Source organism: Lathyrus oleraceus, chromosome 2, assembly GCF_024323335.1.
Source record: "Lathyrus oleraceus cultivar Zhongwan6 chromosome 2, CAAS_Psat_ZW6_1.0, whole genome shotgun sequence".
In the NCBI taxonomy this organism is placed as follows: Eukaryota; Viridiplantae; Streptophyta; class Magnoliopsida; order Fabales; family Fabaceae; genus Lathyrus; species Lathyrus oleraceus.
Window position 1 is genome coordinate 46,130,900 of NC_066580.1, and position 72,089 is coordinate 46,202,988.

Below are 72,089 nucleotides of genomic sequence, written 5' to 3' on the forward strand. Positions count from 1 at the left end.
TACAAGCAGTGATGTTTGCAACAATACTATCAAATTGCTTAATTGTGACATCGTGATCCACGTACGCCACATCCAACACCTTTTGCAGAGCTTCACGGTGTGGTTCGGAGTTCAACAGCAATGATAGTACAGAAATTTTGGATGGCGTTTGTAGAAGCTGATCTACAACGTTATACTCACTTATCTTGATGAGCCTCATCATCTCATCATAATCTTCTTTCGTATTGCCACTCGGTCCAGCAGAAGTAGGAGTATTTAACGCAGAGGTGGGTCTAACAACAGGTGCCGGATTCGGAGTGCACACAGCATTCCCAATCGGACGTTCAACAAAACCAGTATCGACACCTCCTCGATCATCAGCTTGAGGCTTCAACGGAGCTGAAAAAACACGACCGCTACGGGTCAAGCCGCTGACGTCGGCAATGTTAACAACAGACGAAGAGGGCAAGGGCACTTCTTTCCCATTCTCCAGGGCTACAACATTGTAGCGAAAAGGGACCGCCTTCTCGGAAGAATACGGTACAGGACCGGCTGGCTTGATAATCAGAGCAGGAGAAACCTTCTTCTTGCTACCATCATATTTAATAGTAACAGGCTCAGGTAACCGGAATACTGGCGAAATTACATTGACTTCAATAGCATCTTCGTCAACGTTTATATTTTGAAGGATCTCAATAACTCCTTCGTCCAGCATTTCCTGAACATCTCGACGCACTTGGCGACAACCCCTCTGGTTAACGGAATAGACTCGACATCTATCGTGGTCATGTTCATAGTGGTTATAATCACACAGCAAACGATGCATCTCGACCAGAGATTGTCGGATATGACTAACGTATTTAACTTTGTACTTGCCAGGGCAGCCCTGGACCATATTGAAAGATTTCCCATGCTCGGGCAATGGGTTCTTCTTCACATTTGGACCTATGTCCTCGAAAAACAAAATCCCACTCCTCACAAGGTCTTGCACCTTGGTCTTCAGGGGATAACAATTCTCCACGTCATGTCCGGGAGCACCTGAATGATATACACAGTGAAGTTCAGGCTTGTACCACCACTGGGGGTTAGCAGGTACAGCGGGAGGGTCTCGCGGAGTGATTAATTTCCTCTCTATCAGGGAGGGATAGAGTTCAGCATAAGTCATCAGAATTGGATCAAACGTGACCTTCTTCCTCTCATAGTTGGTGCTGGCATTTTTGTTGTTTCGAGGCTGGTAGGCATGCGGTTGCGGACGCTGTTGTTGTTGATGATATTGCTGAGATTGTTGTTGTTGATGCTGAGATTCTCTGAAAGCAGGTGCTATGTGAGCCACCTGATGCTGGTTGTTGACAGGGCGAGCAATCTTCCTCCTCACAGAGGGTCTTCTTTCAACATGGGAAGACACAACGTGTGTCTCTCCCTCCTTCTTCTTCACAAAGCTGTCATACCTCTTCGCTGAAGAGCCTTCATCACGAGTTAAACGTCCTTCACGGACCCCTTCTTCCAATCTCATCCCCATATTCACCATCTCGGTGAAGTCTGAGGGAGCACTGGCTATCATTCTCTCATAGTAAAATGAGCTCAAGGTTTTCAAAAAGATTTTAGTCATTTCTTTCTCCTCAAGGGGTGGCACTATCTGAGCTGCCAACTCGCGCCATCTCTGGGCGTACTCTTTGAAGGTTTCTTTATCCTTTTGCGACATTGCTCTCAATTGGTCCCTGTCAGGAGCCATATCCATGTTGTACTTATATTGCTTAACGAAGGCCTCGCCAAGATCGTTGAAAGAGCGGATGTTCGAACTTTCCAGGCCCATGTACCACCTGAGAGCGGCACCGGACAAACAAACCTGGAAATAGTGGATAAGCAGTTGGTCGTTATCAGTTTGTGTTGACATCTTACGAGCATACATCACAAGATGGCTGAGAGGGCATGTGTTTCCTTTATACTTCTCAAAGTCAGGCACTTTGAATTTGACAGGAATTTTCACGTTAGGCACAAGGCACAACTCAGCAGCACTCTAACCAAAGAGGTCCTTACCCCTCAAAGTTTTCAACTCCTGGCGAAGCTCAAGGAATTGGTCCTTCATTTCGTCCATCTTCTCATAGACATCTGGGCCCTCAGGCGGCTCAGAATGGTAGATGGTATCCTCGACTCTCGGCAAGGTGTGCACAACGGGAGGTGGCACTGAAAGGACTGGGCTAGATGCCGGCAAGGAATCAAGAATAGGAGCAAAGCCCTCAGGCACAAAATTGGCGGGCATTCCCCACGGGAACCCGACTGGCATAGATGGCGCAAAGTGGGTTGTCACAGCAGGCACGGTAGAAGTTGCGATCTCGGAAACGACCGTCCTCTGGGGAGGAGTTAAGGGTGTTGGAGAAGACTGGCTCTGAGCGGCCAAGAATGACTCCATCAGGGCAGTCAGTCTGGCTACCTCCTCTTTCAGCTTGCGGTTCTCTTGTTCCAAATGATCCATCAGTCTAGCAGAGTTGGCTCGAGTGTAGTACCGGTGAGTCAGCTTGTCTTCAAAATAAATGAAGAATTCAGAGTTAGACCAAAGAACAGGAAGCCTGGAACAAAACCTGCTTATGCATATGATGCATGCAATGCTAGTGCATATGATTTATTTTTTATTTATCGGGGGAACTTTTGAGTTCTATTTGTGAATATTGGAAATATTAAGCATTTATCACATATGGAAATATCTCATCAATAATATCTGGAAAATATTTTTACACCAAAGAAGTACAGTCTTGGTAACCAAATACAATACAAGGGATAAGGGAAATGATCATCCTATGGATCCCTAGAAACAATCATCTAAAGCTCGGGAGACTGGAAGATAAGATGCGCGAAGCCTCTTCACCTCCTCTTCATAGGCTGCCTCCATGTCTGCTTTCTCTTTAGCGAGTCGATCATACTTCCTCTTCCAAAACTTGGAAGACTGAGGAAGTAGAGAAGTCCATGCATCATCAGGATCATCAATAACCTGCTGCTCAAGAAACTCAATCAAAGCATCCTTCTCCTTAATCTGCTGAAGCAACTCTTCTCGCTCACGGATCCAGGCACGTGAACGGTCTTCATCTCTCAACTCCTCTACTCCTTGGTTAGGGAGGGTTGAAGGCCCAACCACAACCAAAGGTGTAGGTCTCGGATACTCGTAAGGCATGAGGTACTCAGAAGCTCTCTTCCTTACCCAAGAAGTATAAGGCTCCAAAGCGACACAATTCTTCAGACCTAGCTCTTTCCTTCCTTTCCTATGAATCTTGTGCCAAGCGCGGACCATCCTAGCCTTCAAGCCTTGGGGATCTTTACCCTCCTGAAAGAACACACCCTCTAACAGAATGTTATTAGGTTTATCCTTTAGGGGGAACCCAAGCTGACGACGTGCCAAAACAGGGTTGTCGTTAATCCCACCACATGTACCAAGAAGGGGCACATTGGAGAATTCACCACAAGAGTCGATAATCTGCACACCATCGTACACACGGTTCTACCAGAAGATATCATCATTAGTGAGAGGCATAAGTCTCGTGGACCACCGTAGACATCCTTTGTTCTCCTTGAAGGCGACCGTCTGCGACAAGTGCGAAATAAACCACTTGTACAATAGAGGCAAACAGCACACAATGGTACCACCACCCTTTGCATTCCTCATATGCAAAGAAAAGTAAGTGTCACCCAACAGAGTCGGAACGGAATTAAGAGTAGAGAAAATCCTAATAGCGTTCGCATCCACAAACTTGTCGATGTTGGGGAATAACACTAGCCCATATATGAGAAGTACAAATATGGCTTCAAAGGCGTCCTCACTCATGGCCTTCCCATACATAGTATCTTGAGCAATGAGGAACTCAGAAGGGAGACCTTGAATTCCACCTTTGGTAGTCATATGAGCACCAACTAGAGATTCATCTATATGCAACAAATCAGCTATATCTTGCGAAGTAGGAACCTTCTCCAAGCCACTGAACGACAACTGGTCTAGAATAGGTATACCCACGAGGTAAGCATACTCCTCAAGTGTGGGCAAAAGCTGGAAATCCGGAAACGTGAAGCAACGGTACAAGGGATCATAGAACTGGACCAATACACTCATCAATCCTTCATCCACCTGAGTAGTCAGAAGAGACAGAAGCTTCCCAAAACGAGCCTTGAAACCCAAGGGATCTAGTACATAGGATGTCAAATTCCTTAGCTCTTTCAAATTGGGTTATTTGAAATTGTACTTCTTTGTATTCCTCCTTTGTCTTTCCATGTCTGAAAATTTGCAAATAGATCTCTTAAGTTCCTTGAAAATTTTCTTCTTATTGATGGTATGGATGCAAATGGATGCATGAATGCATGAATGCAACAATCACACTCAAGGATCAAGCAAAGCACACCAAACAAAGGTCACGGGATGGATCATGTCATCCTTAATATCAATCATCCATTTTGGTGGATTATGGTTTACACCTTATCAACACCCAAGTTCCATTGATATTAAGGATATATGAACGAATCAACCATGAATCAAGGGTTTGTTGCAAGTCACGAGCATGGGGTCTTGGTTAAGAACCACCCAAAGGGAGTGTACTAGGGTTTAAACCTGCCAAACATGTTCTACAAGAGGTTCCCATAGTCATCATCCCATCTTTCGGATATTATCGGATAAACGACTACTCGTATTCCAAAAATATTCTCAAGAGAGACTCTTATGAGCGTAGTATCGCATAACAATCGTATCAAATCTTACACTTGAACGACCTTCGCACTACATCCTAAAAATAGGCCAAGATGGGCTTGGTAAACTAAGGTCCTTGGCTTCTAAGGTCTATACTGGAAAGAGTAATGTCTAACCACAACTACTTATGTGACATTATTGATCCCAACAGGACCTCCACCAAGTGAATGGACTTGCAAGTCAACTTGCTAAGGAATAACTCCACACAAGTCAACAAGACTATGCCATTCTCCTATCCTAAGTGCACTCGAGTTCGGGTATAGAACTCATCTCACAAAGATCACCAAGCATACATGGAATGAATATTTAAGCAATTCAATCATTACATACAATACAGTAATCCCAAATTGCACAAAAACATGTCACAAAACAATATACACAACAATACAACAAAATATGAAAAGTAGGCAAAACCCACTAGGCAAATTCCCCAGCAGAGTCGCCACTTTTCTGTAGCGGGGTATTCGTTACCTTTAGATTTATTGACTAAATATAAGGTAAACCATACAAGTCGAGTCGCCACCGCACTTCTATTTATCCAAAGGAATGGTTAGAAAGCGAACAAAAACCTAAGAGTTTTATCAAATCAAAAACTAGTAAAAATGTCAGAGATCTGGGTAAGGGGGTTGGTTATGCAATGGGAAGGTTTTAAGCACCCAAAACATCCTAGGTACTCCTAGGGAGCCCTTTTCATACTTGTTGTAAGGTTGGTATTTTGTGAAAAATTATTTGTGCAAACATGATTGAAGATATGAGAAAAGAATATACAAATTTATTTACATTTTTGTGTTTGGATGGATAAACCCATTGCCTACGTACCATCTTAAAAGATTAGGATCAAAACCTCGTAGTTCGGGTAGAAAAATTCAAAACAAGTTGGTGAATTGATTGGTCCAAAAGCCTTAAGGTCTTTTGTTATCCAAGGGAGAAAACTCAACCTAAAACCACAAATCCACCATGTGAGGATAGCTTCAACATGCTAGTGAGGGGTTAACCCTATAATAAGCATGGAAGACTCATTGTCCATCACTAAGGATATAGGTGAGTATTACATCTACCTCAAGGATAACTCAAACCTAATAGCTAAAGGTTATTGAAAAATTTTGATTAAGAAAGTGGCCATTGAAACCACAAAAAGATATTTGGATGGGTTGTATTTACCAATGAAAAGTATTTACAAAGTATGGTCAAAGTGGATTTAAAGATTTAATTCAAAATAAGTATTATGAAAAGAAAGTTTGAAAATCAAAAGCATAAGGCTTAGGTTTCTAATGTTGAAAACAAGTGTTAAATGTTTGCACAAAAGTTTTGGCTTGGGTTAGAGGGGAGAGAAGAAGAAGAATGGCTAAGATCCTAAGCATACAAGAGGTAAGGGATAAGAAACAAGACCACAAATGGAGTTCCTCTCTTGAAAAATTCCTCAATGTATCTTGGATCTCTCTCTCTTAGAAGCTCATGGTAATGGTTCCTCAGTTTGGCTCAAGTTGGAATCCCTAGCACAAGAACACACACATCAAAAAGTTCTAAGTAAACAATCAAGGAATGGACAAGAAGAGTTTAGATATTAGTCCTTTTCAAAGCAATCTTCAACATTAAGCATTCTAAAGGCATGAGGCCTAATTGCTCTTTGACATTTTAGCATTCTAAAGGCATGAGGCCTAGTTGCTCTTTGACTCCAAATTTGCATAGGGAAAGTCCTAAAGTCTAAGTCCATTTGTCCATTTCTTTTGGTTCCAAACAAGCAAACAAACACAAGCACAAAATATATACACAATTATGTGCTCAAATGAGCAAAAGGCAAATGGCATTAACATAAACATGTGCTCAAGTGAGCAAAGCAAAAAGCAAATGAATAATATGTGCAAGAATAGTAAATTGCATAAAGATAAAGAGCAAGAATTAAATGTTAATGGTTAATAGTTAGTATTAGAAGTTAGTGTGCCATAAAGGCAAATTTAGCGCTATGTTAAGCAATCGTAATTGGACTTATGTAGAAGTCACAACTATCTGAGGCCGGTCAATAATAATATAGGCAACAAACACAAGTTAGAAGTCTTGATTAGTGAACCAAGTTCCCAAAACTTGCCATGCCAAAAGAAAAAGAGGAATGATCTTGTATTGGTTTAAGTCCTTTGCATGATTTAGAAAGCAACCTATCCTTAATGCAAAGCCATTCACTTGATCAATTGATCAAGATGAATTAGATTTGAATCAAGGAAGATTAAACCTCCCTAATCAATGCTAACTTATCAACCTTTAACTCATAGATCAAAAAGAAAATAAAGAGAAGGAGATGAAGAAGAAGGAGATGAATAATGGATAATGAAAAGAATAAAGTGCCTTAAATGAAATGAAATGTACCAATCCATAATGTTGACCAAGGACATTGAAAGTCAAAGTCAAACAAGAGAAATCAGAAGTGGGATGAAGATTGGAGGTCAAACAATGAACAAAATATTTTTTGGCAATTTAATATTAAAATAAACTTGAATTAAAATAAAAAGAAAGATCAAACTTCAAAATTACTTCAAATCAACTTTGAAAAGTCCAAGTGATTTATCCCAAGTTCAACAAAGTCAAACAAAGTTTGACAAAAAATTTCAGCATTTCTGAAAGTCAGAAACTATTTTTAATCAATTAAAAATGAATAAAAATAACCTAATTGAACTAAAATCTCAAATCAATTAAAAAATTGATGAGAATATTTTTCATAGATCCATCATCATTCAAAGAGGTTGAGAAAATATTTTTGCATTTTTTGAATATCAAAAACTATTTAAAATGAATTAAAAATAACTAGAAAAGAGAAAATTTACAAAAAATATCAAATGACAAAATAAAAAAAAAATAAAAATCATTTTTAGAAACTAGAATTAAAAAGAGAAATAATGCAATTGGTCCCATATTTTTTGGATTTAAAATGAGAGAGTTATGAATTTTTGAAGTTAAATGGAATTAAAGAAAATAAAAAGAAATTAAATCAGAAAATGAAAAATAGGAAAAAGCGTGAACCATTGGATCATCCTTCATTAATTGACGTGTCCAATCTGATGGTCATGAAGCGCACGCGTACCAAAGGCTCAAGTAAAACGCGTCACACAATGCATTAAAATAAGTCATAACATTGGAAGGCCATGATTCAATCTGGAAATCATCATCAACGACCTAGATTCAAATTGGCAAGGTGGACGGTGGTGTACACCACCGTCTTCTCCGGCGAGCATGCTAGCTCCGGTGACATTTGCAGGTTCAAAAATCTCAATAAAAATGGGCGATCCTCATATCATTGGAATGTTGGGGTGATGTACATCACCCCTGTACCATCCATTTTCACTCTAGATCTCATGGTAAGAGAAATCAGAGGTTGAAAATTATGGTGTTCATACTGAACTTGCTTGATTTTGAAAATTGAGCATACAACAATGATGCCTCTATAGAGAGGACTTCAGACAACACAATATCAAGGCCAATAGATCAAAGAATAGGGAGTTTCGAAGAAGAAACCAGTTGAAGCACACCTTTGAATTGTGAAGCTTTTAGTCACTTTCCTTGCTTCCTTTTGCAAAACAGAAGTTCAATGGACTAGATGATGAAGGTTTAGGAACTTTAGATCTGAAGATTCAACCAGATTCAATTGAATTTCAGATCTGAAATTTTTGAAGAAAATGGATTTAGTTCCTTTGGTGTGGTTGGGAATTCACTCTTGCAGCATTTCAGGCGCCCTTAGGTTGATTTCTGATGAAGGTATGCAACTCTATTTATAGCACAAAGTGATGCAAGGCAAGGTAGAAGCATGGGAAAATCATGTGCATGAGTGGAGAGGGCCTCCATGCATGGGCCTGTACAGGCGCATGGAGGGCCCAAATCCAATGCAAAATGCAAGCTTAAGTCATTTTGATCTGAAATGGACGTGTACATGTGATTGAATTGGCTTGTGTAATGATTTTTGGTGTGTTATGCATAATTGGACCAAAAACTTCTCCTCTTCGAAAATGCCACTTGCCAAATCCAAACATAAGCATGTGGGTAGTGGTTGGAAAGGTCTTGACATAAAGAACATATGTTATGTTGGGAAAAAACTCATTTGAAGTGCGGAAAATTATGAAAACAGGCCATGAAGTTCATAGTACAAAACATGCCTTTGAGAATTTTGTCAAAATGGTCCAACTTCAAGCCCTTCTGTTTTGATGATGCAAGCTCCAAACGGAAAAACCTCCAACATCAAAGTTGTATATCTTTTCAAGACAATCAAAATGGACTTAAATTTTGCATCATTTGGATTTTTGATGAAGACGTTATGGGCACTTGAAGTTGGACTTTTTCACATTTCAATGCATTTGATCCAAAGTGACCTATAATGTTTTGTATTATCACATGTATTTCCTTTGAGATTAAGAAATTTTGTTCAACATAACATTTGAATTACACATCTTAAGCTTTCCAATGAATTTGATCCCACCTCAAAATAATGAAAAATGAATGAGTTATGTTCTTGGGAAGTTGACCCAAAATTAGGTTTTCAGTCAAAATGACCTATAATGTCTTGGCATGGGAGATGATCTTCCAAGCTTCAAATAAATTTTTTATGAACATGAAAGTTGTTCATATTGGTCTTAAGAACATGTTTTCTTTTTGGATCATCTCCATTTGACCAACACATAAAAAGTTAGGTCTCAGTGCATTTCAAAATAGTAAGATGAATTGACTGATCAACTTTTGAAGTCCACATCTCATATCTTGATGATTTGATGATTGAGGGCACTCAAATTAGTTCAAATATGCATGAAATGATGAATTAAAGAACTTCCCTTGATTGTATTTGACCATGGGTTGAGGTTGCTTCATGAGCAAGGCATTGTTGATGAACAGTTGAATTAGGGTTTCCTTGAGAAACAAACCTCAAACTCTTTGATTGCTTGATCAAAAATGATGAATTGAGATACTAGGGAGGAATATTTGAGGAATGATAGCTTTGGGAACCATTACCATGCTTGCTTTCATATCCTTTTGGTCTTATCTTTGCACAAAGGATCTCCTTGAAGCTTTTGACCTTGTGACTGCTCAAGCTACAAACCAAAAATGTTAGTGACATATTTTTGTGCTTTTGGTTAGTAAACAAAATGAGAAAAGCAATAAAATACAATTCAAGCATGCTTGGTGATCTCAAAACACTCACAAGAGATCCCACGCAAGGGGAAAGGGAACCAAGATGCTTATGATCCTTGAGGCTTTGCAAATGCAATGTTATGATGCCATGAGGGATCTTAGGGCCAAAATTAGGGTCTTACAGATGCCCCTATTTAAGGTCATTCTAGCCGGAGAAGTGAAGGTTAAAATCTTCGTCTTAACGAGTTAGAATGGGCTTAAATAATAACAAAGAGACGAATTTTGGTCCCTAAGAGACCTCATGATGCAAATGTATGTATGCAAGCGTTAACACTCTGTGGGGATATATGTCCACAAAGGAGAAAAGAAATCCGGAGAAACTGGAAATCCACATGAATGATTCACTTCATGGGACAGAGACTCTGGGACTCTTGAGGAGAAGAAAGGTGATAAATCGCGTGAGCAGGTCACGACCTAGAACTCGCTGAGACACAAGAGGGATTCCATGAAAATAAATCAATGGAAAGACTCGAGCTGGCTCAAAAATGCATGTATTGGGGAATATGCCAATACAGCGGAACTATCCACAAAGGATACTTCGGATGAAAATCCGGACTCAAACGGGGAAATTCCACTAAGAGACTTGCTGGGGAATAATCCAAACAAGACTCTTCTAGGGGAAGCAACGGGATGAGGTATTACCGATTACTGGGTAATAAGCTCAGGGAGACATGTGATCGAAACACCGGTATAAGGGTGAGAGAAGAAAATGCTCGGGGAGAATGAATATCCAAGACCGGTATACAGGTGAGAGATATCAAACATCCGAAATCATCTGAGGGAGACCTAAAAAGGTATATTCCAACTCAGGCAAATCTGACTCCACAGGGGACAAAAGTCATAATAGGGAGTAAAAGGGAAGGAACACCAGGGATACCGGTTACTGGGCATATAATAGGTGACCGACCAAGGCGTGAATTGGGGAATATTCCCAAGACACTCATCATCCAAAAGAGGGCTGACAAGCAAACTCTGTTACAGGATGGGCATTCGATTCCGCAACGAGGGTACGAATCTTACTCGACTGGGGAAGAACAAACGACTTCGACCAAAGAGCGCATGAGATATATTATCTATTACCGTCAGAACGTAGATAACATACTCGCATGGAAGATTATCCACAATCGGTTACTGGGTTACTAACAGATAAATCAACCGAAAAAGGAAGGACATCAAGATACCGGTTACTGGGTATATAAAAGATGACCAAAAATGGAGAAACAATTCTTACCGAAGAAAAAGGGTAACTGAAAGATGACTCGTTGGGGATAAATTGCTTTATCAGAGCAATCATCCGAGTGAGGGAATATCAATACCAAATATTGGATAATGATAACCGTCAAAGAGGGGATTACATCTACCGGATACTGGGTAGAAAACCACGAAAGAGTAACCGTTATTGATTAGGATGAATCAACAAAAAGGTTAACTCTGCGAGGGGATAAAAATAGGGTTTACAACTACCGGCATGAAGGTAGAAAACCAAAGAAATAGGACTTATAACCACCGGTATATGGGTAGAAAGCCACAGACTCTGCCCGGGGAAAGATGAACGGTTACTAGTTACTGAGTAATCATTCGTCTAAACTGCAGGGGAAGTGCAAAAGGATAATAACAGAAGTCAATCTAGGAATAAGCTAGAGAGACACCATGAAACAAATTTCGACCCAATGAGGATATATCTCAAGGGGAGGACTCCAAGCTTCAAATCAATTTTTGATGAACATGAAAGTTGTTCATATTGTTCTTAAGAACATTTTTTCTTTTTGGATCATCTCCATTTGACCAACACATAAAAAGTTCGGTCTCAGTGCATTTCAAAATAGTCAGATGAATTGACTGATCAACTTTTCAAGTCCACAACTCATATCTTGATGATTTGATGATTGAGGGCACACAAATGAGTTCAAATATGCATGAAATGATGAATTAAAGAACTTCCCTTGATTGTATTTGACCATGGGTTGAGGTTGCTTCATGAGCAAGGCATTGTTGATGAACAGTTGAATTAGGGTTTCCTTGAGAAACAAACCTCAAACTCTTTGATTGCTTGATCAAAAATGAGGAATTGAGATACTAGGGAGGCATATTTGATGAATGAGAGATTTGGGAACCATTACCATGCTTGCTTTCATCTCCTTTTGGTCTTATCTTTGCACAAAGGATCTCCTTGAAGCTTTTGACCTTGTGACTGCTCAAGCTACAAACCAAAAATGTTAGTGACATATTTTTATGCTTTTGGTTACTAAACAAAATGAGAAAAGAAATAAAATACAATTCAAGCATGCTTGGTGATCTCAAACCACTCACAAGAGATCCCACCCAAGGGGAAAGGGAACCAAGATGCTTATGATCCTTGAGGCTTTGCAAATGCAATTTTATTATGCCATGAGGGATCTTAGGGCCAAAATTAGGGTCTTACACAAGGAAACATGATTATTCAGAATCAATCCAATAAAAATTTAGCCTCATCTAGCTTAACCAAAAATAATGAAGAAACTATTATTCTGATTAATGAAGATGCGTATATTAACAAAATAGAAAAATTAATATCTCATAAATGGTATAGTAAAATAAATCTCATTGTTAAAGATAAAAGTTATGAATTAATTGCTTTGATTGATTCAGGAGCAGATTTAAATTGCAACCAAGAAGAGTTGATCCCAACCCAATATTATGAAAAAACCAAAGAATCTTTAAGAGGAGCCAATGGTAATAGATTACAAGTTTCTTACAAATTATCAGGTGCTAAAATTTGTAAAGATCAGATTTGTTATAGAACCTCTTTTCTTTTAGTAAGAAAGATTCATGAGTCCATTATTCTAGGGACCCCTTTTCTAGCTTTACTCTACCCTTTCACAGTTAATAATGCAGCTATAACCACTAATGCTTTAGGGCGTGAAATTAAATTTGAATTCTTAGAACCACCTAAGATTAGGGATCTTAACTCTATCCAGAGTAAGGTTATATCATTTATTAATCAAATTAATAATAAAAGAAAACAAATTAATTTCATTAATAAAGAAATACACTATAAAAAGATAGAAGATCAACTGCAATCTCCAAGTATTCAAGAAAAAATTAAATTTATACAAAATAAATTCATTAAAGATCTTTGCTCAGAACAACCTAATGCTTTCTTGAAAAGAAAAGTGCATACTGTCTGATTACCCTATGAACCTGACTTTAAGGAAGCAAATATCCCCACTAAAGCCAGACCAATACAAATGAATAAACAAATTTTGACTATTGTAAAAAAGAAATAAAAGATTTCTTAGACAAGGGATTGATTAGGCCCAGTAGGTCTCCTTGGTGTTGCTCCACTTTCTATGTTACCAATGCTTCTGAGCTAGAAAGAGGAAGTCCTCGGTTAGTAATAAATTACAAACCCTTAAATAAAGCATTACAATGGATTAGGTATCCCATACCTAATAAAAAGGATTTGATAAACAGATTACATAATAAAAGTATATTTTCAAAGATTGATCTTAAATCTGGATATTATCGAATACAATTAAAGGAAGAAGATAAATATAAAACCGCTTTTGTGGTGCCCTTTGGTCACTATGAATGGAATGTCATGCCTTTAGGATTAAAAAATGCTCCTTCCGAGTTCCAAAATATTATGAATACTATATTTAATGATTACTCACACTTCACCATAGTCTATTTAGAAGACATATTAGTATTTTTCAGATTCTATAAATCAGCATATACAACATATGAATCTATTTTATGTGATAATTAAAGAGAATGGGTTAGTCTTGTCTGAAAAGAAACTTAAAATATTTTAATCTAAAGTAAGATTTTTGGGTTTTGATATTTCCCAAGGTATGTATACCCCCATTAGTAGATCTTTAGAATTTATTAATAAAGTTCCAGATGAACTAAAGGATAAAACCCAGTTCCAGGGAATGGGCGGATGAGCCCCAAGACCTAAAACCCGAAACTATTATCCCAGGTCTTCATTTGCTGATGTGCAATTTGAAGAAAGAAGTAGTTTTATAGAAAATAATTATTCAGGAGAATCCATTGTCGAGTGGAATATCGATGGTGCGTCTGAACAACAAGTCTTTGATACAATACAAAACATGACCATGGCTGCTACTGCCTTCAAACTTAAAGGAAATACGGATAAACATACTAAAGAGATATTAGTTATGGGATTTACCGGACAATTAAAAGGATGGTGGGACAACCTCCTTAGTTCAGAAGATAAATACCAAATAGATTCAGCCGTAAAAATAGAATCTAACGAAGAGATTTGTGTTACAACCCTCTTATACGCTATTACTAAGTTCTTTGTAGGAGAACCCCTTAAACTCCAACAAAGAGCAGCTGACCAATTGCTAAACCTTTATTGTCCAACCATGTCTGATTATAGGTGGTATAGAGATATGTTCTTATCTAAACTATGTCTTGGGTCAGATGGTGCGGCAGATTATTGGAAAGAAAGATTTATTAGTGGTTTACGTAGGTTATTTGCAGAAAAGGTAAAAATTAATATTAAGCAAAACTTTAATGGAACGATCCCCTATCAGTCAATAACCATTGGAAAATTATATAATTATGTAATTGAAACTGGGATACAAATTTGTACAAATTATAAATTACAAAATAAGATTAAGAATGAAAAGGCAAGTAATAGGCGTGAAATGGGTCCATTTTGCGAGCAATATGGAGCTACTCCTTTAAGAGCTCCGAGTAAGTCCAAGAATAAAAAACCTGCTAGTAAAGGAAGAAATAACTTCCATTATCATAAGAAGCAATTTTACAAAGACTAGCCAGAATTTTATAAAAAACCTTACAAGAAAAATTATGGTAAGAAACCTTACAGAAAATATAATAATAAATCTAAACCCAAGGATAAAGATGTTAAATGCTATAAGTGTGGTCGTTTTGGCCATTATGCTAATAAATGTAAGGTTCAAGAAAAAATTAATCAATTGAGTAACTTAGACCTTTCAGAAGAGTTAAAAGAAAGCTTAATAACTACTTTAAATAACATCTTGTTAATCTCGAAGGAAGAAGGGTCGTCAACATCTAAAGAATCTTCTTACGAAGAAATACATCAAATTGACAATTCTGAAAAAATGGATGATGATTTTGATGAATGTTTAGGCCTAGATTCCTGTAGTTGTGACAATTGCAACAAAATAATAAAAGTTTTAACAAATAATCAAGCGAATACTTTGAAAGGAATATTAGACAAAATGGAAAGTTCAGAAAGTAAGAATGCTTTCATGAGACAAATTAAAATCATATTTCCAAAAAGAATATTCACAAAGTAGAATTAAATTTTTTTTATGGATTTATTTAGAAACCGGTTGAAAAAACTGTTTCTATTAAAGATTTACAAGAAGAAATTAGTAATTTAAAAAATGAAATTATAATTCTAAAAACCATGGATGATGAGATAGAAATTAAACTTTTAGAGTTACAAGGAAACATGATTATTCAGAATCAATCCAATAAAAATTTAGCCTCATCTAGCTTAACCAAAAATAATGAAGAAACTATTATTCTGATTAATGAAGATGGGTATATTAACAAAATAGAAAAATTAATATCTCATAAATGGTATAGTAAAATAAATCTCATTGTTAAAGATAAAACTTATGAATTAATTGCTTTGATTGATTCAGGAGCAAATTTAAATTGCATCCAAAAAGAGTTGATCCCAACCCAATATTATGAAAAAACCAAAGAATCTTTAAGAGGAGCCAATGGTAATAGATTACAAGTTTCTTACAAATTATCAGGTGCTAAAATTTGTAAATATCAGATTTGTTATAGAACCTCTTTTCTTTTAGTAAGAAATATTCATGAGTCCATTATTCTAGGGACCCCTTTTCTAGCTTTACTCTACCCTTTCACAATTAATAATGCAGCTATAACCACTAATGCTTTAAGGCGTGAAATTAAATTTGAATTCTGAGAACCACCTAAGATTAGGGATCTTAACTCTATCCAGAGTAAGGTTATATCATTTATTAATCAAATTAATAATAAAAGAAAACAAATTAATTTCATTAATAAAGAAATACACTATAAAAAGATAGAAGATCAACTGCAATCTCCAAGTATTCAAGAAAAAATTAAATGTATACAAAATAAATTCATTAAAGATCTTTGCTTAGAACAACCTAATGCTTTCTTGAAAAGAAAAGTGCATACTGTCTGATTACCCTATGAATCTGACTTTAAGGAAGCAAATATCCCCACTAAAGCCAAACCAATACAAATGAATAAACAAAATTTAGACTATTGTAAAAAAGAATTAAAAGATTTCTTAGACAAGGGATTGATTAGGCCCAGTAAGTCTCCTTGGAGTTGCTCCACATTCTATGTTACCAATGCTTCTGAGCTAGAAAGAGGAAGTCCTCGGTTAGTAATAAATTACAAACCCTTAAATAAAGCATTACAATGGATTAGGTATCCCATACCTAATAAAAAGGATTTGATAAACAGATTACATAATAAAAGTATATTTTCAAAGTTTGATCTTAAATCTGGATATTATCAAATACAATTAAAGGAAGAAGATAAATATAAAACCGCTTTTGTGGTGCCCTTTGGTCACTATGAATGGAATGTCATGCCTTTAGGATTAAAAAATGCTCCTTCTGAGTTCCAAAATATTATGAATACTATATTTAATGATTACTCACACTTCACCATAGTCTATTTAGATGACATATTAGTATTTTCAGATTCTATAAATCAGCATATACAACATATGAATCTATTTTATGTGATAATTAAAGAGAATGGGTTAGTCTTGTCTGAAAAGAAACTTAAAATATTTCAATCTAAAGTAAGATTTTTGGGTTTTCATATTTCCCAAGATATGTATACCCTCATTAGTAGATCTTTAGAATTTATTAATAAAGTTCCAGATGAACTAAAGGATCAAACCCAGTTCCAGAGAATGGGCGTATGAGCCCCAAGACCTAAAACCCGAAACTATTATCCTAGGTCTACATTTGCTAATGTGCAATTTGAAGAAAGAAGTAGTTTTATAGAAAATAATTATTCAGGAGAATCCATTGTCCAGTGGAATATCGATGGTGCGTCTGAACAACAAGTTTTGGATACAATACAAAACATGACCATGGCTGCTACTGCCTTCAAACTTAAAGGAAATACGGATAAACATACTAAAGAGATATTAGTTATGGGATTTACCGGACAATTAAAAGGATGGTGGGACAACCTCCTTAGTTCAGAAGATAAATACCAAATAGATTCAGCCGTAAAAATAGAATCTAACGAAGAGATTTGTGTTACAACCCTCTTATACGCTATTACTAAGTTCTTTGTAGGAGAACCCCTTAAACTCCAACAAAGAGCAGCTGACCAATTGCTAAACCTTTATTGTCCAACCATGTCTGATTATAGGTGGTATAGAGATATGTTCTTATCTAAACTATGTCTTGGGTCGGATGGTGCGGCAGATTATTGGAAAGAAAGATTTATTAGTGGTTTACGTAGGTTATTTGCAAAAAAGGTAAAAATTAATATTAAGCAAAACTTTAATGGAACGATCCCCTATCAGTCATTAACCATTGGAAAATTATATAATTATGTAATTGAAACTGGGATACAAATTTGTACAAATTATAAATTACAAAATAAGATTAAGAATAAAAAGGCTAGTAATAGGCGTGAAATGGGATCATTTTGCGAGCAATATGGAGCTACTCCTTTAAGAGCTCCGAGTAAGTCCAAGAATAAAAAACCTGCTAGTAAAGGAAGAAATAACTTCCGTTATCATAAGAAGCAATTTTACAAAGACAAGCCAGAATTTTATAAAAAACCTTACAAGAAAAATTATGGTAAGAAACCTTACCGAAAATATAATAATAAATCTAAACCCAAGGATAAAGATGTTAAATGCTATAAGTGTGGTCGTTTTGGCCATTATGCTAATAAATGTAAGGTTCAAGAAAAATTTAATCAACTGAGTAACTTAGACCTTTCAGAAGAGTTAAAAGAAAGCTTAATAACTACTTTAAATAACATCTTGTTTAACTCGAAGGAAGAAGGGTCGTCAACATCTAAAGAATCTTCTTACGAAGAAATACATCAAATTGACAATTCTGAAAAAATGGATGATGATTTTGATGAATGTTTAGGCCTAGATTTCTGTAGTTGTGACAATTGCAACAAAATAATTAATGTTTTAACAAATAATCAAGCGAATACTTTGAAAGGAATATTAGACAAAATGGAAAGTTCAGAAAGTAAGAATGCTTTCATGAGACAAATTAAAATCATATTTCCAAAAAGAATATTCACAAAGTAGAATTAAATTTTTTTATGGATTTATTTAAGAAACCGGTTGAAAAAACTGTTTCTATTAAAGATTTACAAGAAGAAATTAGTAATTTAAAAAATGAAATTCTAATTCTAAAAACCATGGATGATGAGATAGAAATTAAACTTTTAGAGTTACAAGGAAACATGATTATTCAGAATCAATCCAATAAAAATTTAGCCTCATCTAGCTTAACCAAAAATAATGAAGAAACTATTATTCTGATTAATGAAGATGGGTATATTAACAAAATAGAAAAATTAATATCTCATAAATGGTATAGTAAAATAAATCTCATTGTTAAAGATAAAACTTATGAATTAATTGCTTTGATTGATTCAGGAGCAGATTTAAATTGCATCCAAGAAGAGTTGATCCCAACCCAATATTATGAAAAAACCAAAGAATCTTTAAGAGGAGCCAATGGTAATAGATAACAAGTTTCTTACAAATTATCAGGTGCTAAAATTTGTAAAGATCAGATTTGTTATAGAACCTCTTTTCTTTTAGTAAGAAATATTCATGAGTCCATTATTCTAGGGACCCCTTTTCTAGCTTTACTCTACCCTTTCACAGTTAATAATGCAGCTATAACCACTAATGCTTTAGGGCGTGAAATTAAATTTGAATTCTCAGAACCACCTAAGATTAGGGATCTTAACTCTATCCAGAGTAAGGTTATATCATTTATTAATCAAATTAATAATAAAAGAAAACAAATTAATTTCATTAATAAAGAAATACACTATAAAAAGATAGAACATCAACTGCAATCTCCAAGTATTCAAGAAAAAATTAAATGTATACAAAATAAATTCATTAAAGATCTTTGCTCAGAACAACCTAATGCTTTCTTGAAAAGAAAAGTGCATACTGTCTGATTACCCTATGAACCTGACTTTAAGGAAGCAAATATCCCAACTAAAGCCACACCAATACAAATGAATAAATAAAATTTAGACTATTGTAAAAAAGAAATAAAAGATTTCTTAGACAAGGGATTGATTAGGCCCAGTAAGTCTCCTTGGAGTTGCTCCACTTTCTATGTTACCAATGCTTCTGAGCTAGAAAGAGGAAGTCCTCGGTTAGTAATAAATTACAAACCCTTAAATAAAGCATTACAATGGATTATGTATCCCATACCTAATAAAAAGGATTTGATAAACAGATTACATAATAAAAGTATATTTTCAAAGTTTGATCTTAAATCTGGATATTATCAAATACAATTAAAGGAAGAAGATAAATATAAACCGCTTTTGTGGTGCCCTTTGGTCACTATGAATGGAATGTCATGCCTTTAGGATTAAAAAATGCTCCTTCTGAGTTCCAAAATATTATGAATACTATATTTAATGATTACTCACACTTCACCATAGTCTATTTAGATGACATATTAGTATTTTCAGATTCTATAAATCAGCATATACAACATATGAATCTATTTTATGTGATAATTAAAGAGAATGGGTTAGTCTTGTCTGAAAAGAAACTTAAAATATTTCAATCTAAAGTAAGACTTTTGGGTTTTGATATTTCCCAAGATATGTATACCCTCATTAGTAGATCTTTAGAATTTATTAATAAAGTCCCAGATGAACTAAAGGATAAAACCCAGTTCCAGAGAATGGGCGGATGAGCCCCGAGACCTAAAACCCGAAACTATTATCCTAGGTCTTCATTTGCTGATGTGCAATTTGAAGAAAGAAGTAGTTTTATAGAAAATAATTATTCAGGAGAATCCATTGTCGAGTGGAATATCGATGGTGCGTCTGAACAACAAGTTTTTGATACAATACAAAACATGACCATGGCTGCTACTGCCTTCAAACTTAAAGGAAATACGGATAAACATACTAAAGAGATATTAGTTATGGGATTTACCGGACAATTAAAAGGATGGTGGGACAACCTCCTTAGTTCAGAAGATAAATACCAAATAGATTCAGCCGTAAAAATAGAATCTAACGAAGAGATTTGTGTTACAACCCTCTTATACGCTATTACTAAGTTCTTTGTAGGAGAACCCCTTAAACTCCAACAAAGAGCAGCTGACCAATTGCTAAACCTTTATTGTCCAACCATGTCTGATTATAGGTGGTATAGAGATATGTTCTTATCTAAACTATGTCTTGGGTCGGATGGTGCGGCAGATTATTGGAAAGAAAGATTTATTAGTGGTTTACGTAGGTTATTTGCAAAAAAGGTAAAAATTAATATTAAGCAAAACTTTAATGGAACGATCCCCTATCAGTCATTAACCATTGGAAAATTATATAATTATGTAATTGAAACTGGGATACAAATTTGTACAAATTATAAATTACAAAATAAGATTAAGAATAAAAAGGCTAGTAATAGGCGTGAAATGGGATCATTTTGCGAGCAATATGGAGCTACTCCTTTAAGAGCTCCGAGTAAGTCCAAGAATAAAAAACCTGCTAGTAAAGGAAGAAATAACTTCCGTTATCATAAGAAGCAATTTTACAAAGACAAGCCAGAATTTTATAAAAAACCTTACAAGAAAAATTATGGTAAGAAACCTTACCGAAAATATAATAATAAATCTAAACCCAAGGATAAAGATGTTAAATGCTATAAGTGTGGTCGTTTTGGCCATTATGCTAATAAATGTAAGGTTCAAGAAAAATTTAATCAACTGAGTAACTTAGACCTTTCAGAAGAGTTAAAAGAAAGCTTAATAACTACTTTAAATAACATCTTGTTTAACTCGAAGGAAGAAGGGTCGTCAACATCTAAAGAATCTTCTTACGAAGAAATACATCAAATTGACAATTCTGAAAAAATGGATGATGATTTTGATGAATGTTTAGGCCTAGATTTCTGTAGTTGTGACAATTGCAACAAAATAATTAATGTTTTAACAAATAATCAAGCGAATACTTTGAAAGGAATATTAGACAAAATGGAAAGTTCAGAAAGTAAGAATGCTTTCATGAGACAAATTAAAATCATATTTCCAAAAAGAATATTCACAAAGTAGAATTAAATTTTTTTATGGATTTATTTAAGAAACCGGTTGAAAAAACTGTTTCTATTAAAGATTTACAAGAAGAAATTAGTAATTTAAAAAATGAAATTCTAATTCTAAAAACCATGGATGGTGAGATAGAAATTAAACTTTTAGAGTTACAAGAAAACATGATTATTCAGAATCAATCCAATAAAAATTTAGCCTCATCTAGCTTAACCAAAAATAATGAAGAAACTATTATTCTGATTAATGAAGATGGGTATATTAACAAAATAGAAAAATTAATATCTCATAAATGGTATAGTAAAATAAATCTCATTGTTAAAGATAAAACTTATGAATTAATTGCTTTGATTGATTCAGGAGCAGATTTAAATTGCATCCAAGAAGAGTTGATCCCAACCCAATATTATGAAAAAACCAAAGAATCTTTAAGAGGAGCCAATGGTAATAGATAACAAGTTTCTTACAAATTATCAGGTGCTAAAATTTGTAAAGATCAGATTTGTTATAGAACCTCTTTTCTTTTAGTAAGAAATATTCATGAGTCCATTATTCTAGGGACCCCTTTTCTAGCTTTACTCTACCCTTTCACAGTTAATAATGCAGCTATAACCACTAATGCTTTAGGGCGTGAAATTAAATTTGAATTCTCAGAACCACCTAAGATTAGGGATCTTAACTCTATCCAGAGTAAGGTTATATCATTTATTAATCAAATTAATAATAAAAGAAAACAAATTAATTTCATTAATAAAGAAATACACTATAAAAAGATAGAACATCAACTGCAATCTCCAAGTATTCAAGAAAAAATTAAATGTATACAAAATAAATTCATTAAAGATCTTTGCTCAGAACAACCTAATGCTTTCTTGAAAAGAAAAGTGCATACTGTCTGATTACCCTATGAACCTGACTTTAAGGAAGCAAATATCCCAACTAAAGCCACACCAATACAAATGAATAAATAAAATTTAGACTATTGTAAAAAAGAAATAAAAGATTTCTTAGACAAGGGATTGATTAGGCCCAGTAAGTCTCCTTGGAGTTGCTCCACTTTCTATGTTACCAATGCTTCTGAGCTAGAAAGAGGAAGTCCTCGGTTAGTAATAAATTACAAACCCTTAAATAAAGCATTACAATGGATTATGTATCCCATACCTAATAAAAAGGATTTGATAAACAGATTACATAATAAAAGTATATTTTCAAAGTTTGATCTTAAATCTGGATATTATCAAATACAATTAAAGGAAGAAGATAAATATAAACCGCTTTTGTGGTGCCCTTTGGTCACTATGAATGGAATGTCATGCCTTTAGGATTAAAAAATGCTCCTTCTGAGTTCCAAAATATTATGAATACTATATTTAATGATTACTCACACTTCACCATAGTCTATTTAGATGACATATTAGTATTTTCAGATTCTATAAATCAGCATATACAACATATGAATCTATTTTATGTGATAATTTAAGAGAATGGGTTAGTCTTGTCTGAAAAGAAACTTAAAATATTTCAATCTAAAGTAAGACTTTTGGGTTTTGATATTTCCCAAGATATGTATACCCTCATTAGTAGATCTTTAGAATTTATTAATAAAGTCCCAGATGAACTAAAGGATAAAACCCAGTTCCAGAGAATGGGCGGATGAGCCCCGAGACCTAAAACCCGAAACTATTATCCTAGGTCTTCATTTGCTGATGTGCAATTTGAAGAAAGAAGTAGTTTTATAGAAAATAATTATTCAGGAGAATCCATTGTCGAGTGGAATATCGATGGTGCGTCTGAACAACAAGTTTTTGATACAATACAAAACATGACCATGGCTGCTACTGCCTTCAAACTTAAAGGAAATACGGATAAACATACTAAAGAGATATTAGTTATGGGATTTACCGGACAATTAAAAGGATGGTGGGACAACCTCCTTAGTTCAGAAGATAAATACCAAATAGATTCAGCCGTAAAAATAGAATCTAACGAAGAGATTTGTGTTACAACCCTCTTATACGCTATTACTAAGTTCTTTGTAGGAGAACCCCTTAAACTCCAACAAAGAGCAGCTGACCAATTGCTAAACCTTTATTGTCCAACCATGTCTGATTATAGGTGGTATAGAGATATGTTCTTATCTAAACTATGTCTTGGGTCGGATGGTGCGGCAGATTATTGGAAAGAAAGATTTATTAGTGGTTTACGTAGGTTATTTGCAAAAAAGGTAAAAATTAATATTAAGCAAAACTTTAATGGAACGATCCCCTATCAGTCATTAACCATTGGAAAATTATATAATTATGTAATTGAAACTGGGATACAAATTTGTACAAATTATAAATTACAAAATAAGATTAAGAATAAAAAGGCTAGTAATAGGCGTGAAATGGGATCATTTTGCGAGCAATATGGAGCTACTCCTTTAAGAGCTCCGAGTAAGTCCAAGAATAAAAAACCTGCTAGTAAAGGAAGAAATAACTTCCGTTATCATAAGAAGCAATTTTACAAAGACAAGCCAGAATTTTATAAAAAACCTTACAAGAAAAATTATGGTAAGAAACCTTACCGAAAATATAATAATAAATCTAAACCCAAGGATAAAGATGTTAAATGCTATAAGTGTGGTCGTTTTGGCCATTATGCTAATAAATGTAAGGTTCAAGAAAAATTTAATCAACTGAGTAACTTAGACCTTTCAGAAGAGTTAAAAGAAAGCTTAATAACTACTTTAAATAACATCTTGTTTAACTCGAAGGAAGAAGGGTCGTCAACATCTAAAGAATCTTCTTACGAAGAAATACATCAAATTGACAATTCTGAAAAAATGGATGATGATTTTGATGAATGTTTAGGCCTAGATTTCTGTAGTTGTGACAATTGCAACAAAATAATTAATGTTTTAACAAATAATCAAGCGAATACTTTGAAAGGAATATTAGACAAAATGGAAAGTTCAGAAAGTAAGAATGCTTTCATGAGACAAATTAAAATCATATTTCCAAAAAGAATATTCACAAAGTAGAATTAAATTTTTTTATGGATTTATTTAAGAAACCGGTTGAAAAAACTGTTTCTATTAAAGATTTACAAGAAGAAATTAGTAATTTAAAAAATGAAATTCTAATTCTAAAAACCATGGATGGTGAGATAGAAATTAAACTTTTAGAGTTACAAGAAAACATGATTATTCAGAATCAATCCAATAAAAATTTAGCCTCATCTAGCTTAACCAAAAATAATGAAGAAACTATTATTCTGATTAATGAAGATGGGTATATTAACAAAATAGAAAAATTAATATCTCATAAATGGTATAGTAAAATAAATCTCATTGTTAAAGATAAAACTTATGAATTAATTGCTTTGATTGATTCAGGAGCAGATTTAAATTGCATCCAAGAAGAGTTGATCCCAACCCAATATTATGAAAAAACCAAAGAATCTTTAAGAGGAGCCAATGGTAATAGATAACAAGTTTCTTACAAATTATCAGGTGCTAAAATTTGTAAAGATCAGATTTGTTATAGAACCTCTTTTCTTTTAGTAAGAAATATTCATGAGTCCATTATTCTAGGGACCCCTTTTCTAGCTTTACTCTACCCTTTCACAGTTAATAATGCAGCTATAACCACTAATGCTTTAGGGCGTGAAATTAAATTTGAATTCTCAGAACCACCTAAGATTAGGGATCTTAACTCTATCCAGAGTAAGGTTATATCATTTATTAATCAAATTAATAATAAAAGAAAACAAATTAATTTCATTAATAAAGAAATACACTATAAAAAGATAGAACATCAACTGCAATCTCCAAGTATTCAAGAAAAAATTAAATGTATACAAAATAAATTCATTAAAGATCTTTGCTCAGAACAACCTAATGCTTTCTTGAAAAGAAAAGTGCATACTGTCTGATTACCCTATGAACCTGACTTTAAGGAAGCAAATATCCCAACTAAAGCCACACCAATACAAATGAATAAATAAAATTTAGACTATTGTAAAAAAGAAATAAAAGATTTCTTAGACAAGGGATTGATTAGGCCCAGTAAGTCTCCTTGGAGTTGCTCCACTTTCTATGTTACCAATGCTTCTGAGCTAGAAAGAGGAAGTCCTCGGTTAGTAATAAATTACAAACCCTTAAATAAAGCATTACAATGGATTATGTATCCCATACCTAATAAAAAGGATTTGATAAACAGATTACATAATAAAAGTATATTTTCAAAGTTTGATCTTAAATCTGGATATTATCAAATACAATTAAAGGAAGAAGATAAATATAAACCGCTTTTGTGGTGCCCTTTGGTCACTATGAATGGAATGTCATGCCTTTAGGATTAAAAAATGCTCCTTCTGAGTTCCAAAATATTATGAATACTATATTTAATGATTACTCACACTTCACCATAGTCTATTTAGATGACATATTAGTATTTTCAGATTCTATAAATCAGCATATACAACATATGAATCTATTTTATGTGATAATTTAAGAGAATGGGTTAGTCTTGTCTGAAAAGAAACTTAAAATATTTCAATCTAAAGTAAGACTTTTGGGTTTTGATATTTCCCAAGATATGTATACCCTCATTAGTAGATCTTTAGAATTTATTAATAAAGTCCCAGATGAACTAAAGGATAAAACCCAGTTCCAGAGAATGGGCGGATGAGCCCCGAGACCTAAAACCCGAAACTATTATCCTAGGTCTTCATTTGCTGATGTGCAATTTGAAGAAAGAAGTAGTTTTATAGAAAATAATTATTCAGGAGAATCCATTGTCGAGTGGAATATCGATGGTGCGTCTGAACAACAAGTTTTTGATACAATACAAAACATGACCATGGCTGCTACTGCCTTCAAACTTAAAGGAAATACGGATAAACATACTAAAGAGATATTAGTTATGGGATTTACCGGACAATTAAAAGGATGGTGGGACAACCTCCTTAGTTCAGAAGATAAATACCAAATAGATTCAGCCGTAAAAATAGAATCTAACGAAGAGATTTGTGTTACAACCCTCTTATACGCTATTACTAAGTTCTTTGTAGGAGAACCCCTTAAACTCCAACAAAGAGCAGCTGACCAATTGCTAAACCTTTATTGTCCAACCATGTCTGATTATAGGTGGTATAGAGATATGTTCTTATCTAAACTATGTCTTGGGTCGGATGGTGCGGCAGATTATTGGAAAGAAAGATTTATTAGTGGTTTACGTAGGTTATTTGCAAAAAAGGTAAAAATTAATATTAAGCAAAACTTTAATGGAACGATCCCCTATCAGTCATTAACCATTGGAAAATTATATAATTATGTAATTGAAACTGGGATACAAATTTGTACAAATTATAAATTACAAAATAAGATTAAGAATAAAAAGGCTAGTAATAGGCGTGAAATGGGATCATTTTGCGAGCAATATGGAGCTACTCCTTTAAGAGCTCCGAGTAAGTCCAAGAATAAAAAACCTGCTAGTAAAGGAAGAAATAACTTCCGTTATCATAAGAAGCAATTTTACAAAGACAAGCCAGAATTTTATAAAAAACCTTACAAGAAAAATTATGGTAAGAAACCTTACCGAAAATATAATAATAAATCTAAACCCAAGGATAAAGATGTTAAATGCTATAAGTGTGGTCGTTTTGGCCATTATGCTAATAAATGTAAGGTTCAAGAAAAATTTAATCAACTGAGTAACTTAGACCTTTCAGAAGAGTTAAAAGAAAGCTTAATAACTACTTTAAATAACATCTTGTTTAACTCGAAGGAAGAAGGGTCGTCAACATCTAAAGAATCTTCTTACGAAGAAATACATCAAATTGACAATTCTGAAAAAATGGATGATGATTTTGATGAATGTTTAGGCCTAGATTTCTGTAGTTGTGACAATTGCAACAAAATAATTAATGTTTTAACAAATAATCAAGCGAATACTTTGAAAGGAATATTAGACAAAATGGAAAGTTCAGAAAGTAAGAATGCTTTCATGAGACAAATTAAAATCATATTTCCAAAAAGAATATTCACAAAGTAGAATTAAATTTTTTTATGGATTTATTTAAGAAACCGGTTGAAAAAACTGTTTCTATTAAAGATTTACAAGAAGAAATTAGTAATTTAAAAAATGAAATTCTAATTCTAAAAACCATGGATGGTGAGATAGAAATTAAACTTTTAGAGTTACAAGAAACATGATTATTCAGAATCAATCCAATAAAAATTTAGCCTCATCTAGCTTAACCAAAAATAATGAAGAAACTATTATTCTGATTAATGAAGATGGGTATATTAACAAAATAGAAAAATTAATATCTCATAAATGGTATAGTAAAATAAATCTCATTGTTAAAGATAAAACTTATGAATTAATTGCTTTGATTGATTCAGGAGCAGATTTAAATTGCATCCAAGAAGAGTTGATCCCAACCCAATATTATGAAAAAACCAAAGAATCTTTAAGAGGAGCCAATGGTAATAGATAACAAGTTTCTTACAAATTATCAGGTGCTAAAATTTGTAAAGATCAGATTTGTTATAGAACCTCTTTTCTTTTAGTAAGAAATATTCATGAGTCCATTATTCTAGGGACCCCTTTTCTAGCTTTACTCTACCCTTTCACAGTTAATAATGCAGCTATAACCACTAATGCTTTAGGGCGTGAAATTAAATTTGAATTCTCAGAACCACCTAAGATTAGGGATCTTAACTCTATCCAGAGTAAGGTTATATCATTTATTAATCAAATTAATAATAAAAGAAAACAAATTAATTTCATTAATAAAGAAATACACTATAAAAAGATAGAACATCAACTGCAATCTCCAAGTATTCAAGAAAAAATTAAATGTATACAAAATAAATTCATTAAAGATCTTTGCTCAGAACAACCTAATGCTTTCTTGAAAAGAAAAGTGCATACTGTCTGATTACCCTATGAACCTGACTTTAAGGAAGCAAATATCCCAACTAAAGCCACACCAATACAAATGAATAAATAAAATTTAGACTATTGTAAAAAAGAAATAAAAGATTTCTTAGACAAGGGATTGATTAGGCCCAGTAAGTCTCCTTGGAGTTGCTCCACTTTCTATGTTACCAATGCTTCTGAGCTAGAAAGAGGAAGTCCTCGGTTAGTAATAAATTACAAACCCTTAAATAAAGCATTACAATGGATTATGTATCCCATACCTAATAAAAAGGATTTGATAAACAGATTACATAATAAAAGTATATTTTCAAAGTTTGATCTTAAATCTGGATATTATCAAATACAATTAAAGGAAGAAGATAAATATAAACCGCTTTTGTGGTGCCCTTTGGTCACTATGAATGGAATGTCATGCCTTTAGGATTAAAAAATGCTCCTTCTGAGTTCCAAAATATTATGAATACTATATTTAATGATTACTCACACTTCACCATAGTCTATTTAGATGACATATTAGTATTTTCAGATTCTATAAATCAGCATATACAACATATGAATCTATTTTATGTGATAATTTAAGAGAATGGGTTAGTCTTGTCTGAAAAGAAACTTAAAATATTTCAATCTAAAGTAAGACTTTTGGGTTTTGATATTTCCCAAGATATGTATACCCTCATTAGTAGATCTTTAGAATTTATTAATAAAGTCCCAGATGAACTAAAGGATAAAACCCAGTTCCAGAGAATGGGCGGATGAGCCCCGAGACCTAAAACCCGAAACTATTATCCTAGGTCTTCATTTGCTGATGTGCAATTTGAAGAAAGAAGTAGTTTTATAGAAAATAATTATTCAGGAGAATCCATTGTCGAGTGGAATATCGATGGTGCGTCTGAACAACAAGTTTTTGATACAATACAAAACATGACCATGGCTGCTACTGCCTTCAAACTTAAAGGAAATACGGATAAACATACTAAAGAGATATTAGTTATGGGATTTACCGGACAATTAAAAGGATGGTGGGACAACCTCCTTAGTTCAGAAGATAAATACCAAATAGATTCAGCCGTAAAAATAGAATCTAACGAAGAGATTTGTGTTACAACCCTCTTATACGCTATTACTAAGTTCTTTGTAGGAGAACCCCTTAAACTCCAACAAAGAGCAGCTGACCAATTGCTAAACCTTTATTGTCCAACCATGTCTGATTATAGGTGGTATAGAGATATGTTCTTATCTAAACTATGTCTTGGGTCGGATGGTGCGGCAGATTATTGGAAAGAAAGATTTATTAGTGGTTTACGTAGGTTATTTGCAAAAAAGGTAAAAATTAATATTAAGCAAAACTTTAATGGAACGATCCCCTATCAGTCATTAACCATTGGAAAATTATATAATTATGTAATTGAAACTGGGATACAAATTTGTACAAATTATAAATTACAAAATAAGATTAAGAATAAAAAGGCTAGTAATAGGCGTGAAATGGGATCATTTTGCGAGCAATATGGAGCTACTCCTTTAAGAGCTCCGAGTAAGTCCAAGAATAAAAAACCTGCTAGTAAAGGAAGAAATAACTTCCGTTATCATAAGAAGCAATTTTACAAAGACAAGCCAGAATTTTATAAAAAACCTTACAAGAAAAATTATGGTAAGAAACCTTACCGAAAATATAATAATAAATCTAAACCCAAGGATAAAGATGTTAAATGCTATAAGTGTGGTCGTTTTGGCCATTATGCTAATAAATGTAAGGTTCAAGAAAAATTTAATCAACTGAGTAACTTAGACCTTTCAGAAGAGTTAAAAGAAAGCTTAATAACTACTTTAAATAACATCTTGTTTAACTCGAAGGAAGAAGGGTCGTCAACATCTAAAGAATCTTCTTACGAAGAAATACATCAAATTGACAATTCTGAAAAAATGGATGATGATTTTGATGAATGTTTAGGCCTAGATTTCTGTAGTTGTGACAATTGCAACAAAATAATTAATGTTTTAACAAATAATCAAGCGAATACTTTGAAAGGAATATTAGACAAAATGGAAAGTTCAGAAAGTAAGAATGCTTTCATGAGACAAATTAAAATCATATTTCCAAAAAGAATATTCACAAAGTAGAATTAAATTTTTTTATGGATTTATTTAAGAAACCGGTTGAAAAAACTGTTTCTATTAAAGATTTACAAGAAGAAATTAGTAATTTAAAAAATGAAATTCTAATTCTAAAAACCATGGATGATGAGATAGAAATTAAACTTTTAGAGTTACAAGGAAACATGATTATTCAGAATAAATCCAATAAAAATTTAGCCTCATCTAGCTTAACCAAAAATAATGAAGAAACTATTATTCTGATTAATGAAGATGGGTATATTAACAAAATAGAAAAATTAATATCTCATAAATGGTATAGTAAAATAAATCTCATTGTTAAAGATAAAACTTATGAATTAATTGCTTTGATTGATTCAGGAGCAGATTTAAATTGCATCCAAGAAGAGTTGATCCCAACCCAATATTATGAAAAAACCAAAGAATCTTTAAGAGGAGCCAATGGTAATAGATTACAAGTTTCTTACAAATTATCAGGTGCTAAAATTTGTAAAGATCAGATTTGTTATAGAACCTCTTTTCTTTTAGTAAGAAATATTCATGAGTCCATTATTCTAGGGACCCCTTTTCTAGCTTTACTCTACCCTTTCACAGTTAATAATGCAGCTATAACCACTAATGCTTTAGGGCGTGAAATTAAATTTGAATTCTCAGAACCACCTAAGATTAGGGATCTTAACTCTATCCAGAGTAAGGTTATATCATTTATTAATCAAATTAATAATAAAAGAAAACAAATTAATTTCATTAATAAAGAAATACACTATAAAAAGATAGAACATCAACTGCAATCTCCAAGTATTCAAGAAAAAATTAAATGTATACAAAATAAATTCATTAAAGATCTTTGCTCAGAACAACCTAATGCTTTCTTGAAAAGAAAAGTGCATACTGTCTGATTACCCTATGAACCTGACTTTAAGGAAGCAAATATCCCAACTAAAGCCACACCAATACAAATGAATAAATAAAATTTAGACTATTGTAAAAAAGAAATAAAAGATTTCTTAGACAAGGGATTGATTAGGCCCAGTAAGTCTCCTTGGAGTTGCTCCACTTTCTATGTTACCAATGCTTCTGAGCTAGAAAGAGGAAGTCCTCGGTTAGTAATAAATTACAAACCCTTAAATAAAGCATTACAATGGATTATGTATCCCATACCTAATAAAAAGGATTTGATAAACAGATTACATAATAAAAGTATATTTTCAAAGTTTGATCTTAAATCTGGATATTATCAAATACAATTAAAGGAAGAAGATAAATATAAACCGCTTTTGTGGTGCCCTTTGGTCACTATGAATGGAATGTCATGCCTTTAGGATTAAAAAATGCTCCTTCTGAGTTCCAAAATATTATGAATACTATATTTAATGATTACTCACACTTCACCATAGTCTATTTAGATGACATATTAGTATTTTCAGATTCTATAAATCAGCATATACAACATATGAATCTATTTTATGTGATAATTAAAGAGAATGGGTTAGTCTTGTCTGAAAAGAAACTTAAAATATTTCAATCTAAAGTAAGACTTTTGGGTTTTGATATTTCCCAAGATATGTATACCCTCATTAGTAGATCTTTAGAATTTATTAATAAAGTCCCAGATGAACTAAAGGATAAAACCCAGTTCCAGAGAATGGGCGGATGAGCCCCGAGACCTAAAACCCGAAACTATTATCCTAGGTCTTCATTTGCTGATGTGCAATTTGAAGAAAGAAGTAGTTTTATAGAAAATAATTATTCAGGAGAATCCATTGTCGAGTGGAATATCGATGGTGCGTCTGAACAACAAGTTTTTGATACAATACAAAACATGACCATGGCTGCTACTGCCTTCAAACTTAAAGGAAATACGGATAAACATACTAAAGAGATATTAGTTATGGGATTTACCGGACAATTAAAAGGATGGTGGGACAACCTCCTTAGTTCAGAAGATAAATACCAAATAGATTCAGCCGTAAAAATAGAATCTAACGAAGAGATTTGTGTTACAACCCTCTTATACGCTATTACTAAGTTCTTTGTAGGAGAACCCCTTAAACTCCAACAAAGAGCAGCTGACCAATTGCTAAACCTTTATTGTCCAACCATGTCTGATTATAGGTGGTATAGAGATATGTTCTTATCTAAACTATGTCTTGGGTCGGATGGTGCGGCAGATTATTGGAAAGAAAGATTTATTAGTGGTTTACGTAGGTTATTTGCAAAAAAGGTAAAAATTAATATTAAGCAAAACTTTAATGGAACGATCCCCTATCAGTCATTAACCATTGGAAAATTATATAATTATGTAATTGAAACTGGGATACAAATTTGTACAAATTATAAATTACAAAATAAGATTAAGAATAAAAAGGCTAGTAATAGGCGTGAAATGGGATCATTTTGCGAGCAATATGGAGCTACTCCTTTAAGAGCTCCGAGTAAGTCCAAGAATAAAAAACCTGCTAGTAAAGGAAGAAATAACTTCCGTTATCATAAGAAGCAATTTTACAAAGACAAGCCAGAATTTTATAAAAAACCTTACAAGAAAAATTATGGTAAGAAACCTTACAGAAAATATAATAATAAATCTAAACCCAAGGATAAAGATGTTAAATGCTATAAGTGTGGTCGTTTTGGCCATTATGCTAATAAATGTAAGGTTCAAGAAAAAATTAATCAACTGAGTAACTTAGACCTTTCAGAAGAGTTAAAAGAAAGCTTAATAACTACTTTAAATAACATCTTGTTAAACTCGAAGGAAGAAGGGTCGTCAACATCTAAAGAATCTTCTTACGAAGAAATACATCAAATTGACAATTCTGAAAAAATGGATGATGATTTTGATGAATGTTTAGGCCTAGATTTCTGTAGTTGTGACAATTGCAACAAAATAATTAATGTTTTAACAAATAATCAAGCGAATACTTTGAAAGGAATATTAGACAAAATGGAAAGTTCAGAAAGTAAGAATGCTTTCATGAGACAAATTAAAATCATATTTCCAAAAAGAATATTCACAAAGCAGAATTAAATTTTTTTATGGATTTATTTAAGAAACCGGTTGAAAAAACTGTTTCTATTAAAGATTTACAAGAAGAAATTAGTAATTTAAAAAATGAAATTCTAATTCTAAAAACCATGGATGATGAGATAGAAATTAAACTTTTAGAGTTACAAGGAAACATGATTATTCAGAATCAATCCAATAAGGAATTTAGCCTCATCTAGCTTAACCAAAAATAATGAAGAAACTATTATTCTGATTAATGAAGATGGGTATATTAACAAAATAGAAAAATTAATATCTCATAAATGGTATAGTAAAATAAATCTCATTGTTAAAGATAAAACTTATGAATTAATTGCTTTGATTGATTTAGGAGCAGATTTAAATTGCATCCAAGAAGAGTTGATCCCAACCCAATATTATGAAAAAACCAAAGAATCTTTAAGAGGAGCCAATGGTAATAGATTACAAGTTTCTTACAAATTATCAGGTGCTAAAATTTGTAAAGATCAGATTTGTTATAGAACCTCTTTTCTTTTAGTAAGAAATATTCATGAGTCCATTATTCTAGGGACCCCTTTTCTAGCTTTACTCTACCCTTTCACAGTTAATAATGCAGCTATAACCACTAATGCTTTAGGGCGTGAAATTAAATTTGAATTCTCAGAACCACCTAAGATTAGGGATCTTAACTCTATCCAGAGTAAGGTTATATCATTTATTAATCAAATTAATAATAAAAGAAAACAAATTAATTTCATTAATAAAGAAATACACTATAAAAAGATAGAACATCAACTGCAATCTCCAAGTATTCAAGAAAAAATTAAATGTATACAAAATAAATTCATTAAAGATCTTTGCTCAGAACAACCTAATGCTTTCTTGAAAAGAAAAGTGCATACTGTCTGATTACCCTATGAACCTGACTTTAAGGAAGCAAATATCCCAACTAAAGCCACACCAATACAAATGAATAAATAAAATTTAGACTATTGTAAAAAAGAAATAAAAGATTTCTTAGACAAGGGATTGATTAGGCCCAGTAAGTCTCCTTGGAGTTGCTCCACTTTCTATGTTACCAATGCTTCTGAGCTAGAAAGAGGAAGTCCTCGGTTAGTAATAAATTACAAACCCTTAAATAAAGCATTACAATGGATTATGTATCCCATACCTAATAAAAAGGATTTGATAAACAGATTACATAATAAAAGTATATTTTCAAAGTTTGATCTTAAATCTGGATATTATCAAATACAATTAAAGGAAGAAGATAAATATAAACCGCTTTTGTGGTGCCCTTTGGTCACTATGAATGGAATGTCATGCCTTTAGGATTAAAAAATGCTCCTTCTGAGTTCCAAAATATTATGAATACTATATTTAATGATTACTCACACTTCACCATAGTCTATTTAGATGACATATTAGTATTTTCAGATTCTATAAATCAGCATATACAACATATGAATCTATTTTATGTGATAATTTAAGAGAATGGGTTAGTCTTGTCTGAAAAGAAACTTAAAATATTTCAATCTAAAGTAAGACTTTTGGGTTTTGATATTTCCCAAGATATGTATACCCTCATTAGTAGATCTTTAGAATTTATTAATAAAGTCCCAGATGAACTAAAGGATAAAACCCAGTTCCAGAGAATGGGCGGATGAGCCCCGAGACCTAAAACCCGAAACTATTATCCTAGGTCTTCATTTGCTGATGTGCAATTTGAAGAAAGAAGTAGTTTTATAGAAAATAATTATTCAGGAGAATCCATTGTCGAGTGGAATATCGATGGTGCGTCTGAACAACAAGTTTTTGATACAATACAAAACATGACCATGGCTGCTACTGCCTTCAAACTTAAAGGAAATACGGATAAACATACTAAAGAGATATTAGTTATGGGATTTACCGGACAATTAAAAGGATGGTGGGACAACCTCCTTAGTTCAGAAGATAAATACCAAATAGATTCAGCCGTAAAAATAGAATCTAACGAAGAGATTTGTGTTACAACCCTCTTATACGCTATTACTAAGTTCTTTGTAGGAGAACCCCTTAAACTCCAACAAAGAGCAGCTGACCAATTGCTAAACCTTTATTGTCCAACCATGTCTGATTATAGGTGGTATAGAGATATGTTCTTATCTAAACTATGTCTTGGGTCGGATGGTGCGGCAGATTATTGGAAAGAAAGATTTATTAGTGGTTTACGTAGGTTATTTGCAGAAAAGGTAAAAATTAATATTAAGCAAAACTTTAATGGAACGATCGCCTATCAGTCATTAACCATTGGAAAATTATATAATTATGTAATTGAAACTGGGATACAAATTTGTACAAATTATAAATTACAAAATAAGATTAAGAATAAAAAGGCTAGTAATAGGCGTGAAATGGGATCATTTTGCGAGCAATATGGAGCTACTCCTTTAAGAGCTCCGAGTAAGTCCAAGAATAAAAAACCTGCTAGTAAAGGAAGAAATAACTTCCGTTATCATAAGAAGCAATTTTACAAAGACAAGACAGAATTTTATAAAAAACCTTACAAGAAAAATTATGGTAAGAAACCTTACAGAAAATATAATAATAAATCTAAACCCAAGGATAAAGATGTTAAATGCTATAAGTGTGGTCGTTTTGGCCATTATGCTAATAAATGTAAGGTTCAAGAAAAAATTAATCAACTGAGTAACTTAGACCTTTCAGAAGAGTTAAAAGAAAGCTTAATAACTACTTTAAATAACATCTTGTTAAACTCGAAGGAAGAAGGGTCGTCAACATCTAAAGAATCTTCTTACGAAGAAATACATCAAATTGACAATTCTGAAAAAATGGATGATGATTTTGATGAATGTTTAGGCCTAGATTTCTGTAGTTGTGACAATTGCAACAAAATAATTAATGTTTTAACAAATAATCAAGCGAATACTTTGAAAGGAATATTAGACAAAATGGAAAGTTCAGAAAGTAAGAATGCTTTCATGAGACAAATTAAAATCATATTTCCAAAAAGAATATTCACAAAGCAGAATTAAATTTTTTTATGGATTTATTTAAGAAACCGGTTGAAAAAACTGTTTCTATTAAAGATTTACAAGAAGAAATTAGTAATTTAAAAAATGAAATTCTAATTCTAAAAACCATGGATGATGAGATAGAAATTAAACTTTTAGAGTTACAAGGAAACATGATTATTCAGAATCAATCCAATAAAAATTTAGCCTCATCTAGCTTAACCAAAAATAATGAAGAAACTATTATTCTGATTAATGAAGATGGGTATATTAACAAAATAGAAAAATTAATATCTCATAAATGGTATAGTAAAATAAATCTCATTGTTAAAGATAAAACTTATGAATTAATTGCTTTGATTTATTCAGGAGCAGATTTAAATTGCATCCAAGAAGAGTTGATCCCAACCCAATATTATGAAAAAACCAAAGAATCTTTAAGAGGAGCCAATGGTAATAGATTTCAAGTTTCTTACAAATTATCAGGTGCTAAAATTTGTAAAGATCAGATTTGTTATAGAACCTCTTTTCTTTTAGTAAGAAATATTCATGAGTCCATTATTCTAGGGACCCCTTTTCTAGCTTTACTCTACCCTTTCACAGTTAATAATGCAGCTATAACCACTAATGCTTTAGGGCGTGAAATTAAATTTGAATTCTCAGAACCACCTAAGATTAGGGATCTTAACTCTATCCAGAGTAAGGTTATATCATTTATTAATCAAATTAATAATAAAAGAAAACAAATTAATTTCATTAATAAAGAATACACTATAAAAAGATAGAACATCAACTGCAATCTCCAAGTATTCAAGAAAAAATTAAATGTATACAAAATAAATTCATTAAAGATCTTTGCTCAGAACAACCTAATGCTTTCTTGAAAAGAAAAGTGCATACTGTCTGATTACCCTATGAACCTGACTTTAAGGAAGCAAATATCCCAACTAAAGCCACACCAATACAAATGAATAAATAAAATTTAGACTATTGTAAAAAAGAAATAAAAGATTTCTTAGACAAGGGATTGATTAGGCCCAGTAAGTCTCCTTGGAGTTGCTCCACTTTCTATGTTACCAATGCTTCTGAGCTAGAAAGAGGAAGTCCTCGGTTAGTAATAAATTACAAACCCTTAAATAAAGCATTACAATGGATTATGTATCCCATACCTAATAAAAAGGATTTGATAAACAGATTACATAATAAAAGTATATTTTCAAAGTTTGATCTTAAATCTGGATATTATCAAATACAATTAAAGGAAGAAGATAAATATAAACCGCTTTTGTGGTGCCCTTTGGTCACTATGAATGGAATGTCATGCCTTTAGGATTAAAAAATGCTCCTTCTGAGTTCCAAAATATTATGAATACTATATTTAAGGATTACTCACACTTCACCATAGTCTATTTAGATGACATATTAGTATTTTCAGATTCTATAAATCAGCATATACAACATATGAATCTATTTTATGTGATAATTTAAGAGAATGGGTTAGTCTTGTCTGAAAAGAAACTTAAAATATTTCAATCTAAAGTAAGACTTTTGGGTTTTGATATTTCCCAAGATATGTATACCCTCATTAGTAGATCTTTAGAATTTATTAATAAAGTCCTAGATGAACTAAAGGATAAAACCCAGTTCCAGAGAATGGGCGGATGAGCCCCGAGACCTAAAACCCGAAACTATTATCCTAGGTCTTCATTTGCTGATGTGCAATTTGAAGAAAGAAGTAGTTTTATAGAAAATAATTATTCAGGAGAATCCATTGTCGAGTGGAATATCGATGGTGCGTCTGAACAACAAGTTTTTGATACAATACAAAACATGACCATGGCTGCTACTGCCTTCAAACTTAAAGGAAATACGGATAAACATACTAAAGAGATATTAGTTATGGGATTTACCGGACAATTAAAAGGATGGTGGGACAACCTCCTTAGTTCAGAAGATAAATACCAAATAGATTCAGCCGTAAAAATAGAATCTAACGAAGAGATTTGTGTTACAACCCTCTTATACGCTATTACTAAGTTCTTTGTAGGAGAACCCCTTAAACTCCAACAAAGAGCAGCTGACCAATTGCTAAACCTTTATTGTCCAACCATGTCTGATTATAGGTGGTATAGAGATATGTTCTTATCTAAACTATGTCTTGGGTCGGATGGTGCGGCAGATTATTGGAAAGAAAGATTTATTAGTGGTTTACGTAGGTTATTTGCAAAAAAGGTAAAAATTAATATTAAGCAAAACTTTAATGGAACGATCGCCTATCAGTCATTAACCATTGGAAAATTATATAATTATGTAATTGAAACTGGGATACAAATTTGTACAAATTGCAAATTACAAAATAAGATTAAGAATGAAAAGGCTAGTAATAGGCGTGAAATGGGATCATTTTGCGAGCAATATGGAGCTACTCCTTTAAGAGCTCCGAGTAACTCCAAGAATAAAAAACCTGCTAGTAAAGGAAGAAATAACTTCCGTTATCATAAGAAGCAATTTTACAAAGACAAGCCAAAATTTTATAAAAAACCTTACAAGAAAAATTATGGTAAGAAACCTTACCGAAAATATAATAATAAATCTAAACCCAAGGATAAAGATGTTAAATGCTATAAGTGTGGTCGTTTTGGCCATTATGCTAATAAATGTAAGGTTCAAGAAAAAATTAATCAACTGAGTAACTTAGACCTTTCAGAAGAGTTAAAAGAAAGCTTAATAACTACTTTAAATAACATCTTGTTTAACTCGAAGGAAGAAGGGTCGTCAACATCTAAAGAATCTTCTTACGAAGAAATACATCAAATTGACAATTCTGAGAAAATGGATGATGATTTTGATGAATGTTTAGGCCTAGATTTGTAGTTGTGACAATTGCAACAAAATAATTAATGTTTTAACAAATAATCAAGCGAATACTTTGAAAGGAATATTAGACAAAATGGAAAGTTAAGAAAGTAAGAATGCTTTCATGAGACAAATTAAAATCATATTTCCAAAAAGAATATTCACAAAGCAGAATTAAATTTTTTTATGGATTTATTTAAGAAACCGGTATAAAAAACTGTTTCTATTAAAGATTTACAAGAAGAAATTAGTAATTTAAAAAATGAAATTCTAATTCTAAAAACCATGGATGATGAGATAGAAATTAAACTTTTAGAGTTACAAGGAAACATGATTATTCAGAATCAATCCAATAAAAATTTAGCCTCATCTAGCTTAACCAAAAATAATGAAGAAACTATTATTCTGATTAATGAAGATGGGTATATTAACAAAATAGAAAAATTAATATCTCATAAATGGTATAGTAAAATAAATCTCATTGTTAAAGATAAAACTTATGAATTAATTGATTTGATTGATTCAGGAGCAGATTTAAATTGCATCCAAGAAGAGTTGATCCCAACCCAATATTATGAAAAAACCAAAGAATCTTTAAGAGGAGCCAATGGTAATAGATTACAAGTTTCTTACAAATTATCAGGTGCTAAAATTTGTAAATATCAGATTTGTTATAGAACCTCTTTTCTTTTAGTAAGAAATATTCATGAGTCCATTATTCTAGGGACCCCTTTTCTAGCTTTACTCTACCCTTTCACAGTTAATAATGCAGCTATAACCACTAATGCTTTAGGGCGTGAAATTAAATTTGAATTCTCAGAACCACCTAAGATTAGGGATCTTAACTCTATCCAGAGTAAGGTTATATCATTTATTAATCAAATTAATAATAAAAGAAAACAAATTAATTTCATTAATAAAGAAATACACTATAAAAAGATAGAAGATCAACTGCAATCTCCAAGTATTCAAGAAAAAATTAAATGTATACAAAATAAATTCATTAAAGATCTTTGCTCAGAACAACCTAATGCTTTCTTGAAAAGAAAAGTGCATACTGTCTGATTACCCTATGAACCTGACTTTAAGGAAGCAAATATCCCAACTAAAGCCACACCAATACAAATGAATAAATAAAATATAGACTATTGTAAAAAAGAAATAAAAGATTTCTTAGACAAGGGATTGATTAGGCCCAGTAAGTCTCCTTGGAGTTGCTCCACTTTCTATGTTACCAATGCTTCTGAGCTAGAAAGAGGAAGTCCTCGGTTAGTAATAAATTACAAACCCTTAAATAAAGCATTACAATGGATTATGTATCCCATACCTAATAAAAAGGATTTGATAAACAGATTACATAATAAACGTATATTTTCAAAGTTTGATCTTAAATCTGGATATTATCAAATACAATTAAAGGAAGAAGATAAATATAAACCGCTTTTGTGGTGCCCATTGGTCACTATGAATGGAATGTCATGCCTTTAGGATTAAAAAATGCTCCTTCCGAGTTCCAAAAAATTATGAATACTATATTTAATGATTACTCACACTTGACCATAGTCTATTTAGATGACATATTAGTATTTTCAGATTCTATAAATCAGCATATACAACATATGAACCTATTTTATGTGATAATTAAAGAGAATGGGTTAGTATTGTCTGAAAAGAAACTTAAAATATTTCAATCTAAAGTAAGATTTTTGGGTTTTGATATTTCCCAAGGTATGTATACCCCCATTAGTAGATCTTTAGAATTTATTAATAAAGTTCCAGATGAACTAAAGGATAAAACCCAGTTCCAGAGAATGGGCGGATGAGCCCCAAGACCTAAAACCCGAAACTATTATCCTAGGTCTTCATTTGCTGATGTGCAATTTGAAGAAAGAAGTAGTTTTATAGAAAATAATTATTCAGGAGAATCCATTGTCGAGTGGAATATCGATGGTGCGTCTGAACAACAAGTTTTGGATACAATACTAAACATGACCATGGCTGCTACTGCCTTCAAACTTAAAGGAAATACGGATAAACATACTAAAGAGATATTAGTTATGGGATTTACCGGACAATTAAAAGGATGGTGGGACAACCTCCTTAGTTCAGAAGATAAATACCAAATAGATTCAGCCGTAAAAATAGAATCTAACGAAGAGATTTGTGTTACAACCCTCTTATACGCTATTACTAAGTTCTTTGTAGGAGAACCCCTTAAAGTCCAACAAAGAGCGGCTGACCAATTGCTACACATTTATTGTCCAACCATGTCTGATTATAGGTGGTATAGAGATATGTTCTTATCTAAACTATGTCTTGGGTCGGATGGTGCGGCAGATTATTGGAAAGAAAGATTTATTAGTGGTTTACGTAGGTTATTTGCAGAAAAGGTAAAAATTAATATTAAGCAAAACTTTAATGGAACGATCGCCTATCAGTCATTAACCATTGGAAAATTATATAATTATGTAATTGAAACTGGGATACAAATTTGTACAAATTGCAAATTACAAAATAAGATTAAGAATGAAAAGGCTAGTAATAGGCGTGAAATGGGATCATTTTGCGAGCAATATGGAGCTACTCCTTTAAGAGCTCCGAGTAACCCCCAGAATAAAAAACCTGCTAGTAAAGGAAGAAACAACTTCCGTTATCATAAGAAGCAATTTTACAAAGACAAGCCAGAATTTTATAAAAAACCTTACAAGAAAAATTATGGTAAGAAACCTTACAGAAAATATAATAATAAATCTAAACCCAAGGATGAAGATGTTAAATGCTATAAGTGTGGTCGTTTTGGCCATTATGCTAATAAATGTAAGGTTCAAGAAAAAATTAATCAACTGAGTAACTTAGACCTTTCAGAAGAGTTAAAAGAAAACTTAATAACTACTTTAAATAACATCTTGTTAAACTCGGAGGAAGAAGGGTAGTCAACATCTGAAGAATCTTCTTACGAAGAAATACATCAAATTGACAATTCTGAAAAAATGGATGAAGATTCTGATGAATGTTTAGGCCTAGATTTCTGTAATTGTGACAATTGCAACAAAATAATTAATGTTTTAACAAATAATCAAGCTAATACTTTGATAGGAATATTAGACAAAATGGAAAATTCAGAAAGTAAGAATGCTTTCATGAGACAAATTAAAAATATTATAGATGATAATGATATTTCCAAAAAGAATATTCACAAAGTAGAATTTAAAAATGTTATGGATTTATTTAAGAAACCGGTTGAAAAAACTGTTTCTATTAAAGATTTACAAGAAGAAATTAGTAATTTAAAAAATGAAATTATAATTCTAAAAACCAAGGATGATGAGATAGAAATTAAACTTTTAGAGTTACAAGGAAACATGATTATTCAGAATCAATCCAATAAAAATTTAGCCCTATCTAGCTTAACCAAAAATAATGAAGAAACTATTATTCTGATTAATGAAGATGGGTATATTAACAAAATAGAAAAATTAATATCTCATAAAGGTATATAAAATAAATTCATGAAAGATCTTTGCTCAGAACAACATAATGCTTTCTGGAAAAGAAAAGTGCATACTATCTCATTACCCTATGTCCTGATTACAAGTCTTTATTACGTTTTTGTGCTGTTTTTGGAATTACATGGATTTCATCTTGGACCTTTTCAACTAATCCATTGTGGGAAGGGTCCTCTTCTACTCAATTAGTCTAGAAATTTTCTGTTAAATAGTGGCCAAAGTTTAATCCAGATTTGCTTTCTCCATCAAGATTAGATTCTTGGTTCAAGTCTCATCCGGGTCTTTGCAAAGAAAAGGTCATTTCTCCAGAAGATACATCGTTCTTGTTAGATAAATCAAAATTACTTTCCTCTTTATCTGCTACTTCCATCCATAAAGAATTCTTGAATAGAATTAAAGAAGTTATGACTGCGTTATCTGAAAGTGATAGGGCTTCTAGCACTTCTGAAAATAATAATGAAGATGATTGTTATGGAATCATAGATCTCTAAATTATGTTGAAGATAAGTTCAATTATGATGAAGATAAGATTTTGAATATTCCTCTTGTCAGAATTATTTTGAAGATAAAATCAATTATGGTGAAGATAAGAAGTTAAAGACAACAACGGCCCCCTTTGTTGGCCTCAATTACCTTCCACTCATAATTACTTTTGAATTATTGACTCTACTTTATTAAAAAAAATTGTTTTATTTCAATTATTCGGACCATGTGGGTCATTACTTTTTATAAAGTTTATGCTTAGTTTAATTTAGTTTGAAGTCCGTGTGGATCCTTTCCTATAAAAGGATCATTTGTGTGTTGTGAAAGGCATTCGAGTTTTCAGTCTTAAAACTTGGAATTCTTGATTGCCATCCTTTGTAAGTATTTTCATAAATGAAAGCAGGTCTTTTAATATTTTCAACATGTCTTCCATGTCTTCCGCATATTATTTTACTCTTACAATTTATTTTATCAATAATTTCTTTATTTTTACTAATATTTCCACAATTATGATTATCATTATTATTATTATTATTATTATTATTATTATTATTGTTATTATTTTAGAGGCCCCTACCGCTCTGGCACTCTGATGTGTGTGTATATATATATATATATATATATATATATATATATATATATATATATATATATATATATATATATATATATATATATATATATATATATATATATATATATATATATATATATATATATATATATATATATATATATATATATATATATATATATATATATATAAAATGTGGTATCTAATGTATCGTATTTTTTTTTGCTAAATACAGTTTATTTATGATATTTCGCATAAATGAAACATGTAATATACTAGATTTATCCCACTCCTACTAAGAATATAGTAGGATGAAAATGTTGTTTATTTTTTTATTTTTTGTATTTGTAAAAAATAAATGTAAATAGAAACTCCGGAGGTCCCGAGGACTTTAATGAGTTCTTCACGACTACAAATATGTTTATTTAAGATTCATACTTTGATTATTTAAGTTTTATAAGCTTGTTTATTAAGACATCATGAAATTATTATAGTGACGATTTATTTTCATAAAAGTTTGTGGGTGAAAAGGCGTGAGCAATGACAAACTAATGCTTGAGAATGAGACATAAGGAAATTACAAGAACAATTCAATATTAATTGTGACATGTAACAAAAGGATGAAATGTCCTTTTAATATAAGACAACTTCTTATCGGTGATGACAAAAGCATTCGAGTTAGATGTGATATTCATAATCAGTTATCAACTCATCTCAATTCACCTCTTTGGGTCGTTCTTAGAAACGTAATGATTTTCCTTCTTCACTCTTCTTCATTTTCACTCTCACAATTGACATTCTCTTAACTCACTGCAATTTTTCAAAGCATCACACTTTTACTATAAAATGTTACAAGTGAATCATTCTTTAAATTAATTGTTAAACCCATCAATAATCAACGAGGCCTTATTAAAAAAATCGACGAAACTCTTGCAAATTGAATCTTATTTCTATGTTCAAAAATCTAACCCAATTAATATTGCATTGCTTTTCTTTGTATCAAGTCAGACTCTTCAATTAAATGGACACCTTTAAACAAAATATCTTTTAAAAGATAATTTAAACTAAAGGAGCAATTAAGTTAATATGTCATGTAGTTTTTTTTCCTATATAAAGGAAGTTTCTTTTACTGGCTTTTTTTCCTTTCATTCATCATCATTGGTTTTGTTGATTTTCTACATCAATTTGTTGTTTAATTTCTAGTCTAATAATATTTATTTTATTTCATTATATGCTGTTAGTTTTTATGGTGTAGAAAATTTTATATTTATGATGTAGTTGTTATGGTGTAGAAAACTTTATATTTATCATGTAGTTGGAGTTGTGCACTAATAACGGTGAAAATACTAAGTTGCACAAAATTATATGTGAAAATATTTTATAATTTTTTTTTTATTTTTAGTAAATCTAAACCATTTATTAAATTTAGTGGTGTATTTCTTCTACTCTATCGGTGAAACATGTAATTGATGACTCACCTTAGATGACACTTATTTTTATTTTTGAAAAATTTACAAAAAAATTTATTAAATTTTTTTTAAATAAAACATTTGCTTAAATAATTTTTAATAAAATATTACTTTCATTATTTCATCATTTATGATTTTAACTTTTTAATATCAAAATTTAAAAATCACTTAAATTTAAATCTATTTTAAATATATTTTTTAAAAATTATTTTTGAGATATATTCTTTTTAAAAATTATATGATTTGTACTATGTTTTAATTTTCACTATTGTATATTTTTATTATTTGATGTCAAAATTAATATTTTAATTTATAAAATAAGAGTTTAAAAACTTTTAATATTTGTATTTTTTCTTAAAAGAAAATTAAAAAGTAAAGAAAAAAAATTTAAAGATAAAAAACATGTCTTTAATCCAATATATTGGATTACACTGATACAAAGAGTTATATAAAATATCTCTATAAATAACTCGACAAAATAAGAGTAATGTAAAATCATGTGAATTTCTATATGATATGATTTTCAAATTTATCTATAATTTGAGTAAAAACAACTTTCCTACTTAAATGAAATTATAAAGTGAAATCATTCCTCTGCTCATGATATGAAACGTGGTGCACTTATAAAAAAACAACAATGTTACCAGCATATTTATCTAAGATATGTTATTTATGTTGTGTTAAAAAAATATATGTTATTTATTAAAAAAACAATAATGTTAAGATATTTTATCTTATCAACTAAAATTTATATGAGTTTTATTAAAATTATACAGAATCCATATATGGATTTGGTCAAATTTATATAAATTTTAAATAATATATCAAAGAGTATATTTTAAATAGTATTTAAGGTTAAATTTACCACATGAAAAAAATGAAACCTAATATACATGGACTATTTTATCTAACAAGGCATTTTTCGAGATTTTATTTTGTCATCCCCAAATTTGATCTAACATCCCCACATACTTTTATAACGATAAAAATGTTCTGGTCACAATTTAATAAAAAAAGACCAAACGAAAAAGTTCAGTAGTACAATTGAAAAAATATTATATGAATAGAAAAATTTGTTAGTGTATTTTAAAAGTTCGGTGTGCATTTTTATGAGTTTTTTAAAAAATAAATTTAACATACCAGGTTTTTTTTATAAATCCAGTATATTTGATAATTTTCTAGATTTTTGAAAAAATCGTTAGTTCAAACTCAATAAGAAAAATAACTTAACACTGTCGTATTTTTCAAAAAGTATTGTAGTTTACAGGATTTTTCAAAAAGCGTTGTAGTTTACTAAACATTTCAAAAAAATTGGTTGTGTTAAAAAAACGGTATGTTGAAAATGAACTATCGACAGTTTTGAAAAATCTAAAAAAATAAAAAATGTTTTGAAAAATTCAATATTTCTTCAAACATTCAGCATGAATCAATGTGTTTTAATCCAAAAAAATGGTATGTCTTTCAAAAATCCCATAAACGCAAACACAAATCTCTCTTGTGTGGGTGTAGGAAGAGAGGATTTGCCTTACTAAAAGTCAAATCTTAGAAAAATCAAGAGAATTTTGGGAGTTTTACTATTGGGAATTTTATCAGACACCCTTTCAATTTATACTGGATACTTCACATATTTTAATTTGACCTTTATACTTTCATAATTAAAAATATATTTTTTATTAAATATTTTAAATTGCCGGTACCATATTGGAAATTTAAAAATATTCGGTAAAATTCAAATTTTTTTTTGCATTTTCACTGATAATTTAGAAATATACGGTATGCCTATATGAATTTTTATCGGCAATTTCGAAATTGTATGTCAGGTGAAGAAGCAAACAAAATTTTGGATTTTATCGATTTTTTTAAAATTCGCAATATGTGTTGGAAGAAAATTTAGGATAGGTGGAGAAAGTGTTTAAGTATTTGGAAAAGAGTAGGAAACTTCTAGGAAAGGGAAGACTACTTATATTATTGAGTGTTTATAATTTTGACTTGATACAAACTCAAATACATCACTTTTATTTATACTAGTGAAATTCCTAAATCAACGACTAAGATTTTTCCACAACAAAGTTAATCTAATGACTATAAATCACTATCTAGAATTTTCTTTACTATTCTATAAAAATCATAACTAATCCTTATCTTCTAGAGATCTCTCACTAGAATAGGCTTCTAGAAGTTGGATCTACTTACAACATAAATTTTGGATTCTAAGGCCCAAATATGCCCTTTTCTCCCTGTTGTACGACCACGTCTCATTCCACTGCCATTTTTTGCATTTCCACTTTCCCAATACTCAAGGATAGATTTTAAAGTTTTGTCTAAAAATAACCATAATACATTTGAGTATAAAAGCATAACATAATTGAGAATGGGTGGCGATACATTCATTCACATATACAGTGGCTACATTAAAATAGGGAAAATGGACAAAATATTTTCTTCATTTTTGTTAGCAATAACATAGTAACACAAGAAAAAATGAATTGGCTTTTCAACAACAACATTACCATTCTTCACACTACATTTTACCACATCAACTACCTTCGTCAACCTCCCCCCATAACCATCTTTCAACATATCATCATCACTTATAAAACAACATCACCATCATCATCGTCTACACAACATCAACAACACAAACAACTTCACCAATTATCAACCAAATTGCAACAACATCAACAACCAGACAAAATGAAGAATCTGAAACAGAAGTTAAGAGAAGAAAAAGAATCGAAACCGAAAGAAAAAGAGATTTGTGTTTTTTTCAAAATCGTAAGACCATCGATGTCGCCTTGTTGTATGGTTAAATCCATCGGCTCCACTGCCAGAGACTGCATTGTTGCACCTCGCTTACGACAACCACCGTCTCCAGTCTCCGTCCCCTCCATTTCTAATCGTGTTCCGCTTCTCTTCTTTTTCACGATGCATTTTTTCTTTTCACGGAAAGTTATTGGTTTGGTGTATGTTTGAAAGTCAACAACTTTATTGATTTTTTACTATTCTTTTCATTATTATTATGCGATTTAGGTTAAAAACAGATTATGATTGGGCTTGTTTATCATTTAGGTTTAAGCCCATTAATTCATTTTACATGCACCCATGTTTTGTTTGTTATGCCTCTACTTTCCACTTTATTTTTTTAGTTTAGGACTAACTTGTTTATTTCCCTTCACTTTTCCCCAAGAGATATTTGGATGATTATTGTTTTTTTCGATAAATTAATTTGTGGAAAAAATACCTTAACATTTCCTAAATCTTTAGATTTTTTTAATTTGAATTTTTAATATTATTTTTTTATTAACTTAACATTACATTTTTTACTTGTGAGTATTTTTTATAAAAAATTTAAAAGTTTTATTATCTAAACTTATGCTTAAAATAAATAATTGATATGTTTTTTTTTACAATTTTATTTTTTAAGTGACAACCGAAAACTAGAAGCCTTGCATGCTGAAATTCTGGTATCAGATATGAGATGTCGAAGGTAATGTCACGACACTAATATCTGAGTAAAACAAAACAGGATAAAGATAAAGAATAGTAATGCAAGAGACACAAGCAATTGTTAACCCAGTTCGGTGCAACTCACCTACGTCTAGGGGCTACCAAGTCAGGAAGGAAATCCACTAAATAGAATCAGTTCAAAGACTCTCAGTACACTTCACAAGTTACAGTCTTTTTCACCTAATCTCTACCCGTATGATTTCTACCTAAGAACTCTTAGATATGAGAACCCACTCACTCCCCCTCAATCACACCTGTGATTTTAAACAACAATTACTTATGAAAAGAAGACACTCTTTAATAACACACACTTAATCTTACTTAGCAGCTTCAATCAAGTAGACACACACTTGATCTTGCTTAATAGCTTCAATCAAGTAGACACACACTTGATCTTGCTTAACATCTTCAATCAAGTAGACACACACTCATGCTTAAAAGCATAGAATGACAAATTACAACTCACAAATCAGACCAATTCAATCATCTATGGATGAATTGAATGGCTTACAAGTCACACGACCACACAAGACACAAACCCTTATTCTCTCTCAATATTTCGCTTTGTATTGGTTGTGTATCAAATCAGGTTTTCCATGTCCTATTTATAGAAGCATTCAGCTGGGCTTGGACATCTTGAAACCCTAAAACTATTTTCCATTCAAATCTTCTCATGACAGCTGATTAGATCTCTTTGGAAAATAAGTAAATCTGGTTGTAATTAATGATTGAATGCGTTTGCAAATCAGATCTTCAATCATACATAGATTGCCATTAAATGCGCAATCACATAACACATAACGTTCACCCTGAATGTTCTGTGTACAGATGTCATGACATCGGGTCTGACATCCTGGAACAATCCTGCATAATTCCATTTTAAATATCCAGCAAGTACATAATATCAAATGTCATGACATCGTGTATGACATCCTGAAACAATCCTGCATAATTATGTTTTTAAATTCCATCGGGTACAAGATATCTTATGTTAAAACATCACATGCAACATCTTGTGAACACTCTTTGTTTTACCAAAGTTGCTGCCAACACTTAGAACCAACAAACTCCCCCTTTGGCAAATTTTGGCTAAAACATATATCTTTCCATTTGGTTCACAAGAAAAAACATCAGCAGTTAAACATCATAACAGTGTTTAAGCAGCAGTAGAAGCAAACAGAATTACTAGCTATGATAGCAACTAGTAAAACACACAAATGCACAAGGGTACTTCTTCTCCACCTAAGCCTGTTCAATATAGACATCTCCTTTAACAATAACAGCACCTGTAATAACAACACCTGTAACAATCAGAGTCACCCTTTGACATCTGCTTCAACATCACCTGTGCACCTCATCAGACATCTCCTCCAACATCTATAAACAGAACAACATTCTGTCTTACATCAAACACATCTCCTTCAACATTAGTTGTTCATCTGTTCAGCTACACCAGCACATACATCTCCACATTCTGGCATCTCCTTTAACATCAGTAAACAAATAGCATTCTGTCTTACATTACCCACATCTCCTTCAACATTAGTTGTTCATCTGTTCAGCTACACAAGCACATACATCTCCACACATTTACTGCAGCTCTCCACATAATCACTTCTCCCCCTTTTTAGTCAAAATAGACCAAAGGTGACCAATTAGACAAAATAAATGTCAATCAGCCTAGCAGAGAATGTCACAACAGATGTTATAACATATACAAACCATAATTATAATCAGCTGCAAGAGCTGAGATAATTAGAAATCCATGGAACTCATTAAGAGCCCAAATATTACATCAAGGCATTAGTAAGGACTGCCACAAATTACAAACATTTCAACAGAAAAAAACAACACATTATCCAACATCCAAAACAGCCAAACCACCAAGGGGACCAGTTCTTCATAACAGGGGGACCTTCACAACTTAATCTGAGGAAGTAGCATCTTCTTCTTGTAAACACCTTGCAAAAATCCTTGCTATTTTTGTCAGAAATATCCTCTGGGATATTAACCACAAACTCCTTTGATTGCTATAGATTCTCATGAATACAAATCCCCAATTTCCCTCTTAAACATTCAAATTGATTAGCATCCAAAGCTTTTGTGAATATGTCAGCTAATTGCTTTTCAGTAGTAACATGCTCCAGTGCTATGATCTTCTCTTCCACAAGTTCTCTAATGAAGTGATGACGAATATCAATGTGCTTTGTCCTGTTGTGCTGAATAGGATTTTTGGAAATATTTATAGCACTCAGTTGTCACAGTACAATGTCATGACTTCTTGTGTGACATTGTATTCAGTCAACATTTGTTTCATCCAAACCAATTGAGAACAACTACTCCCAGCTGCTATGTATTCAGCTTCAGCAGTGGATAGAGACACACAATTTTGTTTCTTGCTAAACCATGATATCAGATTGTTCCCCAAAAAGAAACATCCTCCTGATGTGCTTTTCCTATCATCAGCACTTCCAGCCCAGTCAGCATCACAATAACCAGTTAGCATAGATCCAGATCCATGAGTATATAACATCCCATAGTCACTGGTTCCATTGACATATTTCAGTATTCTCTTCACTTGGTTTATGTGACTGACTTTTGGTTCAGCTTGATATCTAGCACGAACACCTACAGCAAATGCAATGTCAGGTCTGCTTACTGTGAGATATAACAGACTGCCTATCATGCTTTTGTATAGACTTAGATCTACACTGACAACATTTTCATCTTTGGAGATTTTCACATGCATAGGAGCAGGTGTCCTTTTATGACTTGCATTCTCCATTCCAAACTTCTTAATAATGTTCTTGGCATACTTGCTTTGAGATAGAAATATAGAATCTTACATCTGCTTGACTTGTAGCCCAAGAAAGTAGGTCAGTTCTCCAACAAGGCTCATCTCAAACTCAGACTGCATTTGTCTTACAAAATGTTCAACCATCTGATCCGACATCCCATCAAACACAATGTCATTTACATATATTTGTGACACCATGAGCTTCCCTCCTTCATTCTTCACAAATAGAGTTTTGTCAATACCTCATTTCCTGTATCCATTGTTAGTGAGGAATACTGTGAGTCTCTCATACCAAGCCCTGGGAGCTTGCTTCAACCCATAGAGGGCTTTCTTCAATTTGTACACATGCTTTGGAAGATTGGGATCTGTGAATCCTTTAGGCTGTTCAACATATACTTCCTCATTTAAGTAGCCACTCAAGAAGGCACTTTTTACATCCATTTGGAACAGTTTGAATTTCAGAATACATGCCACTCCAAGCAATAATCTAATGGACTCAAGGCGGGCTACAGGAGCAAATGTTTCATCAAAGTCCACTCCTTCAACTTGAGTATATCCTTATGCTACTAATCTTGCTTTGTTTTAGTAACAACCCCTTGTTCATCAGATTTATTCTTATATACCCACTTTGTACCTATGAAATATACTCCTTCAGGTCTAGGAACCAGTTCCCATATTTCATTCCTCTTGAATTGGCCTAACTCCTCCTGCATGACATTGATCCAGAACTCATCAATCAAGGCTTCCTTGACATTCCTAGGTTCAATCTTTGACACGAAGCAGCCATGTGAGATCACTTCTCTTGCTCTAGTAGTGACCCCTTTATTTGGATCTCCTATAATGAGATCTTTGGGATGATCCTTCTGAACTCTGATGGAGGGTCCCTTGTTGATTTTGTCATCTTCAAGTTCAACTTGAGGAGGTTCACTTTCCTCATTTTTATTTGAGAAGTCAGCTGGGGAATCCTTCAGAGATGTCTCGACATCAGTCTGTTGGTCATCAACCACAACATTAATAGATTCCATCAATACATTAGTTCTGGAATTAAAGACTCTGTAAGCTCTGTTGTTTGTTGAGTAGCCCAGAAATATTCCCTCATCACTTTTGGGATCCATCTCCCTTCTTTGTTCACGATGAGTCAAGATATAGCATTTACTACCAAATACATGGAAGTATTTGACTGTAGGTCTTCTTTCTTTCCAGACTCCATATAGGGTTGTAGGAGTCCCTTTCTTTAATGTCACTCTGTTGTGAACATAGCAGGCTGTGTTCATGGCTTTAGCCCAAAAATGGTAGGGCAATTTCTTAGCATGAATCATAGCTCTGGCTGATTCTTGAAGAGTTCTATTTTTTATTTCCACCACACTATTTTGCTGGGGAGTAATGGGAGATGAGAACTCATGATGAATTCCTTCTGAAGAACAAAATTCAGCAAATTTGTTGTTCTCAAATTCCTTCCCATGATCACTTCTAATTTTGATAACAGGACTTTCCTTTTCTCTTTGAAGTTTTAGACAAAGCTCCTTGAAGACTTCAAAAACATCAGATTTTTCTCTTATAAAATTGATCCAGGTGTATCTGGAGAAGTCATCCACCACTACATATGCATACTTCTTCCCACCAAGGCTTTCCACTTGCATGGGTCCCATCAAATACATATGGAGGAGTTCCAAAACTTTGGTAGTGGTGTCATGTCTGAGCTTCTGGTGTGACATCCTTGTTTGTTTTCCAATCTGACATTCTCTACAGATTTTTCCTTCATCAATCTTCAAGTTGGGAATTCCTCTAACAGCTTCAACAGATATGATCCTCTTCATACCTTTAAGATGCAGATGGCCCAATCTTTGATGCCATATCTTCACTTCTTCCTCTTTGGACAAGGTACACATTGAAGAGTAACCAGTTTCTTGAGAACTCCACATGTAGCAATTGTCTTTAGACCTAACTCCTTTCATGATCACTTCATTTTCCTTGTTAGTAATCAGACATTTAGTTCTAGTGAAGTTTACATTTAGACCTTGGTCACACAGTTGACTGATGCTTATTAGATTAGCAGTTAATCCCTTAACAAGTAGGACATTGTCAAGGTCAAGAACTCCAGGGCAATCAAGCTTACCAATTCCCTTGATTTCATCCTTTGCTCCATCACCAAAGGTTACATAACTTGTGGCATGGGGATGAAGGTCAGTTAGCAGGTTTTTGTTTCCAGTCATGTGTCTGGAGCAACCACTATCAAAATACCAATCTTCTTTGGCTGAAACTCTGAAGGAAGTGTGAGCTATTAGACTTGAAACATTAGTCTTAGGAACCCATAGCTTCTTTTTGACAGGCCTGCGATGTTTGGGTCTTGGTTGATAGTGAGTCTGATGATGAACAGGGCTAGGATAACCATACAGCTTATAGCAGAAGGGCTTCAGGTGGCCAAATTTTCCACAGTAATGGCATCTCCATCTTTGGTGTTTCCCTTTCTGCTGTCTTCCCTTCTGATGTTGTGACATGTGATGTGACATTGCAGGTTTGTTGTCAATATGGCTGCACTTAGGTTTGGATTTAGGTTTGCCATTTATGTAACTGCTATCAGCCTTAGATTCATTGAACCCAATGCCAGATTTGTCTCCTGTTGTTTGACCAGTCCGAAGAATCTTGTCTAAGATGTCAGATCCATTGTTAAGCATTCTTACATACTTGGTCATCTCATCTAGTTTGGAATTCAAGAGTACAGCTTCAGTTTTCAACTTGGATATGGTTTCCACATGTTCCCCTTTTTCATTCTCCAGCTGAGCTATCACTTTCTTCTGGCTTTCAACTTCTCTACACACTTCTGCATTTTTGTGACACAACTCTCTGTAGGTAGTGGCCAACTCTTCAAAGGTTACTTCATCATCACTTGACTCTTCATCAGAACCCCATCTTCCTGTCAATGCAGTCACAAGATTTGCAGCTTCTTCTGTTTCACTTTCATCAGACCAAGAGGCAGAAAGACTCCTCTTCTGTTTCTTGAGATAGGTCCCATATTCAGTTCTAATGTGACCATATCCATCACATTCATAGCACTGAACTCCTTTTCCTTCTTTGGTATTTTCTTCTGGCCTTGTTCTTCTTCCACTATTATTGGATTTACTGATGTCAGATGCGATGTTCTTGATATTTGCCTTAGATCTTACATCCATCTTTTTCATAAGTCTGTTGAACTGTCTTCCCAGCATTGCTACCTCATTTGCCAGATCTTCATCAATCTCTTGACCACCTTCCTCATCTTCCCCTTCAGTGTTTGACATGAAGGCTATGCTTTTGGCTTTCTTTTCAGATCCATCACATATTCCCATCTCAAATGTTTGGAGGGATCCAATTAGCTCATCAACTCTCATACTTGAGATGTCTTGAGATTCTTCTATGGCTGTCACCTTCATAGAAAATCTCTTGGGGAGTGACCTGAGTATTTTCCTTACTAGCTTTTCATCTGACATCTTCTCTCCCAGAGCTCCAGATGCGTTGGCAATTTCAAGGATATTCATGTGAAATTCATGAGTATTTTCATCTTCTTTCATCCTTAAACTTTCAAACTTGGTAGTGAGCAGTTGTAGTCTAGACACCTTCACTCTAGAGGTGCCTTCATGAGTGGTTTTGAGAATGTCCCAAGCATCTTTAGCCACCTCACAGTTGTTTACCAATCTGAAGATATTCTTGTTTACTCCATTGAATATGGCATTCAATGCTTTAGAGTTTCCAAGGGCTAGATCCTCCTCCTCCTTGGACCATTGTTCTTCAGGCTTCTTATCAGTAGTGGCTTCTCCTTCCTTAGTAATTACTGGATGTTCCCATCCTGTTAACACAGCCTTCCAAGCCTTATTATCAAGAGATTTTAGGAAAGCTACCATTCGAGGTTTCCAATAGTCATAGTTAGATCCATCCAAAATTGGTGGCCTGTGAACAGTTCCTCCATCTCTCTCCATAGAACCAGAAAGTATTGTCCCTAGATCTCACCCAGAACCAGAGAAGGATGCCTGCTCTGATACCAATTGAAATTCTAGTATCAGATATGAGATGTTGAAGGTAATGTCACGACACTAATATCTAAGTAAAACAAAACAGGATAAAGATAAAGAATAGTAATGCAAGAGACACAAGCAATTGTTAACCCAGTTCGGTGCAACTCGCCTACGTCTGGGGGCTACCAAGCCAGGAAGGAAATCCACTAAATAGAATCAGTTCAAAGACTCTTAGTACACTTCACAAGTTACAGTCGTTTTCACCTAATCTCTACCCGTATGATTTCTACCTAAGAACTCTTAGATATGAGAACCCACTCACTCCCCCTCAATCACACCTGTGATTTTAAACAACAATTACTTATGAAAAGAACACACTCTTCAATAACACACACTTGATCTTACTTAGCAGCTTCAATCAAGTAGACAGACACTTGATCTTGCTTAACAACTTCAATCAAGTAGGCACACACTTGATCTTACTTAACAGCTTCAATCAAGTAGACACACACTCATGCTTTAAAGCTTAGAGTGACAAATTACAACTCACAAATCAGACCAATTCAATCATCTATGGATGAATTGAATGGCTTACAAGTCACACGACCATACAAGACACAAACCCTTATTCTCTCTCAATATTTCGCTCTGTATTGGTTGTGTATCAAATCAGGTTTTCCATGTCCTATTTATAGAAGCATTCAGCTGGGCTTGGACATCTTGAAACCCTAAAACTATTTTCCATTCAAATCTTCTCATGACAGCTGATTAGATCTCTTTGGAAAATAAGTAAATCTGGTTGTAATTAATGATTTAATGTGTTTGCAAATCAGATCTTCAATCATACATAGATTACCATTAAATGCGCAATCACATAACACATAATCTTCACCCTGAATGTTCTGTGTACAGATGTCATGACATCGGGTCTGACATCCTGGAACAATCCTACATAATTCCATTTTAAATATCCAGCAAGTACATAATATCAGATGTCATGACATCATGTATGACATCCTGAAACAATCCTGCATAATTATGTTTTTAAACTCAAGCAGGTATAAGATATCTTATGTTAAGACATCACATACAACATCTTGTGAACACTCTTTGTTTTACCAAAATTGTTGACAACACTTAGAACCAACACATGCTATGGTAAGGAAAGAAAGCGACCCTCATTCAATTGTCACTGCACAAATAAGTACTCCACTGCATCCACCCGACTTCACCCCGGATCCACAGTAGGTCCATACGGCAACCGTTCATTTCCCAATTTATGGTATCCCTCCTGCTTACGTTCTACCATAATCTCCTAACTTCATTGATAGTGGCCCATCTTTCCCTCACTTTCCTAGCCCTACGTGAATTCTAGTGCCTAACATGAATGTGGTCCCCACTACTCAAGAAAATTCCAAAATCCCTAGTGGACTCCCTTTACTTCAAAGTGATGCAGAGAACCTCCCGGTTCCCGTATCCAATGTAGAATCCTCAAGATACATACCTGACGGTATGCCCTAGAGTTCTTCATAATTGGAAATAGCATATGTCATACGAGGATGTTAACTCAAAAGAAAAGTTACATGTCTTATAGGGACAATTTAGGGCGATTGAAGGGAATAATACTTACGGTTGACATGTGTTTGGTCCCCGATATGGCTATTCCTCCAAGATTCAAAGCACTTGAGTTTGAGAAGTATAAAGGTCTCAGTTTTCCAAAGAATCACTTGATGATGTTATGTAGTAAAATGGCTTCATCTACACATAACGACAAGCTCTTAATCTTTTGTTTTTGTGACAGTCTGAGTAGGACATCTCTGAAGTAGTATATGCTCCTAGAGAGAAGTCAAATATGTTATTGGAAGGATTTGGATGGTGCATATATGAAGCAGTATAAGTATAACATGGAAATGACACTTGATCGAATGTAGCTGCAGAGTTTGGTCAAGAAGAATGCTGAAACTTTCAAGGAATATGAGCAGTGGTTAAGGGAACTAACGACTTAGGTTGAACCATCCCAAACTGAGAGGAATTTGGTAGGAATGTTAATGAATACATTGAAAGCCTCATTCTATGAAAAAAATGATTGGAAGTGTGTCGTTGAGTTTTTCAGATTTGATAGTCATTGGAGAAAGAATAAAAAATGGACTAAAAAGAGGAAATATCACACGTGCCTTATGTTGTCCAAGCAACGCAAAGAAATTTCTCACAACCTTTGCCTCCAAGGCCTTTTTACTGACAATCATTCCTTATTTCTCATCAAAGACAATGGAACCAAGCACAAAATTAAAATCAATATAGACCAAGGAGTAACCAAGAGAGAAAGTATCCCCGTTTGGATCCAATCCATGTAACATACAATCAATTGTTGCCTCATTTGATCCAGAATTCAATGGTGGTCCCCAAACCACTCAATTAAGTTAATATGTCATGTAGTTTTTTTTCCTATATAAAAGAAGTTTCTTTTACTGGCTTTTTCCTTTCATTCATCATCATTTGTTTTGTTGATTTTCTACATCAATTTGTTGTTCAATTTCTACTCTAATAATATTTGTTTTATTTCATTATATTTTGTAGAAAAATTTATATTTATAATGTAGTTGTTATGGTGTAGAAAATTTTATATTTATAATGTAGTTGGAGTTGTACACTAATACCGATGAAAATACTAAGTCGCACAAAATTATATGTGAAAATAATTTATAATTTCCTTTTTATTCTTAGTAAATCTAAACCATTTATTAAATTTAGTGATGTATTTCTTCTACTCTATCGGTGAAGCATGTAATTGATGTCTCACCTTAGACGACATTTATTTTTATTTTTGAAAAATTAAAAAAAATATTTAAAAAATTTTAATTAAACATTTGCTTAAATAGTTTTTAATAAAATATTACTTTCATTATTTCATCATTTATGATTTTAACTTTTTAATATCAAAATTTAAAAATCACTTAAATTTAAAGCAATTTTAAATATATTTTTAAAATTTTATTTTTGATATATATTCTTTTTAAAAATTATATGATTTGTACTATGTTTTAATTGTCACTATTCTATATTTTTATTACTTGATGTCAAAGTTAATATTTTAATTTATAAAATAAGAGTTTGAAAACTTTTAATATTTGTTTTTTTTCTTCAAAGAAAATTAAAAAGTAAAAAGATAAAAAAACATGTCTTTAATGCGATATATTGAATTACACTAATACAAAGAGTTATATAAAATATATCTATAAATAACTCTACAAAATAAGATTAATGTAAAATCATGTGAATTTCTATATGATATGATTTTCAAATTTCATCTATAATTTGAATAAAAACAATTTTCTTAATTAAATGAAATTATAAAGTGAAATCATTACTCTACTCTTGATATGAAACGCGGTGCACTTATAAAAAACAACAATGTTACAAACATATTTATCTAAGATATGTTATTTATGTTGTGTTAAAAAAATATATGTTATTTATTAAAAAAAATAATGTTAAGATATTTTATCTTATCAACCAAAATTTACACGAATTTTATTAAAATTATACAGAATCCATATATGGATTTGGTCAAATTTATATAAATTTTAAATAATATATCAAAGAGTATATTTTAAATAGTATTTAAGGTTAAATTTACCACATGAAAAAAATGAAACCTAATATACATGGACCATTTTATCCAACAAGGCATTTTTCGAGATTTTATTTTGTCATCCCCAAATTTGATCTAACATCCCCACATATTTTTATAACGATAAAAATGTTTTGGTCATATTTTAATAAAAAAAACCAAACGAAAAAGTTCAGTAGTGCAATTGAAAAATACGGTATGAATAGAAAAATTTGTTAGTGTATTTTAAAAGGTCGGTATGCATTTTTACTGAGTTTTTAAAAAAATTAATTTAACATACTAGATTTTTTTATAAATCCAGTATATTTGATAATTTTCCAGATTTTTGAAAAAAATCGTTAGTTCAAATTCAATAAGAAAAATAATTTAACACTGTCGTATTTTTCAAAAAGTATTGTAGTTACAGGATTTTTCAAAAAGTGTTGTAGTTTACTAAACATTTCAAAAAAATTGGTTGTGTTAAAAAAACGGTATGTTGAATATGAACTGCCGACAGTTTTTAAAAATCTAAAAAAATAAAAAATGTTTCAAAAAATTCGATATTTCTTCAAACATTTAGCATAAATCAATGCGTTTTAATCAAAAAAAATTGGTATTTCATTTTAAAATCTGATAAACGCAAAAAAAAAAATCTCCCTTGTGTGGGTGTAGGAATAGAGGATTTGTGTAACACCCATATATAATATATGTCTAGAATACATATTATATGTAGTGTAAAACTGGTACTGAAATACATAAGCGCATAGCAGCACAATGTACATATACATACATTCCCAAAAGAAACATAACATGGCACAAAATGTACACAAGAGTGCCCCAAAATAAAACTACTAGGATCTAGATCATTAAACAATGATCCCGAAAATATCTACACAGCGGAAAAAGCCATCCAGTCGTCAGGTAAGCAAGACATCACTCTATCTTGTCCTGAGTTCTCACAACTCAACCACGATCATTATTCAGATCACGATACAATAATTCCCAAACAGACTTACGTCTAAGTCAGGACCGGTTCATGCATGCTCGTATGATTTGACTTTCGCGGTTGATATCGGGTCCTCTATGAGGCTTAATCCCCAGTTTAAGCGACTGTCACCTGTATGGGCCTCTAACCCACTTAGGGTATCTTTCACCATATGGGCCTCTAGCCCACTTAGGTGTCCACCTTTCCCCTACGTCCGCCATGGTTGGGACTGAAACCCAATTGAGGCTCGAATCATCGGTCTCACATCCCAATGCTTACTCATCTAAGCATACCAAATGAGATGTGCACCATCACAGAAAATGCACATTCTGAATACATGATCGGTTCCACAAATCATCAGTTCCATGAACCAAACAAAATCCGTCAATCATAGGTGACTTCATTCACCACAATACACAACAATAACATGGAAAGTTCCATACAATGCGTCTCATTCTCAATCATGGCAACAATTCGCCCACAACCTCCACATAAGCATTGTACGAATGAATATCGTCCTCTCATGTTATCTAAGTTATAAACCTCACTCATGACCTAATACCAATCCTAGGTTAACTTACTAGATTCATCATGTAATTTTCACCATTAGCATGTATTCAACATAAGCATAGCATCACAAATGATTAATGGTTGGAAGAATGCATTTAGAAACACTTAAGAAATGGATTTTAAAGTTTTTAACATAAGTCAATCGATTGGTTGGGGAGGCCCAATCGATTGGTTCCTCTCACATTTTTGTTTTTCAAAGTTTGCTGAGGATCAATCGACTGATCCTGAGTGTCAATCGATTGGCTCACTAAAATTTTCCACTGTTCATATATAGAAAGTTTGTGCAATCGATTATAATGCACTGTCAATTGATTGCTCCTATAAAGATCACATTTTCTGCAGAACAAAAGGGTTGTGCAGTCGATTGGTTGTAGGGACCAATCGATTGGTCCACTCACATTTTCACATTTCCACTTCACCAACACCATTTTTCCTCTGTTATTCCATTTCTAACAAAACACCATTTCTTCTTCCAACAAAACCCATCACACTCCATGTTATTATACAAATATAAATCAAGGATTCCAAGCTCATAATCACAAGGATTTCAAGGTCATAATAACAACCAATCATTTTACCACTACCATAACAAATCATGTTATCACAATAATCGTAAGAACATATCAAAGCACATGTTCGTGGAAATCAACAAGAGCAAGAAAAATATTCATCATATAGCATGGATTTTCATGATTTGTCTATGATTCTACAACTATAATCCTCTAGAAATCTAGGGTTTATAACTAGAACCCACCTCAAGAAATAGAAGAGGAGAAGTTGTTGAAGATGAGATGAGGATGAAGATGATGGTATTGGTTCCAAGCTTTTCTTCTTCTTCTTCTTCTTCTTCTTCTTCTTCTTCTTCTTCTTCTTCTTCTTCTTCTCCACTAGCCTTGCTTTTTCTTCTTCTACCTTTACCTTGAGCTACTTCTTCCTTTCTATTCTTTCTGATACATAGAAAACCAAATGACTTATGGTATGTGGTAATAGGTAATAACATGTGGTGGTGAGTGAATCCAATGCTAGTTGCAAGTGGCCATGAGAAATGTGTGGTAAGAAAGTGGCTACTAGTAGCAACAAACATCTCAAGTGGCATTAAACTTGTAATATTTGTTCTACCAGAGCTATTGACCCATTATTAGTGTTACCAAAATGTCTCAATCAATAAAAGGTCAGTCCCAATTAATATAAATAGAGTGAATTCACTATTTACTCTATTTATCCCAATTGACAACTTTTAGAGCACATAGAACTCAATTGATCTCAATTAATAGGAGTTTTGGTGTTTAAGGAAATACAGGGTATTACAGTTTTCCTTACTAAAAGTCAAATCTTAGAAAAATCAAGAGAATTTTTGGGAGCTTTACTATTGGGAAATTTATCAGACACCCTTTCAATTATACTTGACACTTCACATATTTTAATTTCACCTTTATACTTTCATAATTCAAAAATATATTTTTTTTATTAAATATTTTAAATCGCCGGTACCATATTGGAAATTTAAAAATATTCGATAAAATTCAAAATTTTGTTTGCATTTTCACTGACAATTTAGAAATATATGGTATGCCTATATGAATTTTTATCACCAATTTCAAAATTATAGGTTAGGTGAAAAATCAAACAAAATTTTGGATTTTATCGATTTTTTTTAAATTTCCGATATGTGTTGGAAGAAAACTATGGATAGGTGGAGAAAGTGTTTAAGTATTTGGAAAAGAGTAGAAAACTTTTAGGAAAGGGAAGGCTACTTATATTATTGAGTGTTTATAATTTTGACTTGATACAAACTCAAGTACACCACCTTTATTTATACTAGTGAAATTACTAAATCAACGACTAAGATTTGTTAATCTAATGACTATAAATCACTATCTAGAATTTTCTCTACTATTCTACAAATATCATAACTAATCTTTATCTTCTAGAGAGATATCTCTAGAATAGGCTTCTAGAAGTTGGATCTACCTACAACACAAATACTTAATAACTTGACAAAATAATTGCGCTTGAGAGACTTGGTGAAGAAATCAGCCGCTTAATCATGCATTTTCACGTACTCTAATTGCACATATGTAGTACCCTAATTTTTTCCCGAAGATTAAAACAATTTCAAAAAATAATACGTGAATATTACGTTTATTAACATTGCAATTTCTATTTCATTTAAATTAATTATTTTAATAGTTTTTTATAAAAAGATATATAATAAATTGTAATTCATAAAATTAATCTTGTCATTATTTAGTATTATTAATACCTATTTTCCTTAAAGAAAAAAAATAAAATCAAATAGATTAGAAAATTTTGATTTTGATTAATTTTTTTATTTTTATTTATCAATTTACAAAAAAAAAGACAAAAAGAAATCTCATTTTTAAGTATGGTCTAATTTAGGGGTGGCAAAACGGGGCCGAGCCCGTTTTGCCCGCACTTTTGTGCGGGGTGGACCAAGAATTTAGGCCCTCATCTTCAAATGTGTCCGCCCCGCCCCGCCCCATTTTTTTCGCGGGCTTTTGCGGGCACGTGTATTTAGATAAATTTTTGCATTTTTAGGCTTAAATAGTGCAGTGCCCGCGGGCTTTCCCCGCCCCGCCCTCACTTTTTTGCGGGGCGGGTCTAAGTTTTAGGCCCACATCCTCAACTATGATCGTCCCGCCCCGCCCCATTTTTTTGCGGGCTTTTGCGGGGCGGGCCTAAACGGGCCGGGCATACCCGTTTGCCACCCCTAGTCTAATTTCTCTCTCATGGGAGTTGTATTCTTCTCACCATTTTTAGCAAAAGTTATGCAAATATGCCCTTTTCTCCCTGTTGTACGACCACGTCTCATTCCACTGCCATTTTTTGCATTTCCACTTCCCCAATACCCAAGGATAGATTTTAAAATTTTGTCTAAAAATAACCATAATACATTTGAGTATAAAAGCATAACATAATTGAGAGGGGTGGCGATACATTCATACACACATACAGTGGCTACATCAAAATAGGGAAAATGGACAAAATATTTTCTACATTTTTGTTAGCAATAACATAGTAACACAAGAAAAAATGCATTAGCTTTTCAACAACATTACCATTATTCACACTACATTTTACCACATTAACTACCTTCGTCAACCTCCCCTCATAACCATCTTTCAACATATCATCATCACTTATAAAACAGCATCATCATCGTTTACACAACATCAACAACACAAACAACTTCACCAATTATCAACCAAATTGCAACAACATCAACAACCAGACAAAACGAAGAATCTGAAGCAGAAGTAAAGAGAAGAAAAAGAATTGAAACAAAAAGAAAAAGAGATTTGTGTTTTTTTCAAAATTGTAAGACCATCAACATTGCCTTGTTGTATGGTTAGATCCGCCGGCGCCAATGTCAGAGACTACATTGTTGCACCTCCCTTGCGACAACCACCTTCTCCAGTCTCTGTCCCCTCCATTTCTAATAGTGTTCCACTTCTCTTCTTTTTCACGATGCATTTTTTCTTTTAACGGAAAGTTTATTGGTTTAGTGTATGTTTGAAAGTCAACAACTTTATTGCTCTTTTACTATTCTTTTCATTATTATTATGCGATTTAGGTTAAAAACAGATTATGATTGGACTTGTTTATCATTTAGGTTTAAGACCATTAATTCATTTTACATGCACCCATGTTTTGTTTGTTATACCTCTACTTTCCATTTTTATTTTTTTAGTTTAGGACTAACTTGTTTATTCCCTTCACTTTCACTCAAGAGATATTTGGATAACTATTGTTTTTTTCAATAAATTAATTTGTGGAAAAAATACCTTATCATTTCTTAAATCTTTAGATTTTTTTAATTTGAATTTTTAATATTATTTTTTTATTAACTTAACATTACATTTTTTACTTGTGAGTATTTTTTATAAAAAAATTAATAGTTTTATTATCTAAACTTATGCTTAAAATAAATAATTGATAAGTTTTTTTGTACAATTTTATTTTTTAAGTGACAACCAAAAACTAGAAGCCTTGCAGGCTATGGAAAGGAAAGAAGGCGACTTCATTCAATTGTCGCTGCATAAATAATTACTCCATTGCATCCACCCGACTTCACCCCGGATCCACAGTAGGTCCATACGGCAACCGTCCATTTCCAAATTTATGGTATCCCTCCTGCTTACATTCTACCATAAGCTCCTAACTTCGTTGATAGCAGCCCTTCTTGCCCTCACTTTCCTAGCCTTACGTGAATTCTAGTGCCTAACATGAATGTGGTCCCCACTACTCAAGAAAATTCCAAAAACCCTAATGGACTCCCTTTACTTCAAAGTGATGCAGAGAACCTCTCGATTCCCGTATCCAATGTTGAATCCTCAAGATAGATACCTGACGGTATGCCCTAGAGTTCCTCGTAATTGGAAATAGCCTATGTCATACGAGGATGCTGTTAGGGACCAATTAGTACTACTTTTCATATATTTTTATTGGTCCCTTTTATCATTTTCTTATTGAATTACACACTTTTATCCTCACAATTTTGTATAAATGCAATTAAGTTTAAGTGATTATGTTTTAAGTAGATATTTCACGTATTTGTTAGTTTTGTAGAGTTTTTGGACAAGAGAGCATTGGAGTGCATAAGCATAATTTGGAAGAAGTTTCAATGGAAATTTGGAAGCATAATTTGGAAGAATAACACTTGGGAGGATTGTTTAATGAAGCTTGCAAGGCAAGGAAGCTAAAATTGCTTCAGTTCGTGCCGCGACCAGGGATGGCGCCGCGAACCTTGCGAAACCAGCAAGCATTTTGTTTGGGCCAAGTGTTCTGTTTTCAACCCAACTTTAGTGTGACCGTTTTGTATCATTTTTAGAGTACTTTTCAGTTTTAGATGAAAATGAACATTTTAGGAAAGGTTGAACTCTTTAAAAAACAGAATGGAAAAAAAGAGAAAGACATTCACACATTGTAGAAGAAAAACAGAGTTTAGTTTGCTATTGCATTTTGCTGTCCAAAATGATGATGAGGAGCTAAACCCCATTTTGTCAAGATTGGAGGTAGTAGCTATTCCTATTTGTTTATGTATTCCATTTGACTCTTGTATATGACAAAAGGTTATTGATGTGTTGAATGATATTTTTGCCCTATTTTGAATATTTAGATTTGAGTAGTTGTTGAGAAAGATTATTCAAGTCTTGACTTAAAATATACTTTCAAGTAGTGAATGAGTTGTAGAAATATATTTATACACTACTCTTCTTTTGTATCAAACATTAAAGATTTCTATATTGATAGTTAGGTAGAGAAATCATTTAACCATTAATATAGTGATTATCACAATATCATTTAGAGATAAATGATAATGAGAGGATACTTGAATATCATCAATAATTTTGAGTCTATATAGTTGTCATAAGGAAACATAGGAAATTTGAATAGTGAACTTCAATCTTGCCAAACCTTTTACATTTGATTAAAACTATTTTATTGTTTTAGTGATATTTTACTCAAAAGATAACTTTTCAAACAAAACAACTTGGTTACATTTTAAACTTATAACAATTTGGATTATAGAACGGCAATAATAACAACCAATCTCTGCGGATACGATATTAAAATATTTGCCGAAAATATACTTTTCAACAAATTGGCGTCGTTGTCGGGGATTGGTGTTCGATATTACAAGCATTGCAATAATTCATTGTTCTATGTTTTTTACTTACTATCACTTTTGTGTTTCACTTGGTTTGTTAGTTTTGTAGATTCTAGTGCATGCGAGGAAAGGCTACCAAGGAGCAATTTCAATTCGATCCCGAAATTGAAAGAACACTTCGAAAGCTCAATAGCAAAACACGAAGAAGAAGGAAACTAGCCGAAGAGAGGAACCGGAGAGAAGAAGTATCTACTTCTTCACTTGTTCAAATCGAAGAAGTGGGTGTAGAAACTTGTGAAGAAAGCATGGCGGATGAAACTCCTACCGAAATGTCCGCAAATAGTCCAAGGAGGAATGCCCAATTTGCTCATGGTGGAAGGAATACGGAGATGAAGACCGGAATCCTCCAACTCCTTTATGCAAATCCATTCACCGGAATGGACCATGAAGATCCGTATACCCATCTCATCAAATTCTATGAGATTGCGGGTTCTACGGGAATAGAGGAAGCGGGTGAAGAAGCACTATTCAAGAGGATGTTCCCACACTCATTAGTGGGAAAAGCAAAAGAGTGGTATCTTGATCAAGCACCAAGAGTGATGACGGATTGGAATTTGTTAGAAGAAAAGTTTCTAGAAAGATATTTTCCTCAATCCCGATTCATGGAAGCCAAAACGGCTATTGCGGTATTCACTCAAGGAAGCAATGAGCCTCTAAATGAGGCTTGGGAAAGATTCAAGTCAATGTTGAGAAAATGCAAAGGCCATGGTTTTGATGAACTTACTCAAATCCATATTTTTCTAAATGGGCTCCAATCAACTCACAAGACACTCTTGGATGCTACCGCGGGTGGCTCTCTTATGTCAAAGAATGCGAAAGAGGCTAAAGTCATTATTGACCGGATGGCACTCAATGATCGTCAAAGTCAACATGACTGTAGTCCTTCACAACGGAAACCGGGCGTTCTTGAATTAAATACCAATGATGCTATTCTTGCTCAGAACAAGCTACTTTCTCAATAAGTGGAGTTGCTCACTCAACAAATGTCAAAACTTCCACAACAAATGAAGGAAATCCAAGGATCTCAAGCTAGACATCAAGTAGCATGTTGTGAACTATGTCAAGGAGATCATCCAACCGGTTTTTGTCCTCCATTGGAAGAAGTGAGTTATGTGAACAACGAAAATCAAGGCTATCAAAGGCAACCTCCACCCCACAACAACTCATATCAAAGGAACAATCAAGGTTATCAACCATCAAGGTTCAACAGCCAAAATTTTCAACAACAAAGTCCTTATCAACATCCAAATTCGCAAGGACAACAATCGCAAGGCGGAAGTTCAAAGCTAGAAGACACTCTCCAATAATTCACGCAAGCCTCCATGGCAAACCAAAAGAGCAACGAGGCAGCTATAAAAAATTTGGAGAATCAAGTAGGCCAACTTGCGAAGCAATTGTCAAAACAACACGCGGGCTCTTCCTTCTCCGCTAACACTCAAACCAATCCAAAGAAGCATTGTAAAGCAATTGTTACTAGAAGCGGTAAAGAGTTGACAAGTGAAAAAAGTGAGGAGATTACAGTGGAAAATGATATGGATGTTGTACCTGAAAATGAGGATGTGGAGTGTGAAAAGGAGAAAGAGACAGAATCTGTTCAGTTCGCGCTGCGATCTCCCTTCGCGCCGCGAAAAGTGCAGAAACAGAAAAGAGCAGAACAGCAAGGTGGAGTGGATGAGAAGAGAGAGGAAGAGCCAAGAAAGAATAAAAAAGGAGACAAAGAAGTGAGTACCATCCCAGCTCAACATCTACCTTATCCGCACACACCATCAAAGAAGGAGAATGCTAGACACTATGCACGGTTTATGGATATATTTAAGCAACTTCAAATCAATATTCCATTTGCCGACGCATTAGAGCAAATGCCAAGATATGCAAAGTTCATGAAGGATATTCTCACAAAGAAAAGGAGATATGTGGAAGACGAGACAATCTTGCTTGATGCACGTTGTAGTGCCATAATCCAAAAAACTCTCCCAAGGAAGGAATCCGATCTGGGCCGAGTCGTTTTACCGGTAACCATTGGAGGCACCTACATTGGTAATGGTTTGATCGACTTGGGATCTAGCATAAATTTAATCCCCTTATCCATTGTTAAAAGATTGGGGAATGTTGAGATTAAATCTACAAGGATGACTTTACAACTAGCCGATAAGTCTACCACTTCACCATATGGAGTTGCTCAAGATATGCTAGTTGAAATTCTGGTATCAGATATAAGATGTCAAAGGTAATGTCACGACACTAATATTTGTTAACACACACATGATAAAGATACAGAATGGTAAAGCAAATGACACAAGCAATTGTTAACCCAGTTCGGTGCAACTCACCTACGTCTGGGGGCTACCAAGCCAGGAAGGAAATTCACTAAAATAGAATTAGTTCAAAGACTCTTCGTACACTTCAACAAGTTACAGTCTTTCTCACCTAATCTCTACCCGTGCAATTTCTACCTAAGCACTCTTAGATATGAGAACCCACTCACTTCCCTACAATCACACACCAGTGATTTTAAACAACAATCCCTTGAGAAAAGAAAATACTTTTCAATTACACACTCTTGATTTTACTTCACAGTTTCAATCAAGAAGACACACTCTTGATCTTGCTTCACAGCTTTAATCAAGAAGACACACACTCTTGCTTAACAGCTTTAGAGTGACAAATTACAACCACAAATCAGTCCAATTCAATCATCAATGGATGACTTGAATGGCTTACAAGTCTCACGACTAAACAAACACAAACCCTAGCTCTCTCTCTATATTTCGCTCAGTATTGGTTGTGTGTTCAAACAGGTTTTCTAAGTCCCTTTTTATAGAAGCTTTCAGTTGGGCTTGGACATCTTGAAAACCCTAAATCTATTTTCCAATCAAATCTTTTTATAACAGCTGGTTAGATCTCCTTGGAAAATAAGTAAATCTGGTTGTAATCCATGATTGAATGCGCCAGCTAATCATATCTTCAATCATACAAAGATTGCCATTAATTGTGCAATCACAAAACACCAGACATTCACACTGAATGTTCTGTGTACAGGATGTCATGACATCGGGTCTGACATCCTGGAAAAATCCTGCATAATCCAATAATTCCTTTTATAACTTCCAGCAGGTACAACCATATTAGATGCCATGACCTTGTGTATGTCATCTGAAACAATCCTGCATGAACATGTCTTTCATTTAAGCTCCAGCAGGTACATCCAATATCAGAAGCCATGGCATTGTATGTGGCATTCTGAAACAATCTTGCCTTAACATGTTCTTGAATTCCAGCAGGTACATAGGATATCTCATGTTAAGACATCACACATAACATCTTGTGAACACTCTTTGTTTTACCAAAATTGCTGCCAACACTCAGAATCAACAAACTCTCTCTTTGGCAAATTTTGGCTAAAACATATATCTGTCCTTTTTGTCCACAAGGTAAACTATCAGCAGTTAAACAACATAACAGTAGTTTAATCAGCAGCATAAGCAAAACAATTACTAGTTATGGCTACTAGTAATGCACACATGCACAAGGGTACTTCTCCTCCCCCTAAATCTGTGCAACAAAAATAGAATTACTAGTTATGGATGCAACTAGTAAGACACACAAATGCACAAGGGTACTCCTTCTCCCCCTAAATCTGTGCACACAACAAACCGTCTCCATGAACACAACAGCTACTATAACTCCAGCACCTGTGCCAGCCAGAATGTCATTCTGACATCTGCTTCAACATCAACACCTGTGCACCATATCAGACATCCTCTTTGACATCTGTAAACAGAACAACATTCTATTTTAACACCTGTGCACTACCATTCAATAATAGTTGTCCTCCAGCTATATACATCTCACAACTTCCATAAACAACTTCCATATCAACACTTCTCCCCCTTTTTAGTCAAAATTGACCAAAGGTGACCAATCAGACAAAATAAATGTCCATTAGCCTAGCAGAGAAAGTTAGATCAAATGTTATAACATTAAGCATGTTAAAACATAATATTCAGGAAGTACAAACCATCATTATACACAGCTGTGATAGCTGAGTTAATGAACAAATCCAAGGAACTCTTTAAGAGCCCTAAATATTACACAACAGGCATCAATGAGGACTGCCACGAACTACATTTTTCAAAAAAACAATAAAAACATCAGTCTTCCAAACAGCAGACCAGCTTCCATCAATCTTTCCAGCACACCTCACAGACTTCACCTTACCAGTCTTCAACACAGGCAGGAACCATTAATCAGAAGAAGAAGTATCACCTTCACATTCACCTTCACCTTCAGAGTCTTCAGAGCTTCCAGAGCTGCCACTGGATTGGGATTTTGATCTTGCATTTGAATCCTTACTAGCCTTATCTATTTCTTCCTTTTCCAGGCTACAGATAAGAACTTCTAAAGCTTCTTTTCTAGCCTTGGCCACCCTTATAACATTATCCAATTCCTTGCAGGTTTCTTTTAGTTGATTAATCAAGCTCCCTTGAGATGTAGGCTCCCTTCTGGCAGATGTCACGACATCATTGACATGACTTCCCTCAAATAGCTTATAATGAATGGATAGAGGGGACTTTCTCCTGCTTGGAATGTCACTTGTACTCAGGATGCCTGGTTGTTGGCTCAGGATAATGCCACAAATAAGGGAGGGGAAGGCAATGGGTAACTTCACAACATTTGTAGAAGCATGTCTGATGGTTTGATCAAATATGAACTTGCCAAAATCATAGTTAACCCTTGTTCCAATTGCATGAATGATTCTTCCAAGACTAATGGAGATGGTAGAGACATGATTAGTAGGCACCCAATTAGCTGAACCAATCTTGTGTAAGATGTCATATTTAACAGTGAGCTTCCCAGCTGATAAGTGATTCCTACTAGGCCATTCCTTAACTTGGCCAGCTGTGATAACCCTACAAACCTCATTGTCTGTAGTCTCTAGGTCCAATCCTCCATCAGTTCCTCTTCCTAGGAACTTGTTGATAATACTTGGTGAGAATTTCACACATTTTCCCCTTACAAACACCTTGCAGAACTCCCTGCTGCTCTTTTCATAAATATCCTCAGGGATATTAACAATAAACTCTTTTACCAAGCCCTCATAACATTGGGGTAGAGCTACCACAGTCTTCATTAGTCCAGCATTTTTGATCAACTCAATTACTTCCTTTACCTCTACCGCCTCTTTTCCAAGCTCTCTTTCAATAGCTACTTTCCTCTGAATGACAAATTTCCATTTTGCTGCACCATCTTCTAAATGAAAGGAGATATTGTCTAGGTGCACAGCAGCAGCCTTGCCAGGAGACTTCTGAACAGCCTGCCTTTTTGCATGGGAGATGTTTGGGAAATCGTCTTCGACATCTTCCTCAGAGTCAGAGCTATCTATTTCTTTCCTTTTCCTAACCTCAACTTTGCTCCAAGATTTTGAGGGTCCTATACCAGCAGTCTTTTTCACTCTTCCTGTTCTCATTTTAGCCACACTTTTCCCTTTCCTAGTTCTCAGTTTCTCAGCTACGCTAGGTTTTACAAGATTAACCAAAGGATCATCCTCTCCTTCAGAGCTTTCTTCTTCTAGGTCAATAACCTTCTCCTGAGACATATTCGCTGGTTTCTTGCTAGGTAGGGTTTTACCTAGAGAGCATAGCCCTTCAGCGGCAACTTCCATTTCTGATCTAGATGAGTCATCATCTTTATTAGCATGAGGTTCCTCCTCAGGAGAGGGGTCCCTTCTGGACAGAGGAGTAAAAACCCCTTTGACTTCATGCCCTTCACTTAGAATCCTAGTGACTAGGTTCCT

The 72,089-nt window shown here is 33.3% G+C and overlaps 9 protein-coding genes across 9 annotated transcripts; all 9 read left to right on the forward strand.

Moving 5' to 3' along the window:
* Positions 1-16,982: 16,982 nt before the first annotated feature.
* LOC127121858 (uncharacterized) lies at positions 16,983-18,176 on the forward strand. Its single transcript, XM_051052287.1, has one exon. It carries the CDS (start codon positions 16,983-16,985, stop codon positions 18,174-18,176), a length of 1,194 nt encoding a protein of 397 aa, XP_050908244.1.
* A 1,822-nt stretch (positions 18,177-19,998) lies between these two features.
* Positions 19,999-21,192, forward strand: LOC127121859 (uncharacterized). The gene has a single exon (XM_051052288.1). It carries the CDS (start codon positions 19,999-20,001, stop codon positions 21,190-21,192), a length of 1,194 nt encoding a protein of 397 aa, XP_050908245.1.
* Positions 21,193-23,014: 1,822 nt separating this feature from the next.
* Positions 23,015-24,208, forward strand: LOC127121860 (uncharacterized). Its single transcript, XM_051052290.1, has one exon. The coding sequence runs from the start codon at positions 23,015-23,017 to the stop codon at positions 24,206-24,208; it is 1,194 nt and encodes a 397-aa protein (XP_050908247.1).
* A 1,822-nt stretch (positions 24,209-26,030) lies between these two features.
* On the forward strand, positions 26,031-27,224 carry LOC127121861 (uncharacterized). The gene has a single exon (XM_051052291.1). It carries the CDS (start codon positions 26,031-26,033, stop codon positions 27,222-27,224), a length of 1,194 nt encoding a protein of 397 aa, XP_050908248.1.
* A 1,821-nt stretch (positions 27,225-29,045) lies between these two features.
* Positions 29,046-30,239, forward strand: LOC127121862 (uncharacterized). Its single transcript, XM_051052292.1, has one exon. It carries the CDS (start codon positions 29,046-29,048, stop codon positions 30,237-30,239), a length of 1,194 nt encoding a protein of 397 aa, XP_050908249.1.
* A 1,822-nt stretch (positions 30,240-32,061) lies between these two features.
* On the forward strand, positions 32,062-33,261 carry LOC127121863 (uncharacterized). The gene has a single exon (XM_051052293.1). It carries the CDS (start codon positions 32,062-32,064, stop codon positions 33,259-33,261), a length of 1,200 nt encoding a protein of 399 aa, XP_050908250.1.
* A 1,817-nt stretch (positions 33,262-35,078) lies between these two features.
* Positions 35,079-36,278, forward strand: LOC127121864 (uncharacterized). The gene has a single exon (XM_051052294.1). The coding sequence runs from the start codon at positions 35,079-35,081 to the stop codon at positions 36,276-36,278; it is 1,200 nt and encodes a 399-aa protein (XP_050908251.1).
* Positions 36,279-38,093: 1,815 nt separating this feature from the next.
* Positions 38,094-39,131, forward strand: LOC127121865 (uncharacterized). The gene has a single exon (XM_051052295.1). It carries the CDS (start codon positions 38,094-38,096, stop codon positions 39,129-39,131), a length of 1,038 nt encoding a protein of 345 aa, XP_050908252.1.
* A 1,970-nt stretch (positions 39,132-41,101) lies between these two features.
* Positions 41,102-42,046, forward strand: LOC127121866 (uncharacterized). Its single transcript, XM_051052296.1, has one exon. It carries the CDS (start codon positions 41,102-41,104, stop codon positions 42,044-42,046), a length of 945 nt encoding a protein of 314 aa, XP_050908253.1.
* Positions 42,047-72,089: the final 30,043 nt, after the last annotated feature.

Excerpts from the sequence above, each read along its gene's own strand:
- LOC127121858 (XM_051052287.1), top strand. The coding sequence starts at position 16,983 with ATGGCTGCTACTGCCTTCAAACTTAAAGGAAATACGGATAAACATACT.
- LOC127121864 (XM_051052294.1), top strand. The coding sequence starts at position 35,079 with ATGGCTGCTACTGCCTTCAAACTTAAAGGAAATACGGATAAACATACT.
- LOC127121866 (XM_051052296.1), top strand. The coding sequence starts at position 41,102 with ATGACCATGGCTGCTACTGCCTTCAAACTTAAAGGAAATACGGATAAA.
- LOC127121859 (XM_051052288.1), top strand. The coding sequence starts at position 19,999 with ATGGCTGCTACTGCCTTCAAACTTAAAGGAAATACGGATAAACATACT.
- LOC127121860 (XM_051052290.1), top strand. The coding sequence starts at position 23,015 with ATGGCTGCTACTGCCTTCAAACTTAAAGGAAATACGGATAAACATACT.
- LOC127121862 (XM_051052292.1), top strand. The coding sequence starts at position 29,046 with ATGGCTGCTACTGCCTTCAAACTTAAAGGAAATACGGATAAACATACT.
- LOC127121863 (XM_051052293.1), top strand. The coding sequence starts at position 32,062 with ATGGCTGCTACTGCCTTCAAACTTAAAGGAAATACGGATAAACATACT.
- LOC127121861 (XM_051052291.1), top strand. The coding sequence starts at position 26,031 with ATGGCTGCTACTGCCTTCAAACTTAAAGGAAATACGGATAAACATACT.
- LOC127121865 (XM_051052295.1), top strand. The coding sequence starts at position 38,094 with ATGGCTGCTACTGCCTTCAAACTTAAAGGAAATACGGATAAACATACT.